General features: G+C 46.0%; 6 protein-coding genes across 9 annotated transcripts; 2 read left to right on the forward strand and 4 right to left on the reverse strand.

Annotated features, from left to right (window-relative positions):
- On the forward strand, positions 2,158–7,787 carry LOC110434047 (probable sugar phosphate/phosphate translocator At1g06470). Of its 4 annotated transcripts, none has more exons than XM_021457677.1 (12): positions 2,158–2,881; positions 2,978–3,150; positions 3,897–3,982; positions 4,071–4,120; positions 4,316–4,383; positions 4,634–4,734; positions 4,897–4,909; positions 5,922–6,106; positions 6,563–6,649; positions 6,748–6,842; positions 7,014–7,147; positions 7,271–7,787. In XM_021457677.1, the coding sequence occupies exons 1-11, from the start codon at positions 2,457–2,459 to the stop codon at positions 7,135–7,137; spliced, it is 1,407 nt and encodes a 468-aa protein (XP_021313352.1). In that variant the 5' UTR covers positions 2,158–2,456; the 3' UTR covers positions 7,138–7,147; positions 7,271–7,787. The 4 variants fall into 4 exon arrangements, with proteins under 4 accessions (XP_021313352.1, XP_021313350.1, XP_021313349.1 ...); XM_021457675.1 differs by having other exon boundaries at positions 2,159–2,881; positions 7,014–7,151; XM_021457674.1 differs by having other exon boundaries at positions 2,159–2,881; positions 7,264–7,787.
- On the reverse strand, positions 11,037–13,078 carry LOC8072077 (probable WRKY transcription factor 65). Its single transcript, XM_002458446.2, has 3 exons — positions 12,314–13,078; positions 11,990–12,142; positions 11,037–11,873 (listed from the first exon to the last, which is right to left on the reverse strand). The coding sequence occupies exons 1-3, from the start codon at positions 12,511–12,513 to the stop codon at positions 11,294–11,296; spliced, it is 933 nt and encodes a 310-aa protein (XP_002458491.1). The 5' UTR covers positions 12,514–13,078; the 3' UTR covers positions 11,037–11,293.
- Positions 27,763–33,407, forward strand: LOC8075579 (cellulose synthase A catalytic subunit 4 [UDP-forming]). Its single transcript, XM_002456316.2, has 13 exons — positions 27,763–28,036; positions 28,116–28,219; positions 28,331–28,382; positions 28,476–28,623; positions 29,331–29,597; positions 29,690–30,032; positions 30,130–30,267; positions 30,889–31,014; positions 31,108–31,320; positions 31,400–31,646; positions 31,729–31,928; positions 32,055–32,408; positions 32,489–33,407. The coding sequence occupies exons 1-13, from the start codon at positions 27,871–27,873 to the stop codon at positions 33,071–33,073; spliced, it is 2,943 nt and encodes a 980-aa protein (XP_002456361.1). The 5' UTR covers positions 27,763–27,870; the 3' UTR covers positions 33,074–33,407.
- LOC8072078 (receptor-like protein 51) lies at positions 38,646–40,361 on the reverse strand. The gene has a single exon (XM_002458447.2). The coding sequence runs from the start codon at positions 40,200–40,202 to the stop codon at positions 38,958–38,960; it is 1,245 nt and encodes a 414-aa protein (XP_002458492.1). The 5' UTR covers positions 40,203–40,361; the 3' UTR covers positions 38,646–38,957.
- On the reverse strand, positions 41,230–45,301 carry LOC110434091 (coiled-coil domain-containing protein 25-like). The gene is made up of 6 exons (XM_021457787.1): positions 44,831–45,301; positions 43,867–43,994; positions 43,186–43,289; positions 41,814–41,901; positions 41,641–41,702; positions 41,230–41,524 (listed from the first exon to the last, which is right to left on the reverse strand). The coding sequence occupies exons 1-6, from the start codon at positions 44,941–44,943 to the stop codon at positions 41,372–41,374; spliced, it is 648 nt and encodes a 215-aa protein (XP_021313462.1). The 5' UTR covers positions 44,944–45,301; the 3' UTR covers positions 41,230–41,371.
- On the reverse strand, positions 49,347–53,085 carry LOC8075580 (proline-rich receptor-like protein kinase PERK2). Its single transcript, XM_021455298.1, has 8 exons — positions 52,179–53,085; positions 51,286–51,750; positions 51,082–51,168; positions 50,915–50,985; positions 50,769–50,845; positions 50,485–50,632; positions 50,063–50,224; positions 49,347–49,962 (listed from the first exon to the last, which is right to left on the reverse strand). The coding sequence occupies exons 1-8, from the start codon at positions 52,930–52,932 to the stop codon at positions 49,591–49,593; spliced, it is 2,136 nt and encodes a 711-aa protein (XP_021310973.1). The 5' UTR covers positions 52,933–53,085; the 3' UTR covers positions 49,347–49,590.

Below are 62,440 nucleotides of genomic sequence, written 5' to 3' on the forward strand. Positions count from 1 at the left end.
GGCGGCTTCCCCAACCACGCCGGTAGCAGATCCAGTTCACTCATCGCTCCCGGCGGCAACTCTAGAGGCGATGCCCTCCCCTTCACCAATGGTGGCTGCGCCCTAACCAACATCAGCGGCTTCCCATCTCCCCTTCACAGGCGTGGTCGTGGTGCCTCCACCGCGGTTTGCGATCTCCATCCACATCGGCTAGGCGCCGGGCCACAGAACCGGGAGCGCGGGCTCCTGCTCCGCCCAACGTTGAGAAAGAGCTTCGGCGGATTACACGGTGTCTGCCTCCTCTACCCAGGATCATGGGCCTCTCTACGTGTCCCATCTCCCCTTCACTAGCGTGGTCATGGTGCCGCCGCCGCAGGTGGCGATCTCCATCCCCGTCGGTCAAACGTTGGGCCACGGGAGCCGGGAGCACGGGCTCCTGCTCCGCCGAGAAAGAGCTCCGGTAGATTGCACGGTGTCTGCCTCCTCCGTCCGGGATCACGACGTCCGCTCCGACTGCTCTTGTCCGGCTTGGATTTGGATTTAGACGCGAGTCGAAGACGGTCAGGGCCAGACGAAAATTTTGGCTAAAATTTTGCCTCTTTTGTATTTTATAACACACACGATGTTTGATTAATTGTAATCATAGTCATATACAGAACCTGATATCTGGTGGACATATAAAGATATAGTGAACTGAAATTTTTACAATTTATTATTAGGTATAGAAAAGATGAGACTGCATTGAAAACCATTTGTAACCAAGTCATGCACTTAATTTAATTGATTTTGGGAGTTTAGGGGGTAAGATGTTAGGCTTAGATTTAGAGGAGAAAAATCATACCAACAGTAGTTTACAGAGATAAAATGAACTTTCTCATAACATTTTATTTCACATGCCCAACCATAGTAGATGCGTTGTATACTTGCATGTACACAAAGAGTAATCGAAGGAAAAAAACTTTTTATTGCCTTTTACTCTTCTAGTAGATATATACGTACCTGTCTAAACTGCCATTTCTTTATTTTTTCTTATTTATTTTACTTTTTTCTTATTCTCTTTCCAACTTATACGAGATAGCATCACACACAGATTCGCTAATCCGATAACCGTGCTTTTTTTCTAGGTAGGGGGCTCGACGTGGACTCTGGTTTTTTTTTTCTCGTGTATGGACTCGCAATTAAGCGGGAGGCAGAGCGATTATAATTGCCGTCTGACGATAACGACAGGAATATTTCAGGTGTAGAGATAGAGATTATACAGTTGATTTTAAGCTTGGAACATGAATATTTGACAATTTTAACCTTTTTGACTATTCAAAACGTTATTTTTTTTGAAGTTAATTTTTCTTTCACAAAGTCAGCGGTAGGTAAATACCATGTATGATGGTTTCACTATTAAATTATGTCCTAATTTGGTAAATGCATTGGGTATGCATTTTAAAACAGTATCAACAAAAATCAGCCTTAAAACAGTCGAAAATTACATGTATTTCAAAATTCAAATGGTTGAATGCCTAAATTTTTTTAGTTGTGTTAGGAAAAAATATATTTACATTTATATATAGGTCATGTTTAGTTCATCCAAAAATTCAAAATCTTTTCAATATTCTCCGTCACATCAAAACTTACGACACATGCATAGAGTATTAATATAAATTAAAAAAGTAACTAATTGCATGATTTATCTGTAATTTGCGAGACGAATCTTTTAGATCTAATTAGTCCATGGTTGGACAATAATTATCACATATAAATGTAAGTGCTACGGTAGACCACAATTTTTTCTAAGAGAACTAAACAAGGCCATAGTATCGAAGATATGTACTTCTTGTGTCCCAAACTATAAAACATTCTAAGAGATTTGAGAGTTAAAAGATCTCAAGTTTAACTATATTTATATAATAAGACAATAACATTTATGATATCAACTAAGTATCATAAGATTGTTTATTAACTATATTTTTATAGTATACATATTTGATGTTATAATTTTTTATAATTTTTTTCTATAATTCTGGTCAAACTTAAAACGCTTTAACTCTCTATAAAAATTCTTAGATGACAATTTGAAACGGAGGAAATGCTATGGAGACATATTTCATGTTAGATTTAATGAAAACGATTTTGATATTATACATGTTCTTTGTATGTCTCGATCAAAACCGGAATTTCATGTTTAAGAGAACAATGGACTTCCAAGAAAAAGGACGGCACCTCGCCTCCCGCAAAGGAAAACTACCTGCGGCAGCCGCGGCCCGCGCAGCTGGCAGTTAACCGCTCGGAAGTCGCTGCGACGAGGTGCTGGATTTTGACTTGCTACCAAATCAAGCTGCCGCAAAACCCCTCGCCTGCGGCTTCGCGTCGGCCGCCGCCGCTGCCGACACTTTGCCGCGTGCCTCGCGCCCCCGCGCTGCCGATGCGATCAGCGACGCACGCCAGATCCGAGCTTCTGTAGGACCTTCAGCCGTCGCCGTCCCATGGGGGACTGCGTTGTCGAGGACGGCCACGGGCACCACCAATCGGAGGCGGTGGAGGGCGCGGTTCCGTTGACGGTAGCCGTGGAGCTCGATGAGCGGTCGGGAGAGTCGCGGGAGGAGGGTGGCGGGCAGCGGAAGAAGGTTGGTGGGATCCGAAGGGAGCCGTCGTTCTCGCGGTGGTGCAGGGACCCCTCTGACGCCGCCGCCTCCAATACCGCCGCTGCTGCGGCGACCAGCGACAGCGACGACTCAGAGGAGTTCGAGCTGCCGCTCCTGCCATCCTCCTCGGGCGGCGGCAGCTCACCGATGGACATTGAGGCGGGGGCGACGGCGAGATCTGATGATCTGCCGATCTCGCCGAGGTTGCTTGCGAAGGTCATCGGGTTGATAGCGTGTTGGTACACGCTTAGCACATGCTTGACGCTGTAAGTAACACGTATTGTTCGTTAATACTGTTGTGCGGATTTTCCGGCTTTTGTTGCTAGTGTTCATTCCGCGCGTGCGCGTGCGCATGTGGTCAGGTACAACAAGGAGATGCTGGGGAAGCACATGTGGAAGTTCCCGGCGCCATTCCTGATGAACACAGTGCATTTCACGTTGCAGGCTGTGGCGTCCAGGGCCATCGTGTGGTTCCAGCAACGCGGCCTGGAGGGAGGGCCAAGTAAAATGTCGTGGAAGGATTACTGTTTACGAGGTGGGTATCTGCGTGATATGGTGTTTCTAATATTTTTCATATGTCTACTATAGTCGGGGTGAGTATCAGTTCCACATATAGTGCAAAATGTCATGTGAATTGGAATATTGGATAGCTCGGTGCTCCATAATCAGCAAAACTAACTTTGGCTATTCTGGACTAAACGTGGATGTGGATAGGATTGTCAAACACAGTATAACTAGCATCAGGGAAGCATAGTCGAGATTAGGTCTTTTGGGATAAGGTAAAGCATTGAGCATGGAGGAAATTAAGCGTTTTGGTGTGAAACAACCATGAGGCCAGATGCGTATACAGAACAACCTATATGCTAGATTAAGCAAGGACGGAAAATTACCATCATTTGTGGTGTTGCTTCTTTTAAATGGTAATCTCACCCATGCTCCCACCTGGGGATCAAACCCTGGTTGCGGGTGGCTCACTCCCTCACAGTTACCACCACAATGTGAATCAAAACTGCTACAGAGCCACATGAGCTCAAAAATAGAGTTGGTTGCCACTTCCCTTGTTTGTATCTTTGTCATTACATTGCAGCAAATTTGAACCATGGTCTATGATCTAGAAAACACTTTTCACTCGATTTAAAAAAAATGCTAGTAAAACATTAGTACAATTTTGTCTTCCTGTTTACTCATTTGTTTGTATTTTGTTGTTTAAGTTTCAATAAATAGTAAGTTCAATATTTACTCTAATTTGTATGTATAACAATTCCAGTATTGGTTCTGCAGTTGTCCCAACAGCTTTGGCTACTGCTCTTGATATAAATCTGAGCAACATTTCACTTGTTTTCATTACTGTGACATTTGCTACAATGGTATAATTCTTTCTAAAATGATCATTATTTGTTCCGTCTACTAGTTAGCATTTGGGCTTCTAATTCACCCTTTTAAATTCTTGTGCAGTGCAAATCGGCTTCTCCAATTTTCATTCTTCTGTTTGCTTTTATGTTCAGGTACTTTGCTTGCTACTCTGTCTTTAGTTGCACAGGCCTTATTGTCTTCTGTTTTAGCAACTTCTCATCTTCATTGAGTCTACTTATGTTTTTTCATCTGTTACTTGTCTCTACAATTGTCTTTTCATGTTCTTTTGCTATGCTTTGTATCATTTTTCTTGTCACAAGCTGAAGTTTACCTTCTTTGTTTGGAAGGCTTGAGAAACCGAGCTTTAGCCTTCTTGGAATCATGCTGGTTGTTTCATTTGGAGTTCTACTAACAGGTAACACATGCTTACATTAAGGTATTCAGGGTTCAGACAATACCCTTCCAATTAGTGTGTTACTAAATTGTAGTGTTGGTAGTATAATCTGTGGATTACTGTTGCATCTTAATTCTCAACTTCATGCCACTTACATTTTTTCCCGAAAGTTATCAGCTTCCTGTTGCATCTTAATTTTTAACTTCACGCCACTTACATATTTTCTGTTACCTTATCATCTTTGACCGTGGCCTAATTTTGTATCTTGCAGTTGCTAAAGAGACAGAATTTAATCTGTGGGGATTTATATTTATTATGCTTGCTGCTGTTATGTCTGGTTTCCGCTGGTCCATGACTCAGATTCTTCTCCAGGTTTGTTATCGTATAGTGCTTTCGCAATCTTCTTATTTTGTAATTTTTAAATACTGTGTAATAATGGTTGTATATCTGTGGCTGTATTTTCATTTCATCCCTGTCATGACTGACCTTTTGCCTCTTGTTTTTTCTTATATATGTCTTCCAATATTCCTGAAGAAAGAGGAATACGGTAAGATTTCTATGTTAGCATTTTACCCACAGATAGGAACATTGTTACACCTTTCATCCGTGTGATGGCATCAGCCACACATGGTTAGGTTGGGATCCTTGTTATTGGTAGGATTGTCTTTTTGCCTGACAGTAAGATTTGTAACATGTTATAAAGGTTGAATCCTATGATATTCATTTTGGTTAATTTAATTGACTTTCTGTAAGTTTAAGTGGACTTAGTGACATTATTTTCAATCCATCTAATATTTTATCACAGCCGAATCATTTTAAAAAATCATTATTTCAATTATTATGCAAGATCATAAGATCATTGGGATCGTATATAAGATCCTACCTATCTTATGAGATTGGGATACTATGAAATTTAAGACTTATGGTGGGTTCGGTATCGTTTCGACTTGGGGCCTTGTCCAGCTGGCATTTTTTTTGGATTTTGGGTACTGTAGCACTTTCGTTTGTATTTGGTAATTATTGTTCAATCATGGACTAACTAGGCTCAAAAGATTCGTCTCGCAAATTATAGGTAAACTGTGTAATTAGTTTTTGTTTTCGTCTATATTTAATACTCTATGCATGTGCCGCAAGATTCGATGTGATGGAGAATCTTGATTTTTGTTGGGAACTAAACAAGGCCCCTTGGTAGAATTGTAGTATACTAACATTCTAGGATATGGATTGGGATACTGAGAAGTGACAACCTTGCAGTCACATTCCTGAAAAACAGTCATACAAGGGTCTTAAATATTCATATAGATTTGATTGGCTTAATTTCTTTGGAAGTACAACTACTGATCTATCTATAGCCGGTAGCCACTATTGCGGTATTGACTCAAAACTATATATCAGCTGTTCCGTGAATACATTGCATTAGAGTTACCAGTATGGTCTGAAATATTAAAATTGACAATTTCAAATGCAGTTTATTCTACTGAGTCAATCAACATGTGAAATGACAGATTTATAGCACCATTATTTTATTTTATTTTATTTTATTTTATCTTGGCATGCAGGATTAAAGAATCCTTTTACCTTGATGAGCCATGTTACCCCAGTAATGGCAATAGTGACAGCAATTATTTCCATTGTGATGGATCCATGGCACGACTTCAGAGCAAGCCACTTTTTTGATAGTTCTGCTCACATAATAAGAAGCAGCTTGTTGCTGCTTCTAGGTGGCGCTTTGGCCTTTTTCATGGTATGTGACTATGTGTCGTGTACTCCTTTTTGGGGAATAAATATTTATGCTTTCTTCTAACTTAGAATTAAACATAACAACTACCCCCTCATTGTCAAAGTACCAGTCCATGCTAGTGGGATCTGTTGTTTCAGAATTGTTGTCCATTAAGGAAACCAGGAGTGTAAGTATTGCTATTTTTTATAATATTGATTAAAGTGTTTAAACACATCATGTAATAGGGTGAACTGGTGAAGCATTGTTGATTCTGTTAACTATTACTTAGACTGGCTTGTTGCGTGCATGACACCATGAGCTAGTTGGACTGTTGAGGGAGTTTGTTTTTTCAATTCCACCGCAGTACTTGTAACAAGTCTTCTCTTTCTGGAGTCTATTATTGATTTATTATTAAGGCATGAATGTGCCTCTCCCGATTGTTCTTTTAAAAGGTTTTGTAACAGATCTGTTCACTTGCAGGTTTTGACAGAATATGTCCTTGTTTCTGTGACTAGTGCTGTAACAGTTACTGTAGCAGGAATTGTGAAGGAAGCTGTCACTATTCTGGTATAACTAAAGTTTGATTTTGCTTTCCATCTTAGTTTATACAAAATTCATCCATGTTAGTTCATTCATGTGACTGTGACTCTACAATAAAAATGCAGGTTGCTGTGCTATTCTTTCATGATCCATTTACATGGTTAAAGGCGCTTGGGCTGGCAATAATAATATTTGGTGTCAGTCTATTCAATATTTACAAGTGAGTTGAAACTTTCATATTTCATTTCCATGTAGTTATTGTTACCGATCCACAATTGGTAAATCAACTCTACAAAAATTTCTAACTTTGAATCTTTAAATAGGAAGCATGTGTTTATTTCTAATGCATGGAGAATATTGACTAACAATTGTTTCGTGATGTATGATGAAGGTATAAAAGGTTCAAAAAAGGACATCACAATGAAGATACTGGGACAAATATCCAATCTTCCAATGGGACTTCAAAGTACGTTATCCTTGACGATGATACTGAAGCCCAAGATGATACAGGCTGACCTGAATGTGGTAGGTAAGGTCAAAATAATATGAGGGATATTTTTTTTTTGTTCAGATAGGATATTCACTTGGCAATTTCTTGAGTTTTTTCAATTGGTTTAACGATTTAATTCACGCTTTTCTAGAATGCAGACTATTATATGCACTGGCGTTTCCAGAGAAGCAAGATCATCTGTGCCTGCATAGCCTTGCTTTCACAGGCTAACTGATTTAATATTTTTTGAGTTCATCAATCGCTCTGGTCAGCCATGCACGAGCATGTCGCTTGCAGCCATGTGACAAGTTGGGAAGACTACACGCTCATACATGCAACATACAGCCTGGTATCAGTACAGATGTTTTGTCCTTTCATTCAAAACAAAGAATTGTGCATATATCTGAACGAGACTTTCTGCAGTATGTCCACTAAGAAAATGTTCCATCAATTGCAATTTTTTTAAAGAGAATTGCAATTAGAAATACATCTGACACACTATTAATTTTCTGGAAGAGGAGAGAGCTCAATTTTGTAGGGCATTCTGAATGTTGTAGGGAGATTCAGCATCAGAACACATAGCTTTCTTTTCTTTCTTATTTTTTTAGATGATGAAATTAAACACTCTTATATGTAATGTTATCATTATGGGAATGTATACTGTTTGAAAAAAAATCACCACAAGTTTTTTTTTTTTGTTTTTGACAAGGTGCACCACAAGTTGAAGTTCGTCCCACCTTGTTTGGAGAGGGTTCTATTGTACTTCTATCAATTAATCCCTCCATTCCAAAATATAAGATGTTTTAGTTTGTCTATATATGGAGCACATAGCTTTTACTATGCACTTGAATATAGTGTAACAAAAACAATGTATCTAGTAAAGCCAAAATGTCTTTTAATTTGGAGAGGATCCAAACAGGACCTTAGTAACAACCATATCATAGAGGCACTGGTAGAACATTCAGAAAATATTTCATGTTACCTGTATCTCTAATGAATTGTACGAGTACATAACCTGCAGGCCTTGTTTAGATCAGTTTTTTTTATTTTGGGTACTGTAGCACTTTCGTTTTTATTTGACAACTATTGTTCAATTATAGACTAACTAGGCTTAAAAAATTCATCTCGCGATTTATAGGCAAACTGTGCAATTAGTTTTTGCTTTCGTTTATATTTAATGTTTCATGCATATGCTACAAGATTTGATTTAATGAGAAATTTTGAATTTTTTTTTTGATTTTTAGCGTGAACTAAACAAAGCTCGAGACATAATAAGGCCTGGCCCAAGCCCAACTGCCCAATATAATAATAAAGGCCCGAGCTTGTCAGCTGACAAGTCTCTCTCAGTCTCAGGACGTTAGCTGAGATAACATGCCGCCCAACTTTATTCGTCTTGTCTTTCCTTTGATTCGTCTCTGCTCTTGGCCTTGTTTAGACCTTGTTTATAGATCACCTAAAATCTAAAAACTTTTTAAAATTCTCTGTGACATCGAATTTTGTGGCACATACATAGAGCACTAAATATAGACGAAAACAAAACTAATTATATAGTTTGTTTGTAATTTATGAGACGAATCTTTTAAGCCTATTTGGTCTATAGTTGGATAATAATTATCAAATATAAATGAAAGTAGTACAGTATCAAAATCTAAAAACTTTTCAAAACTAAACAAGGTCTTAGTTACCAAAAAAACTTTTTATCTCATTCCAACAAATATTACATACATACATAAAATATTAAATATATATTTAAAAAGTAATTAATTATATAGTTTGTATGTATTTTACAAGACGAATTTTTTAAACCTAATTAGTATATAATTGGACATTAATCACTATAGTGTTACAGTATCCAAAAATTTTTCTTTTCGTGAACTAAACAAAGCCTTAGTGGCAGAATTATGCACGGATACTGACCCCCCAAACAGAGAACCCCCAAACAATAACCTCATCTGTTTGATCCGTTGTTTGCAGGCTTGGATGGATACGGCGTTTTCCCTGACATCTTAGCTGTCATATCCCCTGGTTTAGACCTTTATTCCGGGAGTGCATATTGATGAGTGTTTTCATCATTTGTCTTAAGCTCACCTATCTCCCTACTGGATATCTCTTTTGGATAGTATACTAGTGTAGCACCAGCTGGTTAATGATATGCTTATCTTTCTAGATATCGGAAACATTTAAAATCCCAACCTCGACGGTGTAAACAGTGACGTGCATACCGCTGTTAGCCTAATAATGCTCTCTTAGTTTGACATTTTTTTCACTAACTTGTAGGCCTCTTATCATAGGATGCTGACAAAGGATCTTGTGACAGAGATAGGTTGTGTTTGGTTCACAAGACTAAAGGATACTGTAGTCACCTAAAGTCTAGTGCTAACCATTTAAACAAGGTGGACTAATTTTTATTCTGACCTAACTAGTTGTAAGTTCCTCTTAGGCCTTGTTTAGTTCCCGAAGGGAAAAATTTCGTGACACTGTAGCACTTTCGTTTGTTTGTGGTAATTATTGTCCAACCATGGACTAACTAGGCTCAAAAGATTTGTCTCGTCAATTTCGACCAAACTGTGAAATTAGTTTTTATTTTTGTCTATATTTAATACACCATGTATGCGTCTAAAGATTCGATGTGACGGGAAATCTTGAAAAATTTTGGGTTTTTGGGTGGAACTAAACAAGGCCTTAGCAATCATGTATTCAATCAGGACATGACTAAACTTTAGTCACCTAAAGTTTTTAGTTTGACTAATAACTAGTCCAGTGATCCAAATAGACACCCTAGTTAGGCCATGTTTACTTCCAAAAAGTTTTGCAAAATAGAAATAGTAGCATTTTCGTTTGTATTTGACAAATATTGTCCAATTATGGACTAACTAGGCTCAAAATATTCGTCTCGTTAATTCCGATCAAACTGTGCAATTAGTTTTGATTTTCATCTATATTTAATACTCAATGCATACATCTAAAGATTCGATGTGACAGGAAATCTGAAAAATTTTGCAAAATTTTTGGGAAGGCGCATGGAACACAAACAGGACTCTGAAATGTTACTGGCTTTCGATGTGACATGCGATGAAGAACCATAGTAGGAGGGAGTAGTATCCTATACATGTCCGTCCTCACTCCTCACTCCTCACTGCCGATACAAGACCAATCATCAGTTCATCATCATCCTATGGAACGAATGACCCAAAGCTTCCGTCCTCCTGTGCGACTCTTTTCTGCCACACATAGAACGCAAGAACTCAAAGCAACGGGACCTCCTTTTCCACACCCTGGATCGACCAGTCCCCTCGGCCTTTGGAACCTAGCCTTGGATCTCAACGTGTTTGTCCGATCTGCTCGCAAATTCCCTCTCGTAACGCCGTGCTCGGCGGACGGGACGGCATCGTGTCCGTATCCCACGCGGCGTACAGCGACCGACGCAGGCCGAATTCGACGCATCCAGCGCCCGCCCGCAGGCCGCAGCGGCCGGCGTAGCCTCGCGGGTAACGCGCGGCCCGCGATTCGTCCCTCTCGGCATCGGGAGGAGATTCTGCCGGCCAGCTCTGCCCTGGTGGCGAAAAAACTAAGGAAAACGACTAGCCGGCCGTGATCGGCAATGGGGCGGGACAGCACGCGGCCCGCAGATGGGGATGGGGGTTGGATGCGTAGCGCCCGCATCCTCCGCGTCGCACGTGGCCTTGATCGCGCGCGCGTGCGTGCGTGTTCCCAAGCGCTCCCAACCACCGCGGCACCGAAGCCGGGCGGCGGCACACGCCGGTGCGTTGCCACCACTTGCCGTCAGGTGGGCAGATTCCGCTTCCGCATCGGACGAAGCCTGTCTGGCCCGGCGGCACCGCAGGCGGACGGAGCGCACCACGCCGCAGCTCGTGGCGGCGCGAGCCACGTCTCCATCCGTGATCACAAATGGGCGAGACGAAGGGGGCAAAAAAATGCCAAACCTTTCGCTGCTTTCTGGTTGGAATCACATCGCAAACGGGACAACCTTTGGACGGCGAACGCACGAACGAACAAGAACGCGCGCGCGCGCACCAAATCAACACGGGGAGGCAGCAGCAGCAGCAGCAGCAGCCGGCCTTGAACAGATAAACCCCGTGCATCGATCAGAGCTACTATGTACTAGTGCCAAAAGGGAGCAAAAGAAAACAAATGTAAAAATAGTCGAAAGCCCATCAGCATCAGGAGCACGGCGCGGTGGTGGCCAGGCTGAGCTCGCGGCGTCGCCCGAACACGACGGCGCACTCGGGCAGCTCGCCGAGCCCCGCGAACAGGGCGTCTTCCCCCTGCAGCTCCCGCTCCCACTCCTCCGGCGGCAGCAGCGGCGCGTACAGCGCCGAACGGTGCCACGTCGGGTACTGGTCGAACCACCCAAAGTCGAAGCTTTCGTCCTCCTCGGCTGCCGCCGGCGCCACCGTTGCGGTTGGTTCCGCTTCCGCTTCCGCTTCCGGCCCGGCCAGACCTGGGACGACCTTCTGCTCCTGCTCCTCTTCCACCGGCTCCTGCTGCTCTGGCACTTCTGTTTCTGCCAGCTCATGCTCCGGACCAAGCTCATCCTGCTCGACCACGGGCTCAGGCTTCGGCGCCGGCGGCCGCGTGGACGGCTTGCCTTGCTGGTGGCAGCTGCTGCTCTTCGGCTGCGGCGCCTCGTGGTTGTGGTCGAAGGTGTAGGTGACGAGCAGCACGGTGGGGTCCGCGCGGCTGCGCTCCACCTGCTTCCTCGCCGGGCACCCCTTGGAGCTGCTGCAACGGTAGTACCCACTGCACAAACACAAGCAGAAAGCAAGGTTACCAGGCTGCTAATCGGGAATCTAGCATGCAGATGCTGATTAGGTTGCGCACATGAATGAGCAGAAGGCCAGCAGCTAGGTACGTACCGTGGGTAGGGGGAGCCCTTGATGGGCTTCTGCCCATACTTGCGCCACGCCCACGAGTCCGACGGCGGCGGCCCCTCCCCGGTGGCCCCTCTGGGCCGGTCCCCGCACTCGGCCAGCGGCACCGACACGACCCGCTTCTCCACCGATCTCCGGCTGCTTGCTCGCACAGAAAGAGACAAGAGCCAAAATCAGCCATCTTTGCTTGCAGCTCTGATTTCTAGATTCCCGTACCAGCGCAGCAGCAGGGTCACGGGCGCGCGCCGCGCAGAATACTCGCTGCGCAGGCACGCGTGATGAGACACGACACATGAATCCTGTCCGTACCTGCGCTTAGCTGGCGGCAGCGGCGACGACGGCGAGGCGGGGAGGTCGCTGAGGTCGCGCTCGCGCTTGTTCATCCCGGACCCGGCGGCGCGAGGGGACTCCGCGTCCGCGTCCGCCACCGCCGCAGGCAGCAGCGGCTCGTCGGGGGATTCCGCCCGCGGCGAATCCGAGCTGCAGTAGCCGTCCTCGGCCGACGACATCGATCAGATCCCCCTCTCTAGCTCTCTCTTGCCGCCGCTGCCGCCTCGGTTCCCACGCCCGGCCGGAGTACACGGAGCCGGACTCGAACCTGTGCTTCTCCCGACGCCCGCAGCCCCGGATGGATAAAAAGGCAGGCAGCTTCAAAGCAAAACTAACTCGCGCTTTCCCAAAGCGCGCATAAAATTTTCGCCCTGATGGTGGAGAAAGCGGGCGGGGGGGAGGGGCGGAGTATTGGAGCGAATGATGGAGGGGATTGAAGAAGAAGGGGGTGAAGGAAATGGTGGCGAACAGACGGGCCGGGGGCGGATCGATGATGGGCGCTGCGGCTTTCAATGATCCCTCCTCTCTTTCTCTCTCTCTCTCGCTCGCTCGCGATGCGCGGCGTGTCTGTATATGCGGGGGTGCGCGCGCTAGTGGGCGCCTTTTTTTATGCGAACGATGCTGGCTGGTGTCATCGGGGAGCACCGGGGCGCCCAGGGCAGCAGCAGCCCACGCAGGGCGAGCGAGCCATATCCATACTGGCAGCCGGGCGGCACCAGCGGGCGGCTGCAGGCGTGAGCGTACGCGATATTTTTGTTGTTGGTTTGGCGCCTTGCCTCGCTTGTGTTGGTTTTGGATTGGATCTCTCGCTGCCCTGTGTCTTGTTGCTGTGTGTGTTGCGTCTCGGAACGGAAGAGGAGAGCCGGAGAGGAGGAGAGCGACGTGCTCGGCTCGGGGGCGGCCGGGCCGGGCGCGGACGAGCAGCCGTGATTAATCTAATTGAGTGGAGGCTGCGATCGCGACCCCCGCCCTAACCACTCCGGCCAGCCAATCACGGTCATGGACATGTTGTGCTCGTGCACTTGCTCCACGTCCACCCGTGCACACACATTTTCGTGCATGTGCGGATACGCGCGCTGTCATGTCCAAATACGGTGTACTGTACGCACGGGCTCCTCTGTTCAACCCTGGCCCGTGATCGTATATATATACACACGGACGTTGCCAGGACTTTCTTTGGGAAAGGAGGAGGAACAGGCACAGTTTGTGAGAAAAACCAAGGCTTTCATGTTAGTTCGCTCCCATTTGTACAACGAAACGAACTAGTGCTAAACACAAACAATAATCTCTATCTTAATATAAAGACGTGCAAACCTTTTTGCGTGTTTGGGAAAAAAAAACTAGCGCTAAACGCTGCAGCCAATCGGCATTTGGAGGTTGCAATGTCCAGCTGCCTTGTTCCGAGTGTACGTCCGCATCGAGTAGAATATTGCATGTACTTGAAAGAAACGGGCTTAGAAGAGTACAGCCAAGTTGGACGTGCCAGAGTAGGGTTCATTTTCATTAATGATCCATGTGCATCGCTAGAAAACTATACAAATATTGAGTACTTTTTAAGCCAATCTTATACAAGTATACTGTCATGGCTGCTATCGATCTGTACGCGGCACTAATTTTATCTGATGTCTGACACCAACTACTGATCTTGATATGGGTAATGATACTCTTGTTTCAGTACTAATTGAATACTGGAAACACACGACGTATATACATTCCTCAGCTTCTTAGCACGATACCCATTCTCACAATAATGCAAATGCAAGGGGCTTTCTCCGACACGGACAGATACCATTCATACTATATTTATTTCCATATTTCTTTGAATTTAAGTTCCAATACGAATAGTGTCAACTAGGAGTATGTTAGACATGATACAATTAGATATCGTCATCATAAATATACAATTTGAGTATTTAGATATATATATAGTATCAAATGTTGGATCTTCGAATTTGGATACAGACAGATCTAAACTTTGAACAAATTTGGTCTCAAATACGGTCAGAAAATATTCATACCGTTTGGGTGCCGTTTACACCCAAACAAGCGTCGTCGTTAATTGCATCCATTGTAAACTATTCTTGCACATGAGAATATAGTTCTCGTGAGCAAGAATATATAGTTCCCTTATCGTTTTTCAATAGCTCGAATGCTTTTCATGTGATAGAATAATTCATGGAATGGCATGGAAAGTCCCACAAAAACTGTTCTTGGCATTTGCAAATTCCATAGGATGATATGGGAAATCCCATACAAAAAAAGAATTATAATGAAGAGCCTTTTTCAAAACTCTAATGCCATATCTGTTAATATAACCTGCAACTTTGGCTTTGGCTTTCCGAAAGCTAGCTTATGCAGAAGCCGAGGTTGTTTGGCAACTAAGATTTTTAGATGATGTATGAGCTACAATAGGTTAGGAGGAGGGTCGATGAGCTCTTTGGGACCATATCCAGTGGGGCGTGAGCACCTGGAGAAGCTTAGAGCGTTACCTATGGATCTCCGGGCAGAGATGGGCGGTGGGGCTAAGTGACGTCAAGCGAGCAGAAAGAACACCCCTGAAAATGAAAATTAAGTTGTTGGAAGCCACCTTATGAGTTATAGAGCTTCTTGTGTTATGTTGGCTTTTGTGAGCTTTCTAGCCAGCAAAAACTAGCATCAAGTTACTTGTTTTTTAGGCTCATGTTCTCAGGTCTACAAGATGCTAAGAAGCCCAAATGAATAGGGCCTAAGTAAAAGCCAACTAGGTATGAAACTATGTATTTTTAAACTCAAGCAAGCAAGAACTTTTGGACATTGAAAGCTTGATTTAAATTAACCACGTAGGAATTCTATACATAAAAGAATCATCTTTTAACATGAAATCCTAACTTCAAAATATAGTAAATTAGAGCTTGCAGCACCAGCTGTTTTACATCAATCTCACAAACTCGAAAGATTCAAGGTCTTTTGTGACTTGCATTGGTGTTCAAGGATAAAGATAACTAGAGAAGAAATATGTCTTAAGGAAGAAATCTAGCAAGCCATTTTATCATTCATTGATGCTATGTGATATCTAGATCTTGAGCCAAATTGGTGGTGTAGGGTTGAAATGGGAAGAAATGATCTAGAACAAGTAAGAAAGGAAGCTAATACAATGCTCGAGTATTTTAAATGTTAGTGACACTCAATTTTGTTGTTGCATGATGTTGGTCCAATGGGCATGAAAGAGTGACACGTTATTCTCTTTCTCTATAGGCAGGTGAGTATTCCCCATGTTGCTTTTTAACCCCACCTATCTCCTCAGAGGCTCCATTCGTTATCATTGCTGGTATTGTCCCTTACACTAATCCAGACACTGAGAAACCCCAACCCCTACACTGCACAACTAACCTCCTGCACCACCTTGGGCGGCCTATCGCTCCACCCCACCCTGCGCTTGCAACCTCTGTCATACCTTGTCACCATCGACACTCCCTCAAAGCATGGAGATCTATGCTGACAACCAAACTCGAAACACGAAACTCAAACTATAGTCTCATCGATTATAGCTCGTGTAAGAACATGTGTTCATTGACTACTTAAAACTAATCATTTTCAATTTCCTCTATGTATAAAGCGCTTCCAAAAAGTAATTTGGAACTTAATAAAAATGGCCTCCATGTAGTATATGAAAAGGGGAGTGACTCTCAGCAAATACAACTTTTCTAGGTCTAATTGGAGTGAGGCTAAGAAATGTTATTTCTATACTATGGGAATAATAAAACCATACAATATTACTACTTCATTGTCAACTGAGTCTGTTTTTACCCAATGTGGCTTAGGTAATCTGTGTTGTAATCCACCTGGTGATAAAGTCATATAGCCAAAAATGAAGGGGAGGGGGAGGGGGGAAGGGCTGAACAAAGCTCCAGAACGTACTCCTATGGACAACACGTCATCCATATATGAGGCGGTACTAGAGCCAACAGACATGGTGATGAGGTTGAGACGATGACGCACTTAGCTAGGCATCTAGTCATTGAAGACATGAAGATAAGTAGCAGCAACTAATGATTCCGCTGACTAGCAACATGTTTGGGGATTGGGTCATTGGAATGAATTCCAATAGAGATCTATATGTTGTGAGTAGGCACATGTGCACTATAATGGCATTATGGTTAAGGCCTTGTTTAGTTCATCCAAAAAACCAAAAAAATTTCAAAATGTCTCGTCACATCGAATCTTGCGGTACATGCATAGAGCATTAAATATAAATAGAAACAAAAATTAATTGTACAGTTTGCCTGTAAATCACGATACAAATCTTTTAAGCCTAGTTACTCCATGATTAGACAATGTTTGTCAAATAAAAATGAAATAGTGTCAAAATCTAAAAACTTTTTGAATCTAAACAAGGCCTAAGTAGAAATTAGATACTATGTAAACGATTCATGAAGTCTTTAACTATTAGGCTAGCGGACACCTAGCTAATGGGTTATCTCATTAACTGGCTAAACTCAGCTAATAGCACATACTTCCTCGGTTTTTTACATGTTGTATTAATTTTGTCCTATGTCAAATATTTGTACCTTTGATCATCAAATTTAGAAATTTTATGACATAAAATTTATGTTTTTAGGTTTGTTGTAGGAATCCTTTCATGATATATAATTCATATATTGTGACTATAAGGATTTTTTGAAACAAATGGAAATCCTTAGAGTCACCTATAAAGTGGAAAAGACCGAAACCTTATCCATTAGTATGTGTAAGGAATGTGTTGGAGCGATTAAAAAAAAAAGAAGAAACAAAGGCGCGAATCTTTCTTCTGTTCGATTTGCCCGTCACAGCTAGATGCAGGCATTTTTTTGCTAAATGGCACGGCTTGGATTTATTTTTACTCAAGCTACTGTATTGGTCTCGCTACTACTACAAGTTGCATTGCAAACGTTTTCCTACAAATAGTTTCCACGTGCACCTATATCAGCGGTCCTACTGATGTGCTATGTGATTATGATGTCCATTTCATTTTTCTTAAGAACATGTTCCTTTTCCTCCGTATTTTTAATCATTTTAGATTGGAAGATGCGATTATGATGTTCTCCCTACATGTTTTCCCTTTGTCCAAACGAGAGTGGTAAAGGTACCTATAGAACGCCAATTGCCCTGTTTTTCAAGACTCCACTAGCTTTCACACCCGCCGCAACAGCTTAAAGTGAATATACTCGGAATAAACAACGTCGGACTAACTGTAGAAGTTAAAATTTAGTCACTTTAGTAGCTAAAGTTCTAAATATATTGACTAAAAAGAGTGAAAATAGTTCAGTTTTATTAGTTATTTAAGAGTAGATAAAATAATTTTAGCTAGTTAAAATTTAGCAAAGAGAACTAAACAGGCTCTGAGAGTGTCTGTGTGTGTGCTGGGCTGCTGGCAAGTTTCGCAACGAGTGCTCAATCTAGCTACGTAGCCACAAATCCAGGTTATGCGGCTACGGATCAAGCGCCCTTAATTTTCTCGCATCCACACATGGACATGATTTTCCATTAAAATTCTTCAAGCAGGCAGGCATCCGTTGTCATGCTTACGCATTGTCCTCCGTATGCCAGAGATGAGGCGCTAATTGCCTGTTTGGCTGGCTAAGCACATGAGCTGGTGCTGATGAGCGCACCCGCAGCAGGTGCGGCAAGCTACGCCAATATATAAAGAGGGACAAAAATAAATAAATAAATAAATAAATAAATAAACAAATAAATAAATAAATAAATAAATAAGAGCCTACACTACACCTGACAGTGACTGGCCTAATATGAAAACCAGCCCAGCCCCGTTGATGAAACGCCAAGCACCAGCTTAATCAATGTCTTTTCTTTAATCAAACCGGCCGAGCGAGCGAGCGAGCGAGGCACCTGCCCCCCTGGCCGGGCCCCAGCTCACCTTATCTTCTTCGTCACATCACACGGGGCCCACACCGGCCCGGCTCGAGTCCCCACTTGTTCTTCTCATCACTGGACGCAAAGGCCCCTCCCCCTTGATTAGTCTCGGGGATCACGTTAATTAAGTGGTAGTAATCCAATCGCAGAGATTTAATGGCGTCATGTGGGGGGACGCAACGGCTAATTAAGCCTGGGCTGGGGTGCCTGCGTGCGTGCCAACGTGCGGACCGGTTCTTGCTCCGCGTTTCGCGAAATCGACGAGGTTTTTTTTCGTGGGGAGCGAGCGAACTGGAAGACCCTCTCCTCCCTCCAAAAGAGAGAGAGAGAGAGAAAAAAAAAACTGAGGACCCGGGCCGCGCTGATAGATGATGGGTCGACCGGCCCGTCGGTCGGTCGGTCGCTGGAGATCTCAATCATTTGCGACGAAAGAGTTGTTTAATTCGGACGTCGTCACGGATCAGCCTCTTGCCTCTTCTTCCCCCTTTAATCCGCAAATCGCAGTCCCGTATTAATTTGGGATTGACACTGATCTCGACTCGTTCTCGGTGACGAAGGCGACGGACAAGAAAAAAATATCTCGCGGATGAGCTCGATCTGCGCTACCGTATGTAGTAACGATTAGTCGACAGTTTGACACCAGAGAAATGAAGAAACGAAATAGACTCGTTCTTCAGTCTCAGGCTAATTCTACGGGCGGCCTAGACGTGCAGTAGTACGTCCAAGACGTTGCTTTCGCTAGTTTTTGCATCGTCCGCTTTCGCTTCTAAGACCTTGTTTTGATCGAAAAGTTTTTGGATTTTGACACGGTATCTTTTTTATTTTTATTTGATAAATATTGTTTAATCATAGAATAACTAAGCTTAAAAGATTCGTCTCGTAGCAATTAGTTTTTATTTTTATATATATTTAATGTTCCATACATGTGCTATAAAATTTGACGTGACAAAAAATTTTAAAAATTTTTGGTTTTTGGGTGAACTAAACAAGAGTCCGGCCGGACGATCGATCAGTTGGCAGAATAAACTGCCGCGGCTCGAGTCGTTGGATGAGAAATTCAGTTCAGCTGGTGCTCCCAACACGGCAACACCCACCCAGTTGCAAAAGGCCGGGATAAAAAGTCTAGACTTTTTGGAGAGCGGCGGCCGAATGGAGGACGGCATGATGATTGATGAAGCGCACAGTACAGTACTAACAGCGAGGGCGACAGCCTCGTCCCTTCTCTTTTTCGCCGCGTGCGTGCATCGGTGCATGGACATGGACCAGCTTCGCTTGCATTGCAGGCAGCAGGCTTGCAGCTGCGGGACTGCGGGCGCAAACAAGAACCAGTTTCACATCACGCGCCGGCGCCACCCCACCATGTCCCAGGCCAGGCCAGGCCAGGATAAGGCCGGCGTTTTGGCGATTTGCAGCGAAATTTCGCATGCGCGCGCTTGGTTCCGTACGTACACCGTCGGCTGCCAGGACAGGGAAGTCTGTTTCTGCATCACCGGAGAGAAACAGCGTTTCCAGGGATTATCAGGAATTCAGGATAGCATAAAAAAAAAGAGCGGACTTGACCATCAGGCGTCGCTCGCTGTCTTCGCCTAGAGATTGAAGATATTATTGTAATCTCGTGAAGAGAGAAATGATAATGTTGGCATGCATATATAGTCCAGACGTATTTTTTTTTCTTTATCATTACTCCCATATTTGACGCTCGTTTCGCTGTAACGAAACAGATGCAAAAAAAAAAGTCATCTTATGCGACCCATTCTACTCCCAGTTACTGTAGTATATTGCTGATATAACTGACTTCGCGTGACGGGAACAATAATAAAAGTCGGAACACCCATTCATTTTTCCACTAAGAAATTGATCGGTGTCGTATGTACAGACTGTACCGTAACTGTGGATGCGATCGATCAAGATTCAATTCAAGGACGAGTGGTTGAGCACGAAGCGGCAGCAGCCACCAAGAATCCATCCCATATTTGCATGGATCATGGATGGATAACGGATTAGACAGTTAGTACTTATATAGATGCGTGACTATATCTATAATAAGTACTGCGCTGCTGCGTCTGGAAAATGAAAGAAAAAAAAAAGAAATCGCTTGCACAGTAGGCGTCTCCCAGCCTCCCAATATGCAGCCTGCTGCTTTACAGGTTCAAAGCAAAGCTCCTGTTTATCTTCTATTATAGTCTCTACTTTACCGATTTTTTTTGCCCTTAAGGACATTTAAATGCACACATCTCAGTGTAGATCCGTATTGAGAAGTGTGCACAGATATGTTAATACGAATCATGTGGTCCATGTGCTAAAGACACATGCCTTTAAGAACACATTTTACTTTCTCTGAACTCATCACCAATTCAACACAATATGCATAAAGTTATTTTCATGGACATGCGGATGACAAAAGAGGAAAAAAAACCACGTTGACAAGTGGATCCACATGTTATTACATCTATGTTCTGAAAAGCTCTAAGGTTTTGATTTAGATAGTAGAATAGAACTACTAGAGGTGACAACAAAAATCCTATCAAGCCCTTAAAAGTAAAAAAAAAGCCCTTAAAAGCTACATAAGGTCATGTTTTAGATAATAGTGCTGGAGATATTCACTACGCACCCTTTTGAGCACAAAATAATTATTTATACCGCTGAAACAATTCTTAAGCATCATCACTACAAATTTGAAAACAAAAAATCAGTATTTGATAACCGTCCGAGAAAATGGCTAGGCAGATGGGAGTGAAATATAGAGAGTGGAACATGACAAAATCAAATCTACGTTGGTGGGATGATAGATTGATAGTCGATAAATTAAGATGCAAAACCAAACATGTTAGAGTTGCGATTTGTACCCGTTTTTTTGACCTTGCCCCTTTTCTTGCTATCCATCTATCAATTCTTCATTCTTCACGGATGTAATCATAGGCTCGAGCACCTGGCATGCCGGCCAGTTGGCCACTTGGGCCGTGTTTAGGCCTTGTTCAGTTTGTAAAAATTTTCAAAATTCTTCGTCACATCGAATCTTTGATCGCATGTATGGAGCATTAAATATAGATGAAAATAAAAACTAATTACACAGTTTACCTGTAATTTGTGAGGTGAATCTTTTGAGCCTAGTTACTCCGTGATTGAACAATGTTTATCAAATAAAAGCGAAACTACTACAGTAGGCAAAAGCCAAAATTTTTGCGAACTAAACAAGGCCTTAGTTCCTCAAGTAAAAAATTTCGTGATACTGTAACACTTTCGTTTGTTTGTGGTAATTATTGTCCAACCATGGACTAATTAGGCTCAAAAGATTCGTCTAGTAAATTCCGAACAAACTGTATAATTAGTTTTTATTTTCATCTATATTTAATACTCTATGTATGCAACGACGAAGCCAACAGTGGGGCTAGGGGGCTCCAGCCCCCCCTACCGCTGCTGGCCTAGTGGAATTTCTAGTACTTTACTTCTAATTTTAGACACAAATTTATAAGGTAGGGTGAGCTGAACACTTTATTTTTTAGATATATTTTGTGAATATCATCATTAATCTATATTTACGAGGAGTAATAGTAGAGCTAAGTGGATGTAGAACTTTTGTTCAGCCCCTCCTAAATTTTTTCCTGGCTTCGTCCCTGTATGTATGCGTCTAAAGATTATACGTGATGAAAAATCTTGAAAATTTTTGTATTTTTAAGCCTTGTTTAGTTTCCAAAAAATTTTGCAAAATTTTTCAGATTCCCCGTCACATCGAATCTTTAGACACATGCATGAAGTATTAAATATAGACAAAAATAAAAACTAATTACACAGTTTGGTCGAAATTGACGAGACGAATCTTTTGAGCCTAGTTAGTCCATGGTTGGACAATATTTGTCAAATACAGACGAAAGAGCTACAGTATCGATTTTGCAAAATATTTTGGAACTAAACAAAGCCTTATTGGAAGTAAACAAGGCCCATGTGCGCTGTGCACACGCGCAGCTACGCGTCCGTGATCCGTCCGTGCGTTTTGCACCCACCCGCACGTGGCGAGCAGAGACGCTGCGCCGTGCCAGGCCGCCTGCAGTTGTACTGCGTCTGCCGGCCGCGCTGCGTCAAGCTCCGCGTGCGGCTCTGTTTAGTTCGTCATCTTAAATGTAGATAAAAAATAAACTAATTAAATAGTATAGTTGAAAATCGTGAGATGAATTTTTTAAATCTAGTTAGTTCATGATTAGCCTAAAATGCTACAGTAATCTACACGTGGTAATGACAGATTAATTATGTTTAATAGATTTATCTTGCAGTTTCTAAACGAGCTATGTAATTTGTTTTTTATTAGTTTCTGAAAATTTCTCTCGACATCCTTCCGACACATCCGATGCGAAAACCAAAAATTTTTCATCTCGAGCCTTAGGGCATGTTTAGATTGGGGATGAAAATTTTTTGGGTGTCACATCGGATGTGTCGGAAGGATGTCGGGAGGAGTTTTTAGAAACTAATAAAAAAAAACAAATTACATAGCTCGTCTGGAAACTGCAAGACAAATTTATTAAGATTGCAAATTTATTAAGCATAACTAATCTGTCATTAGCATATGTAGGTTACTGTAGCACTTAAGGCTAATCATGGAGTAATTAGGCTTAAAAGATTCGTCTCTCGATTCTCAACTAAACCGTGTAATTAGTTTATTTTTTTATCTACATTTAATGTTCAATGCATGTGTCCAAAGATTCGATGAGATGGATGAAAAATTTTTGGGTGGGGAACTAAACAGGGCCTTACCAGGGCGGCTCACGATTCAGCTCCTCAGGAGAGTCACAGTCGTGATGACCGGAAGGGGACCAATGAATGGGCCATTAAAAATGAGAACACAACCGAGCAGCCCACAACAGGCCCAATAACTGATCAGAGGCCCGACGTGCGACGACCTTACTTTATTTACTCCCCGCGACTCGGCCCATAGACCTCAATCGCACCGATGTGATATTTTTTCTATATCGATTTATATATATGTCCCATGACCACAATCGCAACGAGCGAAGTGCTTTGTCTAGCTCGCCAACGCTCATGGTGAGAGCACAAAAGCAGAAATCCATGCAGAGAAGAACAGAGAAGAATAGGCCCATATAGTATATCTTTATTCGTCTTGGGCCTTTTTCCACCTCGTGGAAACAGGATCCAAGTTTTTCTTTTTTGACAAGGGAAACAGGATCCAAGTTGACACGCTGCCCTATTTCCACGGGGGCATTAACATGTCTTTGGATGAATGGGCTTGTACCGATCGCATGGAAACAGGATCCAGGACCATTTTTAGAATATGTTTAATTAAAGTTTACATGTATTGTTTTCTATAATTTGATAGCATTGTTACGACAATCTTAGAACATGCTAGCCTCGTCAAGCTTAAAGGCAGCACCGGTGGGTCACGAAAAATTGGAGTAAGTCTTATTTTCTCGCAAGTGTTTCAAGTTTGCTAACTCTAATATGATCGAACATGAACATCTTCACCTTAGATATTATTGATTTAGCTTTCTAAAAATATTTTTCGCTTGCATCTCACCACATCATTAGGTTCAATATATATGCAAAGTTAGTCCAAACATAATGTCACTAGATAATAGTTTTCCATCCCCTTAATTGTACAACAATCTATCTTAAACTCGATCATGCACTTAATTGCATCTAAGTTGGTGAAATAAAAATCCCTAGTATACACTTTTATCTCCAGGCTTCTATCCTCAACTCGACAATGCATTTATTGTATCGTAGTCAGCAAATAAAAATGAGATATTTATCTGTATAGCCCTGAAAAAATGACTCTTCCTTAGTGTCCCATTTATTTTTGAACTTTACTCTATGGGCCTAAAATGAACTTTCATTACTTTTATGGCCTTCCGTCTATTTTCAGCAGTTAAGGGGTTAAGTGGAGAGTAAAAAGACCATTTTGCCCCCGGTGTAAAAAAAATTGCAGAGTTTTGTTTGTCTGTTGTATATTCAGAGTAATATTTAGCAAATAAATTCACATATAATATTAGGGCATAAAAAATTATAGAGTTTTGTTTGTATATTATGTGTGAATTTATTTGCTAAATATTACTCCAAATATACAACAAACAAATAAAACTCTATAATTTTTTTATACTAGGGGCAAAACAGTCTTTTTACCTCCAGTTAACACTATTAACTGTTGAAAACAGATAGAAGGCCATAGAAGTAATAAAAGTTTGTTTTAGGGTCATAGAGGTAAGTTTAAAAATAAAAGGGTCATGTAAGAAAGAACTATTTTTCAGCGTCATATAAGTAAATCTCTCAATAAAAATCTCTAGTATACACCCTATGAAGCTGTTCTCATACATATATAAGTGCTCATACTTGATTAATGTAAGGTCCTCATTGAATCTTCTAAGAAAAATTAGAATGAAGTAGAAAAATGAGACTAATATCCAAACTCTACCCAAACGTACTATTTGGAGATGTTTACCATACAAAGACAATAATCACTATGAGAATGAGATCCAAATATTCCTATTTTCTAAAGTCTATAATCTAGATTCTATATTCACTTCTACGATCTATAATCTAGATTCTATATTCACTTGTACAATCTAAACTCTCATTTTTCGGTTGCAAATTAATCCAAAGGGATTGAGGGGGTTTTAATCCCTACGAAGTCAAAATCCCATCTAATCTCTCCCAATCTACTTCCACCCCCATGGAATAGGGAATAACCAAATAAGGCCTAATAAATTTTTCTACAAAACACTAGAGTAACCAGTTAGACAACAAAATGGCTATAAAAGTGTTTTGCTCAAGCTCTACTAAAAATGAAAGCTACCTATCCAGTATGCTAGTGAGCTCTGATCTCTATTTCAATCAATGAGCTATGACACTACTAAACTAACTGGTGAGGCTAGCTAGAACAAGAATTGCAACTAATTACTTCTTACTATTCAACTAAGCTACACTAGCTACTTACTCCTACACAAGACATATGTATGAATGTAAATATAAGAGGAGTAGTGAGGTATACCAAACCGGCAAGTGACAATTAGTGAAAACCAAAAAAAACCAAAAACACAATTGACATATAATTTTTCTCTGGAGATTCATCTTCACTTGATTCTTCTTCCTTAGCCTTTGCTCTTGCCTTTAGATGATATTCTGGCCTTGAATGCACTCTTCTTCTTCTTCTTGTTCTTGTTCTTCTCCTTGGACGCCCCATCCTGTCCCACACATTATATGTCTTTTGTGAACACATCACCTAATATTTGATTGGGGTTATTGTCTCCAAGCATCTCTCACAAGAACAGTTACCAAAGTGTCAAACCTCGGTGGTAAGCATTTTAAGAACCGATGAGAGAAGTCCTTGTCCCCCATCTTCTCACTGAAGCGTCTTCTATGTTTGGTGTGATGACGCTTTAGTGAGCCATTTCCTCATGTGCATCATCGTTAGATACACATGGGGATGTGTGTGCAGCGCAGGAGAGAGAACTCTCTCACACATCCCTATGTGCATCTAATATCGCGGGGACATGGGGGGCATATGCCCTTAAGTGAGAAATAAGATTCATAGTCGTCTTTTTTGCATTGTAATATGAAGACAACATCACGCTGGTAGAGATTGAGCCTTAGCTCATGAAGCTGTCTGGTCAGGGCACGACATCAAGTGTGCATACGACCATATCAAGTCATTAACCTTTAATTTGTGCACCCTTAACATTCGATTAATCGAGCTTAGCTCTGCTAGCAGCACGCATTGCGAGCTGCAAAAAATATATTACTGTCTCCATCCAAATTATAAGTTATTCTAATTTATTTTTTGAGAGTAAAAAACAACTTAAGTTTGATCATAGTTACCAAAAAATAACAAAAAATATGATATCAAATAGATATATTAAACATATAATTAATGAAGAATAAAAAATCTAGTCATGCTTATTTAGTATTCTAAATGTTTTTTATTTTACAAATTTAGTTAAACTCGAAATGCTAAGAAAGCTAGAATAACTTGTATTTTAGAACGGAACAAGCACTAACAAACTTTTTCCAACATATGATTAGTGAGTAAGGTATTGTTCAGTTTACAAAAATTTTTGAATTTCGACACTGTAGCACTTTCGTTTTTTATTTGATAAACATTGTCCAATCATAGAGTAACTAGTCTTAAAAGTTTCGTCTCGCGATTTACAGATGAATTGTGCAATAAGTTTTTATTTTCATATATATTTAATACACCATGCATGTGCCGCAAGATTCGATGTGACGAGGAATCTTAAAAATTTTTAAAACTAAACAAGGCCTAATACATATGATCTTCTTATGCTAAGAAGAGCAGAGCCGATTATATAACACTAACATACCACTTTAGTGTACTATATTTTTGACGTGTCGTTGTAATTTTTACTATTTCTCAATCTAATATAAAGATGTGTAAATGTTTTACGAATTCGAGAAGACCCACTTTCCCCAACGCCAGAACTCCAATTTTCAGGCCTTGTTTAGTTCACCCCAAAAAGCAAAAAGTTTTCAAGATTCTCCGTCACATCGAATCTTGTGGCACATGCATGAAGCATTAAATATAGACGAAAGCAAAAACTAATTACACAGTTTAGCTGGAAATCGCGAGATGAATCTTTTGATCCTAGTTAATTCATAATTGGATAATATTTGTCACAAACAAACGAAAGTGCTACAGTACCGAAATCCGAAATCTTTTCGGAACAGGCCTTGTTTAGTTCCCAGAAAATTTTGCAAAATTTTTCAGATTCTCCATCACATCGAATCTTTAGACACATGCATGAAGTATTAAATATAGACGAAAATAAAAACTAATTGCACAGTTTGGTCGGAATTGACGAGACGAATCTTTTGAGCTTAGTTAGTCCATGATTAGATAATATTTGTCAAATACAAACGAAAATGCTACAGTGTAGATTTTGCAAAAATTTTTGAAACTAAACAAGACCTAAACAAGGCCTCAGAGTTCCACGGCATCGCAACTTCCCCCAGAGTACAATGACGACGCGTGAAAAACAACCGGTCCCAATCTCAGGAGCAGAGTATTTTTCGATAGAAAGCTCGCCTAGCCTCGCGTCGCGTCCCGCCCGTCGGTCGCCGTCACGAGCTCGGAAACGGGCTGTCGAAATAACGACGCCCCAGCGCCGGCAGCGCGAGCGAGATCTCCCCCTCTTTCCGCAGCGGCGGAGCCCACCCCCACCGCATCAGCGGAACCTACCAACTACCCCGTGCCCCGACCCCCCATCCGCTCGTCTTCCAGGTTACGCCCCGCGCGGCCGCGCCGTCGGTCGTCTTCGCTTCGAAACCCCGCAAAACCCCGCGGGAAAAAAACCACCTGCTGCACGCACGCACGCACCCGCACGGCCGCACCTCTCCCTCCCGCATGGCGCCTCCCCTCACCCAACCCTTTGCTTCCATTGTTTCCATCCACCCGCCGATGCGACGCCGACGCCGCAACTCCACCCACCGCCTGCCAGCGCCACCTCACCGCACCGCCTGCATCACACCGCGAGCGACCATGGGCTGCCGCTATATCACCACGCCTCCAACCTCCGGCACGCTTAGCTTCTCTCTCCCCCATTCTCTCACCCCGAACCCCCCAACTAGCACACGCGGATCCCCGAGGCCGCGCGTCGGGGTGAGGAGGCGGAAGAGGAGGAGCCATCATGGAGTCGGCGGCGGCCCAGGCCTGCGCCGCGTGCGGGGACGACGCGCGCGCCGCCTGCCGCGCGTGCAGCTACGCGCTCTGTAGGGCGTGCCTCGACGAGGACGCCGCCGAGGGCCGCACCACATGCGCGCGCTGCGGCGGGGACTACGCCGCGATCGACTCAGGTGCGTCGCGCGTTTTGGAATCGTTTTTGTTTGGTCGGTTTTCGGGAGGCAATGCTAATGTGACTGATCTCTGTTCCAGCACACGGCAACGAGGGAACCGAGGCAGAGGAGGTGGAGAACAACCACGCCGCTGGTGGCCTGCGTGAGAGGGTCACCATGGGCAGCCACCTCACTGATCGCCAGGTGTTTTTTCCCCTCTCTGCTTGTTCGGTTCTGTGTAACACTAACACTGCAATTGATATCGCTTGAAAACTTTTCTACATTGTGGGATTAAACTGACTTTTGCTGGAACAGGATGAAGTAAGCCATGCCAGGACCATGAGCAGCTTGTCGGGAATTGGTAGTGGTAAGGATACTTGCTTCATAGTCTACGTCCTTTTTCCTTTACTTCTTATGATGTAGGGGTAGTGAAATTTCAACCCTTACTATGAATTTGCAGAATTGAATGATGAATCTGGCAAGCCCATCTGGAAGAACAGGGTGGAGAGTTGGAAGGAAAAGAAGAATGAGAAGAAAGCTTCGGCCAAAAAGGCTGCAGTAAAAGCACAGGCTCCACCTGTCGAAGAACAGATCATGGATGAAAAGGAGTAAGGATCAAGCATCCACTTATAGATCTTTTTCTCTGAGTCGTGGAGGATCTATCCTTCTCTGCATAGAGTGATATTATAAATGAACTGTGAATGCTAAATGATACTTGATTAGATGAAACTGAGAATGCCTTTAGCTCATCTTGTTCTAATATAATCGGCAACGTTGAGGTTATCTCGCTTACGTCAAAGTTAGTTTTATCTTACTAGATCCTGGAACTTGTGTGATGAAATTGAACTTGATGTGTCGTGTAGTTACTGTTCTTAGGATATTAAAGTATGGACTAAAATATACTAGAGTAGAAATTAGTGAACCAAAGCACTCAACTAATTCTGGATATCGACATACATATTTATGTTTCATATCTCATTATCAGGCCTCATTTTTGACCTAACTCATCACCTCAATCAGATACTAAGCCTGGTGTATTGATAATTCTCTGTTTAGTACCACTATCATTTCCCAAGATCTGGTTTTATGTTCAATCTAGCACAAGTGAACTCTATCCTAGCCTATTTCGCAATATTTTCAACTCTGCATCTAATCTCTGATAAGATGCCTGAAAGGTCTCAATTTCATCATTTATTGGTTCATATATAGGTCTGATTTTTAGTGTGGATCTCAAATTAGAAGCCTTTGTGATAAATTTCACTAAAATGTGACATTTCTATCTCTGTACATGTTGTAACAACAAACTATTTTGCAGCTTGACAGATGCATATGAGCCACTCTCTCGGGTCATCCCAATATCAAAGAACAAGCTCACACCTTACAGAGCAGTCATCATTATGCGGTTAATAGTTCTCGGTCTCTTCTTTCACTACCGTATCACCAATCCTGTTAACAGTGCCTTTGGTCTCTGGATGACCTCAGTAATATGTGAGATCTGGTTTGGTTTCTCCTGGATCTTGGATCAATTCCCCAAGTGGTATCCTATCAATCGAGAGACTTACGTTGATAGGCTGACTGCAAGGTATGTTTGCTAGAGCTTACTAACACATATGATTATATATATGCATGAGCAATCATCAGTATTTGATATGCCTTGTCTCATGTTTATTACAGATACGGAGATAGTGAAGAGTCTGGATTAGCACCTGTAGATTTCTTTGTCAGTACAGTGGATCCATTAAAAGAGCCTCCACTAATCACTGCAAACACTGTGCTGTCTATTCTTGCTGTGGACTATCCTGTCGAGAAGATCTCATGCTACGTATCTGATGATGGTTCTGCTATGCTCACATTTGAATCGCTTGCAGAGACTGCAGAATTTGCTAGAAAATGGGTGCCATTTTGCAAGAAGTACACCATTGAGCCACGAGCTCCTGAGTTCTACTTCTCGCAGAAAATTGACTACTTGAAGGACAAGATACACCCGTCTTTTGTCAAGGAGCGTAGGGCTATGAAGGTAGATCTTGGTTGCACAATTGAACAACATTCATTACTTTTACTGCATATGCCTTTTGTTTTTATACAAACAATGTTATGTACTTCTGTTTACACAGAGGGACTATGAAGAGTACAAGGTGAGGATAAATGCTTTGGTAGCCAAGGCTCAGAAGACACCTGAGGAAGGCTGGATCATGCAAGACGGTACACCATGGCCTGGGAACAATCCTCGTGACCACCCTGGCATGATCCAGGTAGTTTCCCTTTTACTAGTGAAATATCAGCATGTGAGATTTGTGGTCATACTGGGAAATTTTTTAACAGCTATTGCATGGTGTTACTTTACTTCTAGTATAGAACTGAGTCACTGATTACTGAATTTTATAATATGAGTAGCTGTTTTTTAAGGATATAATCAAGTTCTAAATATTTCTTGCAACTTGGTCAATGCTGAACATGCATGCCTTCCCTCACGAAATAAATAAATAAACGATAATAACAGCAACATCCTAGTCAGATGTTGTTCCACTTGAACTTGCAAATATATTCTTTATGCTATGGTGTTAGTTCAATGGATCATTATTTGTATGCTACTTCTGTCTCATTGTGCAGGGTACATTTATACTAATACTCAAAACACTCTGATTGAAATTTAACTTATAGATCCACTGCAAATTACAGTTCAGAGTTGAAGTTATGGTTCTGTGGAACTAACATTCACTGCTACAGTGTTCTTATTTTCTAGAGGAACTCTACTAAGATGCCCCATTTTCCTGACTTTACTATGATGTGTGTCGATCCTTTCTAGAGTGTCAATAGCCTTTTGTGTGAAGCTTACTCTTACCAATTACCATACCCCTTGCTTTTGGCGACAGGTTTTCCTTGGTGAGACTGGTGCACGGGACTTCGATGGAAATGAACTTCCTCGGTTAGTGTATGTGTCAAGAGAGAAAAGACCTGGTTACCAACACCACAAGAAGGCAGGGGCTATGAATGCTCTGGTATGACATTCTTCAGTGCTGATTGCAGTATAGTTCATTCTGTGTCAAGATTGATGGAACATGAGCTGAATAAGAAACTTTCTATTTTGGCAGGTCCGAGTGTCCGCTGTTCTGACAAATGCTCCTTACATTCTTAATCTTGACTGTGATCACTATGTTAACAACAGCAAAGCCGTCCGTGAAGCAATGTGTTTCATGATGGACCCTACTGTTGGCAGAGATGTCTGCTATGTACAATTCCCCCAGAGGTTCGATGGCATTGATCGCAGTGATCGATATGCCAATAGGAACGTTGTGTTCTTTGATGTAAGTGCTTAGCTGGTGAAATTGTGTTGCATCTTAATTATCTTCACACAACTTATATGTCCATTCTTACATTTATTAGGTTAATATGAAAGGACTTGATGGCATCCAAGGCCCAGTTTATGTCGGAACTGGTTGTTGTTTCTATAGGCAGGCACTTTATGGTTATGGACCTCCATCTCTGCCCGCACTTCCGAAGTCTTCACTTTGTTCGTGGTGTTGCTGCTGCTGTCCCAAGAAAAAGGTTGAAAGAAGTGAGAGGGAAATCAACAGAGACTCTCGGCGAGAAGACCTTGAGTCTGCCATTTTTAACCTTCGCGAAATTGACAGTAAGTGCGCAAATCTGGTCTGTCAGAAGTTCTAACCTGAAAGAAAAACAGCATGTTCATTACACAATGGTTGTTTTTGCAGACTATGATGAGTATGAGAGGTCCATGCTGATATCTCAGATGAGCTTCGAGAAATCTTTTGGGCAGTCCTCAGTCTTTATTGAGTCTACTCTTATGGAGAATGGGGGCGTCCCTGAATCTGTAAACCCAGCTACCCTAATTAAAGAAGCCATTCATGTCATTAGCTGCGGATATGAAGAGAAAACTGAATGGGGAAAAGAGGTGTGCATTCTTGTCTTTTGTTATCTACCTATAACGTCAGATACATGCCTTGATGATACCAGATCCTTTTGCCCTGTTCGTGAGGCCTTACTTTTTTTAAAAAAAATATTTTTAAATTTCTTTCAGATTGGCTGGATCTATGGTTCAGTTACAGAGGATATTCTGACTGGGTTTAAGATGCACTGCCGTGGCTGGAGATCCATCTACTGCATGCCGGTGAGACCTGCATTCAAGGGATCAGCCCCTATCAATCTTTCCGATCGTCTTCACCAGGTTCTCCGGTGGGCTCTTGGTTCTGTCGAGATCTTCCTCAGTCGGCACTGCCCTCTGTGGTACGGTTACGGTGGCGGTCGTCTGAAATGGCTCCAGAGGCTGTCCTACATCAACACCATCGTGTACCCGTTCACTTCTCTTCCTCTCGTTGCCTACTGTTGCCTGCCTGCCATTTGCCTGCTCACAGGAAAGTTCATTATTCCTACGGTAAGTTAGCTCTCGGCACGTACACCTGGCACCGTAATTCATATATGGCCACAATGTTCATTTGCGGTTCTTCTTTTCAGCTGTCCAACGCTGCGACCATATGGTTTCTTGGCCTCTTCATGTCCATCATCTTGACGAGCGTGTTGGAGCTGCGGTGGAGTGGCATCGGGATTGAGGACTGGTGGCGCAACGAGCAGTTCTGGGTCATCGGAGGCGTGTCCGCCCACCTGTTCGCCGTGTTCCAGGGTATTCTCAAGATGATTGCCGGGCTGGACACCAACTTCACGGTCACCGCAAAGGCCACGGACGACGCCGAGTTCGGGGAGCTGTACGTGTTCAAGTGGACGACGGTGCTGATCCCGCCCACCAGCATCCTGGTGCTCAACATGGTGGGCGTGGTGGCTGGCTTCTCGGCCGCGCTCAACAGCGGCTACGAGTCCTGGGGCCCTCTCTTTGGCAAGGTGTTCTTCGCCATGTGGGTGATCATGCACCTGTACCCGTTCCTCAAGGGTCTCATGGGCCGACAGAACCGCACGCCCACCATCGTGGTGCTCTGGTCCGTCCTCCTCGCCTCCGTCTTCTCCCTCCTCTGGGTCAAGATCGACCCATTCGTCGGAGGAACCGAGACCGTCAACTCCAACAACTGCAACACAGTCATCTGCTGATTCACCATCGGTAAGCTGGTGCCGTGCCGCGGCCGATGTGTTTCTGGTGCGGATTTCCTCTGTCCATCTCGCATCTGGGCTTTTGCCCCAGGATCTGGGAGGGGTGGTGTAGATTAGTTCTATTTTGCATCCAAGTGTTGATTGGTGTCGTCTGTATTATGAAAAGTTTTGGTGCTGAAGTGTTAAACTCGCCTCAATTGTGAAAAAGGCACTGTTTAAGTGTGTGTAAATCATAGGAACGTGGGGGAAAAAAGGAACTGAGATACACTTGCCTACCAAAAGGCGAGATCATTTACATCAGTGGAGCTTGAAATTGCAGTTGTGTTAAGCATGACCGCACGAGTGATGATTATGGGTACGCAAACGCAACTGAATTTTATGCACTGGCCTGCTGTGGAAAGGAGATGACATTTCCTCATGAAGACCATGATTAACGTACATTGTACACTAAACAAGACGTGCGCTCAGTCTTTAGAAATCCTCCAGGGTACCAAGTGCTCAAGCCCCCAAGCTGTCTGTCATCATCCAGTAGCACGAACTTTTTCCACACCAAGGCCTTGTTTAGATACGAAAACTTTTTGGATTTCGCTACTGTAGCACTTTTGTTTGTTTGTGGTAAATATTCTCCAATCATAGACTAATTAGGGTTAAAAGATTCATCTCGCGATTTACAAGCAAACTGTGTAATTAGTTTTATTTTCGTCATCTATATTTAATGCTTCATGCATGAGCCACAAGATTCGATGTGACGGAGAATCTTGAAAACTTTTTGATTTTTTTGGGTGAACTTAAACAAGGCCCAAGCTTTCGGAGCCCTGGCTACATTTTCAGCGCCACAACCACAAGGATCAGATCTATACGCTATTTTCTGCATTCTTTTTGACGAAAGCAGGCAACAGTGATGACGGCTAATGCGGGCACGCTTCCTTCCCTTAGCAGCACCAACATCAAACCACTACCACCTAATTGTCACGAACCGCATTTGAGACAAGAGCATACAGGGACAGATTAATCTACCTGTCAAAAAAGTGGTGCGTGCCATGAGACTGTGAATGATGCCTAGCGGACTGCAGTGGTGTGATGGCTCCTATATTAAAAGCCAAAATCACAAGTATACTTGAGGCTCCTAGCGAAATAAGCATGTGTACGTATGTGTGGTTCACTTGTGGGCAGATTTATTAGCAGGATTCATCTAATTGCTGCGGTGGCGCTGCACCGTGGGACGTGGGCCAGTGCGGGCCTAGCATAAATGTAGTAGGGTCATGAACCACGAGTTGCGGAATCAATCAATCCTTCATATGATGCTCATGCCATCATGAATGTTTATTAGCGCGGTGATCATTCCGGCGCCAAATCGACACCACCACCAAAGTGGGCGACTCACGGTGATCTGCTGCGTGCGTGTCCACTCATTAGAGTGTTACTACTACACAGTTACAGCACAGGAAATGTATACGCTGAATGAATGTATCATCATACCCCTGCTGTACATAAAACAAGTATAGGATACGCCACGCAAGCTGCAGAACCTGACTTCAGCGTATCTCAAGGACTCGAGAGCTCGACCAAGCAGTGCCAGACAAGGGATTCACGCTTGCCGAAAGTGGCACTCGCAAGCCGCAACTCAAAAGCGGCCAATGCCGTAGCAGCTAGGTTTCTGGATTACTGGCACTGGGGCGACGTCAGGGACCCGCAACTTTCGACGACGACGCAGTTGTCAAAAACGTAGCCCTGAAGGCTAAATAAAAAGAAATCGGATAGATAGTTAGATATATATATAGACGCTGGTTGTGGCTTTGCTTCCAGCTCGCAAGAGTCCAACAAGAAAGAGGCAGGAAATGATCTTTGGGCGAGTGATGAAAACTGAAAACCACCAAACCGATGCGTGCTGCTCCCGGGCTGCTGTGTCTTACATGGCTCGCTACTCTCGACACACCCACCAAACGGCATCAAGCGGCCACCCTCTGCGACACGCAGCGATCGAATGCCAGGTAGGAGCATGAATTCTTCAGTCGAGTTCGTGAGGGCGATGCAATCATGCCGTGATTCCAACAAGTATATGCCGAACTGTGTTCATACTTCCTTGTAGCACTGCGTGCGAGCTCGACACATCTACTGGGACGCAGTAAGGGGTACAGTGTTCAGGAGGCAGAGGGACCAATGTATACTGTATTGCATAGGAGGTTCAGAGCTCAGACATCAGTGTAGCTCTAATCTCGGTCAGATCGAATGTAACAAATCTTTGATCGTCGTACATTGAATCACGAGAATAGCATGTTCCAGTTACCAGCTCTCTGCTTTGATTCAGCGGCAGTATGTTTTCCAGCGAGTCACAGCGGCCTACTACGAAGACTGTTGGGTATACTCTAGCTAGCTCCTCTCGAGGGAGAAACTTCTTCTCTAGTAGGGCTAAAACTTTTCAAAAAAACATTTAATAAAATAGCTTCTCAGTGAAAATAGAGTAGGCCGTGTTTAGTTTCTTGTGGGAAAAATTTCGTGACACTGTAGTACTTTCGTTTGTTTGTGATAATTATTGTCCAACTATGGACTAACTAGGCTCAAAAGATTCATCTTGTAAATTCCGACCAAACTGTGTAATTAGTTTTTATTTTCGTCTATATTTAATATTCCATACATGTGTCTAAAGATTCGATGTGACGGAGAATCTTGAAAAAATTTTGGGTTTTTGGTTGGAACTAAACAAGGCCTAAGTTTGTGTCAAGAAAAAAAATAGAGTAAGTTTAGGACAGAGGAGACACGAGAGAAGCCATTTTTATTATTTAGCTCCTACGTGCAATACAAAAATTGTTCCGGCTCCTTTGTGTTTGCATGAATTGCTCTCCTTGATCATTTGGTATAGTTTCTCATGAAGCCGAAACTAAAGCCGGATTTGAAGCCCTACCAACCAAAGGCAGCAGCTCTGGCTCAACCCAAAATCAACTGCAGAACAAGCGAAACTGATGAAGCCAATTTTTCTAGGCTTTACATATCAGCGTGATGGAGCAACACTCTTAGAGCACTGGTAGACAGGTTTTAGGGTTTGTTTGGTTCAATTGTGAGATATGAAAAGGTTGTTATGAGCTATGGGTTATGATTTTTTTTGGTGAGCTAGATGATATGGAAAAGTTATAAGTTATTTAGTTGAGCAACTATGAAATCCATCGCTCTTAATCTTTCTTGAAACAGCTGCGAAACGTCTTTCTATTTTCACCCATTTGGAAAAACAGAAAGCCAAAAACCAAAAGCAGGGTACATGATCCTATGAAACTTGTACTACATGAAAGCAGATTCCACCCGTTTAATTAGTATTTTGTAGAAGCTAAACCAAACATGACCCTAACACATTTGTTTGTACCATTTTTTTTAACGTTGGCATGTCATTAAAATACAAATGAACTCAAGTACAGCCATATTTCCCATCAAAACCAATTGATTTATGCTTACTTCCTACATTAATAATACCACTTTGGGGAGTAGATTTATGCTGTGTTTGGTTGTTTACTCATGCGTGCCAAAGGATGTCAGACCAAATCTTAGTTATCTTAATCAAAATTGGCCTTAATTTGGTTGGGTTCTAAATTTTGGCTCCCAGCCCTCCCATTTGACCATTTTAATTCATTTTAGTTGTTAAAGTTGGCCAGAACTGGCCAGAACCTGGCCACCAATTTGGTGTAAAAATTTGCCTTGGCTAATACATGGCATATTTAGGTGAAAAACTAAACATACCTAGCAACCTTTTAGTGGTGCTCTTACTGTTCTTTTTTTAAAAAAAAAATAAAAAAACAAAACTACAATCCAACTTGCCTAGATTCCACAGTCCGAAATCCATTGTCTCGCAGAAATTTACAGTTTGAATATTGTTGCCTTAAATGCATCTTAGAAACAACAATCAAACACCTAGAATCTAGATAGGATATTTGTTTTGAGTTTTTAGACTATAAATTTCCATTATCCATGATCTATAAGCTACTTTCAACGAGTGGACGAGTGATTTTGGTGTCACGCACGGTGCCTATAGAGCACACTAGTTTATATTGGTTTAGACAAAGTGTTCTACACCTAGTGAATGAGAAGTATTCGTATTTGCACCGAATGCTCAATTAAATGTTGAGTAGGGGGATGAGATGTGAGTTTGTTTTGTAGAGAGTGTATAACCATAGTTATTATGAACTTCCTACCCTGGCTAAGGGTAGGATCCTTGTTGTTACCGTTGAAAACGTTGTTAAATCATGAAATACTCAAAAGGAACTTAACCAAAGCTGGCTCAGTTCGCATTTTTGTGTTGCTTCTTGATGGATAATGATGTTGTTATGTTACTATTTGCAGTTATATCTGATTTATTGGATCACCATTGAAGTCATGGTTGCTGTAAATTCTTCCTAAGGAGAAGCCAACGGAGCTAGTTCGAGATGGTTTCATAAACTTCTCCTCGAACGATGAACCCTACCAAAAAGGACTTTATTGGTTTTATCAAAGTAGTTAGTTTTTCCGAACACTTTTATTTTCGTCACACCTTCTTCCTCCTTACGATGCGCCGCCGGCGGCCACTACCCCATTAGAGTTCCGTGGCTAGAGCCATGAATATCTGACAAGACCTATCACGCCCACAGTGACCTATGACGCCTTGCTCGTCTTCGACGAGACTCTATCACGCCCACAGTGACCTCTGATCGTCTCATTCGGCCCGGTCTCCGCCTCACCGCCATTTCTCTCATTCCCACCACGTGGCTAGCCTGTCTCTCAAAACTTATTCTAAGCACACTGGAGATAGAGAAAAAAAGAGGGAGAGGATCAGAAGATAGAAGGACAGTAGCTTCTCTGTTTTTTTATTGGTTTAGCTCTCTTGAGTGTAGGCCGATCTTGCACAGTGAATTTTGACATCCTATATGTTTTGTAAGAATACATATCACTACTAAAATAGTGGAGTTCTTCTCGCTTGGCTGATAAGCAATGGCACTAGACAGAACAAGCTACCACTAGCCAAAACACTAGGAAATCCTTACTAAGGCCTTGTTTAGATGCGAAGTTTTTTTGAATTTCGCTACTGTAGCACTTTTGTTTGTTTGTGATAAATATTATTTAATTATGGACTAACTAGGATAAAAAAAAATCATCTCGCGATTTACAGCTAAACTGTGTAATTAATTTTTATTTTCATCTATATTTAATGCTTTATGCATATACCGCAAGATTCGATGTGACGGGGAATCTTGAAAACTTTTTGGTTTTTGGTGTGAACTAAGGCCTTGTTTAGTTCCAAAAAATTTTGCAAAATTTTTCAAATTCTCCGTCACATCGAATCTTTAGACGTATGCATGAAGTATTAAATATAGACGAAAATAAAAACTAATTACACAGTTTGGTCGGAATTGACGAGACGAATCTTTTAAGGCTAGTTAGTCTATGATTGGACAATATTTGTCAAATACAAACGAAATTGATACTATTTACATTTTGCAAAATATTTTGCAAGTAAACAAGGCCTAAACAAAGCCTAAGAGACATTTACTAGAAAAAATTTATACTAAATTTTGAATATTAAAATACTAGGAGAATCCGAGGTCATGTGAAATTGTAAAATCTGGTTGTGTACCCAAAACATTTGGCATAGCTGCTCCTCCAAATGACATAACCCTCTTTTGTATACAGCTATTCTTTGCGTCTTGAAGGCGGAAACGCGACCAAGAGCGAAGAACGGCGCCAAAAAATTACAGGTGAATAAATTAAGAGTCAATTGATCCTAGCTATCAGTACTTCATACATTTTTTTACGGCACAATGAGCAACAGCAGAATCGGGCAGAACCGACTAACGAACTCGGCAGAAGACATGGCATGGAGATGGAGCCATGGAGAAATAGCAGGCGGCAGAGGCGGCGCCGCGCATCAGCGGCACACCTTGCAAATGCAAACGAGCAAGATGACCAGGAACGCCAGGCAGGACAGCCCAATGGCCACACCGAGCACCGTCGCGCTGGGTCCACCCCTCGTGTCGGCGCCGGCGTCCGCCTCTCCGTCCCCGCCGCCGTCGTCGTAGTCCGCGCTTCGCTCCGACCGCGCCGTGGCCGGGGGCGGCAGCACCGGGAATCCATACTTGTCGCACGGCGCCACGCCCACGGCGATCTCGGCGGACAGCACGGACCGGTTGTAGCACAGCTTGCTGTTCCCGGCGGCCCTGAAGACGCGCAGCCTGGACAGGAACTTGGCGGTGAAGGGCACCATGCCGTCGAAGTCGTTGTTCTCGATGTTGAGCTCCCTCAGCCCCCGAATCTCGGCTAGGAACAGCGGTATGCTGCCGTTGAGCCGGTTGGAGCCCAGATTGAGCACCTCCAGCTCCGGCAGCGTAGAGAGGGTGTCCGGGATGCCACCGGAGAGTGTGTTATTGGACAGGTCCAGGGTGGTGAGCGAAATGAGATCGCCGATGGAGGTGGGGATGGGCCCATTGAGAACGTTGGAGCTGAGGTTGATGTGGGTGATGCCGGCGAGGAGTGTGAGGGTGTCTGGGATGGCGCCGGTGATGCGGTTGCCAGACAGGTCTAGGTGAGTGAGGTTGGGGCAATGCCAGTGGTGCGGGAGGAAGCCGGAGAGGTTGGCATTGGAGATGGTGAGGCGGATGAGGTGCTCCATGTGGGAGACGACGACTGCGAGCTCGGTGGGGGAGCCCGTGGCGAGGGGCGTGTCCGCGACGGTGAGCTCAGTGAGATTGGTGAGGTGAGAGAGCCACACGGCGGAGAGGCGGTGGAGCGAGGCGGTGCAGGAGAACGCCTGGAGCCCGGACGCCAGCTGCTCCGGGGGCAGAGCTCGCGGCGGCGCGGCCGGGCAGTCGGAGAATGCCAGCGCCCGGAGCGACGGCGCGAGCGCCTCGAGCGCCGCGGCCGAGACGGAGGTGGTGTCGGAGCAGTTCTTGAGGGCGAGCGACGTGACGCGCCGGAACGGCGCCCCCGCGTCGCAGGAAGCGTTCACCGCGCCCGCGGTGGCGCCCGCGCCGCAGGGGTCGGCGCGCGGGTGCGCGCCCAGGCCTAGCGCGCGCAGCGCCAGCAGCTGCTGCGGGTCCAGCGGCGCCGCGCCCGCGATTGCCGCGACGACGAGGAGGGGGAGGAGGCGAGAGAGGAAGAGGGCAGCGGCGTCCATGCCCGTGGACGGAGAGCAGGCAGGCACGCGCAGTGGCGATTGGCGAGGCGAGCGAGAGCGCGCGTGGGTGGGAACCTGAGAAAGGCTTGGCTTCTTCAAAGCCGCGCTCTCTCCACGGGCACGAGCCGGACCCGCTGTCCACCGTCGGATGCGCGCGGATTGACGACGGATGGGCAGGGCGCGCCGGCTGGGTATTGGGGGACGGACGAGGGGTGGCATGGGACGGTCGCTTTCGAGGGCAGGGTGCTTGCGCCGGGGCGCGCAGAGGCCGCCTGCGACCGCGGCAGAGGCAGCAGCGTGCCTGGGTATCCGTGCAGTCCCTGTGTGCCTGGGTATCTCTCATGCTACCACTACCGCTGCGTCCAAAATTGACCGCTGTGGAAAGACGGGACCGGTAAAGCCGGATGTGCAGCGCGTGTCAAATGGGAGGAGAGGTCTCATTGGCCACCGGCCTCTGCCACCCTCATGTGGCCGTGCCTGGCAGCTAAAACATGGGATGGTGCATGGTGCCGTGCGGCGCGGTACCAGTACCAGCTCTGTGCCGCGCTCAGGTTTTGGCGCTTCATCACGAGTCCACGACGCCGCGCAGCGGCGCAGGCACTGCGAACTGCGAAGTGCGAACTGGAACTGAGCGCGCCCGTGACACATCGCGGTGCGACTGCGAGTGGGCCAGTGGGGTTGGGGACCTGCTGAGGCGCTCTCTCCCTCATGTGGCCTCGGCCGCTCCTCTGCGACTCGGGCCTCGGGCTGGCCCAACCTGCTCCGCAGGCCGTGCTTTTCGGGCCAGCCCGGCTTGGCATGGGCCGCTTGCCAGGCACGAGCCTGCTTGGGCACGGCCTGGTGGCCTGAAGGGCCGTGCCTGGACTGGCCTCAGCGGGCTGTGCTTTCACCGGGCCCGTGCCGGGCGGCCCGTTTGCACATCTATACCACCAGCTTTGACACTTGTTGCTTTGTTTACGTATAATACGCTCTTCTCGTAACCTATGTCCATGCTGGGAGCACATGTTATGTACAGTACACATCAACAGATCAGGAACGGGTCGAATGTTCGATCGGATCATTAGTTACTTTGATGACTCATTGAGATCACGCGAGCAATGGACATACGTATACGTACATAATCACTACACGCAACACGTACATACACAGACACCAGTAATTAACAATATTCAGACGAACTCATCCTCCATTTCCTGCATGGACTTGCCGGCGGAGGCGATCTGGCGGTTGGACGTCATCTTCTCGGCCACCATGAGGCCCTTGTAGCTCCGTATCTCCGCCCACTTCTCCTTCTCCAGCCTTTCAATCTCCTCCTTCCGTTTCTGCCAATTCAGTGATCGTTAGACATACATAGCCGCGCTGTCAGCAATCTTATATTTATAGGGGGAAAAAAACATGTAGCTGTCAAGAAGAAGGCTCTGATATCAATCAGGCATACCTTCTCTTTCAGCTGCATCTTCCTCTCGGCCTTTTCTGCTGCATTTGATGCCTCTTTCTCGGCTGCATGCACACAAGGGAAGGAAGATTAATTAGCTGATAATTAAGTACGTGCATCTATCTGCCATGCATGATGCATGGTGTACATGGGCAGATCAGCGTCTATATAAGCACCTTTTAAGTCTGCTCGGCGTTCTACCCGGGTTTTATTCAACCTGTTGATGATCTCATTGACACGCTTCTCGACTGTAAGCACATGGACCTGTCAATCAGTAGATAGCTAGTGTGAATTATACGCGCGCCCCAGTAATTTGCAAATTGGTCAGCCAACTAACACAAGGAAATTAATTAGCAATAAGCAGTTGAGCTTCTTCAGTTATACGTATATGACTACAACATACTGGAGACGCAGAAAAAGAAAATTTTGCTAATAGGTAAGTAGTAGTACACGTAGCAAAAGGAATATACACAGGGCATGGTTTCCCATTTTCAGGATTGTACGTAGCAATCAGGTGTCAGTATTCGCAATGCGTGATCCCAAACTAGCTACAGACACAGGATAATCTAAGAAACTCCAAAAGGATTCAAAAAATCTGTACAGCCAATATGCTAGACTAGCCCTAAAGGAAATCCAAATGCTTTTCCAGCGAGATATATGATGCAAAAGGTTGGATTGGATATTTTGATGCAATAATGTAACACTTGGACATGATTAAAGCGCTACAACAATCAGACAAGTGGTCTGCCCAGATACACCTTTAGCAGCACTGAGGTGTTTCCTCACCTTCTCCCTCTAGTTGTTAGTTTTTTTTTTCCTTCATTCTAAATGAGCACCAACTCTACATTATTTGAGGAGGTCTGTTCAACGAGTAAAAAAGGGACGCAACACTGTAGAAGTGCAAAAGGTCAGCGTTACAGTGACAGACTGAACTCTACTTCTCCGTCAGAGTCACAATATCAAAGAATGTTTTAGTAAATAGCAATTTCTATGAAATCATTTTTTAATAACAGATCAAGTAATATTAAAAATGCATTACTAATCTATTTTACTCTTTAGATCGATGGGACGAAGCTTAACTAGCCCAACAAGTCCAAAAAGCATTTCCTACATGTTTTAGATGGGATGAAGCTCTGAGATTGCTCGATCAACAATAACAGAATGACGAACAATTTGTTTCTAAGGCCAGTCTCAATGCATGTTTCATGAGAGTGTCATGCACATTAAATAGGGCGCCACATAAGCAAAACTGCTGACTTGGCAGGGTCATTAAATGAAGGAGTTTCATCAGATGAGAGAGAAGTTTCATCCCCATGAAACTCATGTGACTCGGTTACCTAGTTTATAGTTTTGGTAACTGTGCCATGAAACTATGCATTGAGACTGGCCTAATTAGCATAAGCGCATTGAATTAGGTGGCTGACACGTGGGGACCGTTCTCCCACCTGACCGAAGATACGTCCCAGTCCCAGATTTGGAGGGAGAGGGAAACAAAGGGCAAAAAAGTGGTGAGATATATATGAACAGTACTAGTGAGTGAGTGATTACCATCCGTGGGTTGTGGAAGCCAACTTGGCCGACATCCATGGATGGGGACTTCTTGAGATTAGACCAGGGCGTGTAGATCACCTCAACGTTGTTCATCTTGTTCCCTGCACAACAAGCACATGCAGCAGGAGAGCCGCGTCCGTCACCCAATTAGATCCAATTCTCAATTGTTGTTGTCACGTTTTCATGATAACGAATGACGAATCACCATCGGCCAAATCAATATACGCGCCAAGATAATTGAGTGGTCCCGTGCAGTGCAGCTAGCGCCAATAATACAGGAGAAAGAAAGGAAGAAAAAAAAGGCCCTCTCTCTCTCTCTCTCCGATCCTCTCGCTCGCTGCAAGGAAAAAAGAGGGGGAGAGATCGACCGGTCGATGGGGAAAAATTAGAAAGATTCCCGCCGCCGCAACATGCAATGTGGAGCTGGGGCAAGGGAGTACCCGACAGGTCACACCGTATTCTATTTTGATTCTGCCCATGGGGGAGAGCATAACTGGAGGAGATGCAGATACTAAACTGCTACTTGGTGGCGGCATAACCTACCTACGCCCATGCATCTTGAACATTATGCTATATCATATGAAAATTCACTGGCATCATCTAAATTTTGTATCCTAAAAGTGAGTGTCTACTAGCTAACCAACGGGGAAAAACTACACTGCTAAAATTGGCACGTACCTTGAATGGAATGAGCCTTTACGAGCTGCGCACAGTCCTCCAAGAGGCCCTCGCTGATGGTATCTATGGTCTCGCCTTTCTTCAGTCTCAGATAGACGTGTGCCGAGGATACCTTGTCCACATGGAACCTGCAGCAGGGCACGCACCCAACATAGTAGTAAATATTAGTAAACTCGTTAACCCGTAAGTATATATATGTTTTGTTTGGTTAGCCAATCGAGCTATATATAAATTCTTTTCATCGATCTAAAGCTACTATATATACGAGGTGCGTGTGTGAGGTCCCCTGGAGGCTACTACTCGTAGTACAAGATAAGATTTACATATAGCCAGCGCCCAGCAGTATCAAACAAAACGACTTGTACATCCGACAGAACGCGGCCAGTGGCGAGACGACGATGGACGTCCGGCTTTGCTGCGCGGTCGTGCTGTGCTGTGCTCCGCACCGCAGGTTTGGTCGCATCTCGGTAGGCCGGTAGTTGGGGCGTTGGGGATGGGATGTCCACGCCAGCCTCGTCAAGGCCCAGTCACGCGTCAATCTATCCGGAGCTCTTCGCCCTCGCACTCGCAGTAACTGGCTGGAGCCTCTGCCTCTAGGGAGTCGTAGCTATTTCACCGCCGGCGCCGCGCGACACCACGCAACGTCCACGTGCTTGTTGCCGTCACCGGCGGCGGCCGCCCAGGCCTCGCCCTCGCCTGTGGTCTCTCCATCGTCTGGCTGCTTCCGCTCCGCATGCGCTAGCTGTAGTAGCACAATGCTGCCTCGACGTACCGGAAGCCGGAAGGGCGCGAGCGAGACGCGCGCGCGCACGACACGCGTCGCGGTCGGAACCGCCATTATTGGATCGCTGTGACTAGCTAGCTAGCTAGAGCGTCGTCGTCGTCGCGAAGAAATCAGAGGCCGGCCGGCGGGCCGGGTCCGCCGCGCCGGGACGATGGAAGAGCGAGCTAGGTAGCGACGTACCAGACGTCCTCGGGGAGGCCGTACTTGATGAGCTCCTCGTTCTCGTTCTTGTCGGCGCCCATGTAGATGGTGTAGTCGCCGGCGTCCGGACGCGCCTTGAAGTAGAGCACCATCGTCGCTCGACTCGATGTAGCTATATATCTTCTTCTTCTTCAGTCCTCTCCTATCTCTAGCTAGCTTCTACCTTCCTACCGGCTACACCGTCTCTGGATTCCACCGGCGGCTACTGTATATACTACGTGTATATTCAGGTGTAGCTCTGTCGCCGCGCGCGCGCGCGGCCAATAAAGCAGCAAAAGCAAGAGGCTGCAAGAGGGAAGGGGAGCAAGGAGGAGCACTACACGGCAGGGAGGTGTGCGGCAACGAAACAGGCGAGGGGGAGGCAGGGGCGGGTATATAACGGCGTCCAGTGGGGGTGCGGCCCGGCCGGACCGGGTCTCGCGGCGAAAACGCCGAGCAAGCCTCCGCCCTCGCCCGGCCGAGGAGTCTTCGTGGCGGTCTTCTCACGAAGGGGGTTGGGCCGCCACGTGGAAACACGATGGATCCGATTAAAAAATTGCGGCGAGGCCCCACTTGGGGGCCTTATCCCTTCGCCGCTTTTGCTAACCCCGGCCCCTCCACTCTCGCTTTCGTTATTAACGTTAATCTCTCTTGTAATTTATTATATCTCTCTTCGGCGGCACCATGCAGCACCAGCAGCAGCACCCTTGTTTAGTTTTAAAAATTTTTATAAAATAGAAATAGTAACACTTTCGTTTGTATTTGACAAATATTGTCTACATATGATCAAAAGATTTGTCTCGTTAATTCTGACCAAACTGTACAATTAGTTTTTATTTTCATCTATATTTAATACTCCATGTATACGTCTAAATTCGATATGACAAGTAATCTAAAAAAATTTACAAAATTTTTAGGAACTAAACAAGCCGTAATCTCGTCTGACCTGGGCCTGACATGGCAAAGGGGTTGGCCGGTTGGGGGATATACTACCCGAGTTGACCTGCATCGGTTCCGTGTAACGGACTCACAATTGGTGGCAACTGCCGTCAAAGCGCCGGATCTTTTGCGACAACGACGCCCGCTCCCCGCTTCCTCCTTGCTTGGATCGGTTAGCTTCCGGCCAAACCAAACCAGGGACCCCTTTTCCTCTTAATCCTCGGCAACGGGGGCGTGCAGCGTGGTTTGCCCACCCACAGGCCACAGGCGCACAGCTCTCTCTCGTCGGTCCGTCGGGTCCGTTCATAGTGATTTCATGATTACCGTGCAGCGAGCACAGCGGGCCAAGGGTGGAGTGACCACTGCCGTTCCGTGCCCGGCGATCTCCGTGCGCCTGCCATTGCTGGTGCCCGGTGCGGCGAGCCTGGCAGCCTGCAAAGTGGAAGCAAAGCTCAGGGGTAAAGTGACCACTGACCGGAGTTTATATTCGATTTCACCCGAAATGGAGGGATGGCCACGAGCCGGCGCCCGGCGGAGGATAGATGGTTCTGCCGTCTTCTGCGGCCGAAAGACGCTGCCGAAAAGCGAGGGGCCCCCCGACGCGCGGACCGAAGCGAACAGCCCCCGGCCACGAGAAGCCGGATGGGGGCTTGTGGGGAGATCCCAAATTCTCAATCCGAGTCACCACGGCAGGAGGAGGCAGCGTTTCAGCGCCACGAAACGGGGGGCGCGGCGCCGGGTCGGCCGCTATCGTCCCGTCCGACGCAGCAGCGCCTACGAACGAGCGGCTGATACCCACCTAGGCGCACGCGATTCGCTCTATCCGTTCGCGTCAGCCTTTCGGCACTCCGCACTTGCATGCACCGCAGTAGTATTTTTAGATCGGCGATCCAAAGATACACCGGCCTGAAGGACGATGGAATCGGAGGCCAAAGGAACAAACGAACAAGCAAAGGACAGCCTATCATCAGATTATTGGTTCGAATAGTGGCCAAATTGGTCGTTAAATAAGAGTGGCCGAATCCACGAGAGGATTTTTTTTTCAAAGGAAAAGAAGGAAAAGGGTTGATCGCACGGATCGCATCACCGATCACCTAGTTATTAGATGAGAAGATTATCGGTAAAGAAACCCACGTGAAACTCGAAGCAAGAAATGCTGGGAAATTTTGGATAAAAGGGGGATCATAAAGAGTATCCACGAGAGAGCCCGGAAATTTAACTCGCTTGTGCACAGTCGCTAGACTCGCACACTTATCGAGAAACTCTGTGTCTATGCTTTTCCAGGTTCTTTCGTGCATACCCATGTGTATTATCAGGTTTTTGTTTTTCTATTCTTTTTTCAAGGCCACGTCTGCTAGCGCTACCACTGCTGGGGACGCCCTTAAGGTCTGGTTTAGTTTCTAAAAATTTTCAAAAATTTTCGTTAAATTTAATCTTTGAACGCATACATAAAGTATAAAATATAGATAAAAATATCAATTTTATAGTTTATCTATAATTTACGAAATAAATCTTTTGAACCTAATTAATTTATGATTGAATAATAATTATTATAGTAGTCAAACCCAAAAAAAATTTATGAACTAAACAAGGCCTAAACTCAGTTTTTTTTCTCCTACCATTGTCAAAAGGCACCTGCCATTTTCCTTGGGGATGAGTGGCCGTGGCATATGCCTTGCCAAGTTGCCATTGCAGCCAAATCCGCTTGTTTGAAATGGAGGACGAGAAAACAGGGGGGACATGATTAAGGGTATGGATGTAATAGGAAAATAGGGGGGTTGAAAAGACACAAGAAATACGTGAAAAGGTGGTGTTTCAAACATAGAAAACAAAGGGGGAAAACAACACAGGAGTATGGATGTAATAGAAAAAAAAATGAGGATTGGAAATATATAAATCTAATAGTTTTTATTTACTATGGTATGTATTAATACTATTTTATATAAATTATTTAATTTTAAAATAGTGTGAACAGGTACTAGTTTAGAATTGTATCTTTTTTTTTAAAAAAAAACATAGGGACCAGTAAAGTTGTTGGGCTGAAGCACTGAACAGATATTATTTGTTTCTTTGTGGATGGTGTGTCTCTAGGTAAGTACAATTGGTGCTTCGAGGTGGGCTCTTAGCGGTTGCATTATATATTTTTTAGCGCTGTTTAAATGCTAATATTTGAGCACCCGTTGAGCTACATTAACTATCATGTAAAGAAAGAGTAAAGTCCATCACCAGTCTTTAAACTTATTTGGATATGTCATCCTAGTCTCTAAACTCGCAAAATGACCGTTTACATACCTAAACTTGTTTGGTTGTATCATACTTATCTCTAAACTTCTCATATAGGTTCTCAAACTTGTTGAGTTGTGTTATCCCGGTCTCTAAACTTGTTTTTAAGTCTCATCTTGTTTTTTATGGAGGCCCAATTGTTGTAGACCTACTGAAGCCATTGTATATCTTCCCAGCAGGCAATTCGATTTAGCAACGACACAGCAAGGAGTATGCTAAAAAAAATTATGCAGGTGAAAAAAAAAGTTCGAAGAATGGCAGAGGACAATTCTTATTGGGTTGACATAGCATATCCTCAAATTACAAACAGAAAACTAAAAATTAAAAAAGATGATAATATTACAACTAGGTCATTTGATATTCTTCTTTTTTCTAGCACTCATTAGTGTAGGTGATGCTTTAGATGATCATATACCCAGCAAACACCAAACGGAGAGTACAATACTTGTACTAGATCCCATGAACATTCTCAAAACACTAATCATGTTTTAAGATCCAACATTTCAGATTTAAACTGAATGCATCGCACTGACAGTAAGATAAACTATCCAAACTCGCTATTTACATAGGGAGTGCCTAGGAGTAAGAACCCCATCACAAAATAGAGATAGCAAAATGACCTTGCGCATACAACGACAATAACGATCTTGTCATAGTCATCGCCGTTGTCCTCACAGGTAACAATGTCTAAGTTGAAAATAATAGTAACTTCATGGATAACTAGATTTATTTTGGCTAAAGCTTAAAGACGTATCGAGGGAGGAGCCTTACTCCTTTTGCCAATATGAACTTGGCAAAGAGTGAAGGAGGCAGCCTCAAATATGGCACATTATATATGTTTGTAATTTTCATTGTAACATAGGTGGATTAGCCACGCCGTTAATGAGAAATTTAAGTATGCTATTTTTATAGAAACTACCAAACCGTATCAAGTATACTACAATATATACCTAAATGTAAGTAACCATACTAAATCATAACAAGAGGTTATAGGTGGCCTAGATGCAAAGGTGGAGGATAGTGGGAAGAAGAGAGAAGAGAAGCGGACTGTAAGTTTAAAGCCAACTTATGAACAAGAAAACTAAGAAATTTTGTGAGACAAACAAGAGGGCAATATTTATGCTAACTACTATACGAGTGAGTTGATAAATTGAGTGTAAATTTATGTCAGCAGCAGCAGAGTGTATTATTAGTCTTTTCTCTTAGTTATTACTCCATCTGTCCTTAAAACATGTTGCAATGAGTCGTTATAAGAGTTAGATTTTTCTCACCAGCTCAACTGGTTGGAACCTTCTTTGCTTCTAACAAACTCAAATTTTTATTTACCAGGGAGCGCCAGTGTATATACAATTTACAACTTAAACCTCCACTCACCCGGTCTAAAAATTGCATGAATCCGAAACCATATAAAAGTAGAGAGAGAGAGAGAGAAGCAAAATTCAATACCACAGCCTTGACACGCGCATGTACACGAACGAACAACGAATTCACGATCTAGCCTGACAAAGCGCCCAAAAAAAATGCCGGGTGTCAGTGTGCTACGGCTGGGCGCGTCTGCCGATCGTGCGCCGGCTCATCCTCTCGGTGTCGCCGGCCGCGCGCCTGCCGTGCCACTGCGGCCCCTGCGCGCTCGCGGCCACCTCGCCCGTGTCGCCCGCGCTGGTAGCCGTGTACTCACTGGATGGGTTCAGCCCGTACTCGCTGGTGGGATCGCTGAACTCGCTGCTCGCGTACTCCGTGATGGTCCCTGTCCCGGTGCTCCCTCCCGCGCCCGGCCCGAACGCCATTCGCCTGAGCCGGTTGATCTGGTCCGTCGTGCCGCCGCCCGGCCGCTGCATCGCGCTCTGCCCCGGCTTCACGCCGGCGTTCAGGTCCTCCACCGACAGCTCGCCCTCCAGGTACCGGACGATCTGATCATTTGGGAGCGGGAAACGAGTGTTACGCTTGCAGTTGCAGACACGGATTGCATCCAGTGTGCGACGTTCTGGGAGCAGGAGTGACGAGCCTTACCTGGGTCATCCGCGGGCGAGACCGCGCGGTCTGGCGCACGGCGGCCGCGGCGCATGCGACCAGCCGCGCCATGTCGTACGCGTCGTAGTTGGTCTCCAGCCTCGGATCGATCAGGTCGTCGTAGTTTTCCTCCTCGACAGCTCTTGTCAGCAATGGCCTAGCCTGTTTGGACAGGAAAAGGAAGAGATTCATCGCTCATTGCCGTTGCATATAGAATGGGGAATCAACGTGATGTTATGTAACAACTTATAACCAGTACCGATATTTAGTTCACAGTCATAACTCATATGGTGGTAACTAATTTAGGCAAACAACTTCTGGAATCTGGAGTAAGACTTGAAGGGCACCATAATACGGAATTACGAACCACAGAATGTTACAACGACATAGAATGGGCAGCATTGGCAAGAAGGGCCACTCACCCAAGAAACCAATGTCTCAGGCTGATGCTCTGAAGATGTCATGATTGGTTTCCTCCCAGTGATCAGTTCCAGAAGCATCACGCCGAAGGAGAAGACGTCGGACCTGTCGTTTACTTTGCCTGTGGCAGCATATTCTGGCGCCAGATATCTGAAGACAACAAGAAAAGACAGCACAAATTCAGTCTAATGTCACTAAATGCATTGGTTCGATCATGCGTCAGCAGGTTATGAAGTATGCGCAAATTGCTAGGTGTGCGGTGTGCCAACATCACAGAAAGATCTACCCGAAAGTTCCCATTACGCGCGTAGAAACAGCGGTGACTTCGGCTGCTTGATATTTGGCCAACCCAAAATCTGCAACCTGTACCAAAATAAGTGCATCTTTCAGTCAAACATGCAGGCTAAAAGATTTTTGGCTGTTAGGGTCTACCTTTGGCTCGTAGTTGTAATCCAGAAGGATGTTCGCCGCCTTGATGTCACGATGGATGATCTTAGGATGACCTGACAGCAAACAAAAAATCAGCCCGATTTGTCAGGGACAGAAGCTTAAAAAATTTCGCGGAGAGGAACAGAGGGCAAGAGCCAAGAAGAACTCACAGTCTTCGTGCAGATAGGCGAGGCCCTTCGCCGAGCCGACCGCGATCTTCCACCGCCGAGGCCAGTCCAGTGTCGCCCTGCCACTCCCTGAGATCAAGCTCGAATGTCAGACCCACCAGGCGCATGCAGTGACAAAGTTTCGATACAGCCATCGGCCGCACGGCATTCAGGAGATGGAGATGCATTTGGCGAGAGCGTCCGTACCGTGGAGCTGGAACTCGAGGGTCTTGTTGGGCACGTACTCGTAGACGAGCAGCCGCTGTTCGCCGTAGAGGCAGTAGCCGACGAGGGAGACGAGGTTCTTGTGGTGCACGCGGCTGATGATCTCCACCTCGGCGCGGAACTCGCGGTCGCCCTGCCCGCTGCCGGCGCGCAGCTTCTTGATGGCCACCTCCTGCCCGCCCACCGTGCCGCGGTACACGTGCCCGAACCCGCCCTGCCCGAGCAGGTTCGCGTCCGAGAACCCGTCCGTCGCCGCCGCCAGGTCGTCGTACGCGAACGTGCCGCCCGTGATGGCCGGCGAAGGGTTCAGCGGCGGCATCGGCGACTCGGACGGGCCGCGGCTGCTCTGCCACGAGTGCATCAGTGGCGGCGTCGAGGATGGCGTCGTCGACGGCGCGTGCGACATGTACGGCGGCGTCACCGGACGCCGCGGGTCGTAGAACTCGCCTGGTGTGCCAGGGACAAGAAGAAAAGAGCAGAACGACCGATCGGTCAGTCCAGCAGCATCTAGAGAGCAAAAGTGGCGCGAACGCGCACCATTTCAGCTGCGTGCGTGCGTGCAAGCAGCTCGCCATCCATGGGAGTCGGCAAGCACGCCGCATGATCGAGCGCGATGCCACCTCGCGTCGATGTGACCGTCACCCGCGATACGCGGAGGGAATTATGGCCCGTGGAATTGCGCTTTGTCACCACGGTCACCACTCACCACGCTAAAGCTAGGGGTGGGACCCGCGTTCGGCGTTCCGAACTCCCGAGTCGCGACGCGTACTGTCGCATCAACGTGGCCACGACGGAACATTACCCTTGTTGATCGCACGCATGCCAAGGAACAAAGGCGACCGCGGTGTATCTGTACACACGCGTGTAGTACGTACCTGGGAACCCCTGAGACGGCGGCGGCGACCGCCGCCGGCGTTTCCTGCCCACGAAGCAGTAGATGAGCCCGGCGACGAGGCCAAGCACAACCACCGCCGCGACGGCGACGCCTATGCCCACCGCGGTGCCGTTGCTTGACGACTTGGAGGGCGATGATGTCGACGGGGCCGGCGGCGGAGGTGGAGGCACTGACAGATGTGACGGCGGAGGCGCGGGTGACGCCGGGACGCCATTAGGGGGCGGCGGCGAAGATGGGACGGAATCAGGAGGTGGCGGCGACGCCGGGACACTACTGGGAGGAGGCGGGCGGCGTACGGGCGGAGGAGGTGATGGCGTTGGCACGGACGCAGGTGGTGGAGGAGATGCCGGTAGAGGTGGAGATGGTGTTGGTACGCTCGCTGGCGGAGGAGGAGATGCCGGTAGAGTTGGAGATGGTGTTGGTACGCTCGCTGGCGGAGGCGGGGAAGGCGTCACTGGCGGTGGGGGAGACGGAGACGGAGGAGGAGGAGGGGACGGCGTTGGCGTGGGCGGCACAGGCGCGGGAGTAGGCGGAATCGGCGATGGCGTGGGCGGGACCGGCGCCGGAGTTGGCGGTATCGTCGATGGCGTGGGTGGCACCGGCGCCGGAGTAGGCGGCTGCGGCGATGGCGTGGGTGGGACCGGCGCCGGAGACGGCGGCGATGGCGTGGGCGTCACCGGAGCCGGTGGTGAAGGAGATGGCGTAGCCGGCGGCGTTGGCGCTGGAGACGACATGGCACGGCCCCGCTCGCTTGCGGTGGTGCGGCGCGCTTGTGCAACGTTTTAGTCGCCCGCTCCGTTACCGGTGGCTACGACCAAACCAACACCAGCGAATAAGCCAAGACCGGGGGCTGGACCTGGGACCTGGACGCGTTGAGCCAGTTAGAGCTTCCAAAAAATATATATAAATCGATGTCTTTTCCAAGTGGTAGCAAAAGGTTGGAACCATATCGGTTGGGTTACTCCAACAATTTCTAAAATCTCACTTATAAAAATATAAAAGACAAATTTGTATAAAAAATTCTAAATTATTTACAAATCACCATAAGTCTCAAACCACTTTTTTACTTCCTTTTTCTCATATATACTTGCATTGGAAAACATGTTCTACTTGTTCTTCGCCATGTCCTTCCACCTTCAGATGGATAGGATGTATATTTATTTGCTAGTGTCGTTTTTTCAAGTGTGGAAGAGACAGGGAGTTGCTAGAGAACAATTTTTTTTCAATCTTCGCTAAAAAAAAATAAATATCAGGACTTCCAAATTTAATTAAAAGATCGAACGAGTTAATAGAAGAAATAGCAATATTAAATTTTATCTTTCTCCAACGGTCTCCTATAATAGTTTCTAAACGATTTTGTATTGGGAAATTTAGATTATTTTGAACCAACTATTTTTTTTAAATGATTCTTTGTCTCTTATTGTTTTCTGATCTAAAACTCTTTAATTATTTAATTTATTGCCCAACTTACTCCGATCTCTTGGTAGAAACACTGAAAGGAGAGCGGATACATATCTATCTCAAATGGCGGAACTTATGAGTTAGTGAAAATATTTAGCAATAATTTTATTCTTAAAGTGCTATACTCGGTATTTTTTCTTTTTTACTAAAAAATTAAAACAATGTTTTGTTTTTTATACAAAACCCATGGAGATGCTCTTGCCGTGGGGTGGTTTTTTTGCTTGTACTGGCCCGTGCAGAATTCTTACTTTCGCTTGCCGAAGCGACGGCAGTCGGCCGCAGCGGACGCGGGCGCCGCGACGTGCGCTTAGGAACGGGTCTTTTCTTCACTTTTTTTATTAGGGTTGTTGTATAAGATTGACCGCGCAGAAGTCAGGGCTTGATGATCCATAGAATATTAGTCATATTTTATTTAGTGGAACATTGGAAGGGCCCTAAATTGCTAAGGTCTTGTTTAGTTCGGAAAAGTGAAAAATTTTCGGTATTGTAGCAATTTCGTTTATTTGTAACAAATATTATCCAATTATGGACTAACTAGGATCAAAATATTCGTCTTATGATTTACAGCTAAACTGTGTAATTAGTTTTTATTTTTATCTATATTTAATGTTTTATGCCTGTGCCACAAGATTCAATGTGACGGGGAATCTTTAAAATTTTTTGGTTTTCAGGTTGAACTAAACAAGACCTAATCATAGGTACGCAGAAACGTGTTTGGTCAGAGCTTTCGACGGCAGGTAGCCAGCGCTAGGTAAGGGCCTGTTTAGATTGGGAATGAAAATTCTTTAGGTGTCACATCGGATGTGTCGGAAGGATGTCGGGAGGAGTTTTTAGAAACTAATAAAAAACAAATTACATAGCTCGTCAGGAAACTGCAAGACAAATTTATTAAGCATAATTAATCTGTCATTAGCATATGTGGGTTACTGTAGCACTTAAGGCTAATCATGGAGTAACTAGGCTTAAAAGATTCGTCTCGCGATTCCTAACTAAACTGTGTAATTAGTTTATTTTTTTATCTACATTTAATGTTCTATGCATGTGTCCAAAGATTTGATGGGATGGATGGAAAATTTTTGGATGGGAAACTAAACAGGGCCTAAGATATGTAACACAAGAACAGGCGGAAAACAGCACGGCAAGCGGCAGCTGCAGCCTCACCACCAACTTCGGTTGCCATGGCGCAACGACGACGACGACGGCTAGCTATTTCGTTGCGTTGCGTGTGGTGGTAGCAAACACATGAAACGAAAGGAAGAACCTACGGCTGCGGTCAGCCAGAAGCCCAGAACTAGGACGTGCCCTACTGCCTGTCCTAACCGCGTCGGATGTTTCTTCCGCTCGGAAGGTCGCCAACGTCTCATTCCCAATCGGAACGGGGTGAGCCTTCTTCTTCTCCGGTAGCTTGCCGAAATGAGCCTTTGGAATTAGTAGTTGCACGCAATGCGTTGTCTGCTGTGTGTGAACCCGAACGCTGTATACATCTGTCTGCAACTTGCGTAGATGTCGTTGTCATCAACCCGTTCGTTCATGGTTCATGAGGCGATTCGACAGGGATGTTTATGTGCTGACCTCACCACAGAGTCACCTTCGATCCATTTGCTATTGCCAGGTTGGATGCATCGATCGCGCACCAATGGAGACGCCAAGGAATTACGCAACCAGCAGAGCCGGCACCCCGCAGAGGTTCCAGGACGACGAGTACACGATGATGATGAACCATCGAACATTCCGTTGACCGACCCCATTCGGTTGGCCGCACAGGTCCTCCAGCGATGTACCAGATGGACCTGCAAGTCCCGTCTTTGCATAATTGCATGTCCGAGAGACAACATGGTTCTAGGTAGGCTCGGGTGACATTTTCTGTGACTTGTTCCCTTGGCGACCAAATCACGAGCCCTTTTTTTCCCTTCTCAGAACGAAACTGGCAAGTTGGTGGGACGCTGCTAGCTGGATATGGGAATAAGATGACGAGGGCACGAGGCAGTGCTTAATAGTTAACAGTGAATGCAGATATTTCATATTATTCATCAATACTATTGAAAATTCCGGACGACCAAGTAACAAAATCCAATAAAAGCAAAGATAGGATTCCTCTTTATCACCCCACTTGCACTACCATCTACCAGGTCGTTGCGGTAGCTTGAACTTCCCACCACGTGACATAAAAGAACAATTGAACAAAAGCCACACGTATGGCAGCCAGGCAGGCGGTGAACGGTCATGTTTCAAGAGGGGGCTGGATATTAGCAAATCTAAGCTATATATGTTTGGATCCACTGGCTAGTTAGAGTATCTCCAGCAATACTAGACTATCTAAATATTTATCTAGATAGTCACATATTTTTGTATTACCTATATTTTACCTCTAATTCTAATGGTACTACCTAAAACATGACTTCTAAATATGTATCATCCTCTTTCTTGTCGTCATAGACGAACTCAAACATGGATAGCTTGCTGATAGGAGATGAGTTGCCATGATGGTCGCCACAGTGAGCGGCGCCGGCCAAAGAGAGTCATGGCCATCCCATTAAGAGCGCCGGAGACAGGGGCACCAGTGGAGGAGAGCCATGGCTGCCGCACGAGGAGTTGGGGACAGGAACAATCTAGATCCTAGGTTCGTGCCACCGTCGGGACGGGAGGGGAGCTGCCGAGGGAGGAAGCCGTTGAGGGCTCCACGCCGCAAGGTGGATCCTAGGTTTGTGCCACCATCGGGAGGGGAGGGGAGCCGTCAAGGGAGAAAGCCACTGAGGGCCGCACTCCGCAGGGTGAGGAGGGGAGTCGCTAGAGGGCCGCCGTGTAGCGAGGGGAGAGGAGCGGTGGAGGGTGCCGCTTGCCGAGAGGAGCGCCACCATGCAAGGGAGAGGAGAAGAGCCGCTGGCTGGGAGCAAGGCCGCCGCACCATTGAGAGTAGCGCCACCATGCAAGGGATAGGAGAAGAGCCGCTGGCTGGGAGCAAGGCCGCCGCACCATTGAGAGTAGTGCGGGCGTGGTGCCACCATGTGAGTACGAAAAGGAGAGAAACATCGGGGGAAAGAAAAATAAGTAGCCACTATTGACCCAACAAAAGTAGGTAGTGGAGAGAGAAATTTGTTAAGCTAACAAAAGTAGATAGTCTAATAAATAGCCTATTGAAGTAGATTCTGTGGTCTACACTACCCAAATATAGGATAGATAATCTGTTTAAGTAGCCTGCCTACTGGTGATGCTCTTAGCTAGCTAATAGTTTATAGCTAACATTAGCTGCTATCAGCTAGTTTGGTCAAACTAGTGAAATAGTTGCTAGTTGGATATTCAGCTAACAATTAGATAGACCTCTTTTGATTGAAGAAGCTAATTATTAGCAGCTAATTACTAGCTCTATGGATACAAGCAAAGCCTAAGTTCAATAGATGTTCCTGCAAAACAGCTTCATATCGATCAAACTCAATTTTGAATATCATACCATCAGTTTTACAGTCAAGCTAACAGTCAAGTTGAATCAAGCCTCAGCGCTGTCAGATTCTTTTAAAAAAATGACTTGTTCAATTCAAACCCCTGTTAACGTAATCAAAGCAATTTTGATCCAATCCATGTGCCTATTAGAAAAGCTAAAGAGGAAGGGTTGGAATAGTTGGGGAAGGTGATGGTGATGGAGGTGGAAGTGAGGTAAAGAGGTGAAGATTGTTAGTTGCGGTTAGGGCACTCACAATGCAAGACTCTATCACAGAGTCCAAAACAATTAATTGCATATTATTAATGGTATTTTGCTGATGTTGCAACATATTTATTGAAGAAAGAGGTAGAAAAAATAAGACTTCAAATCTTATTTAGACTCTAAGTCCACATTGTTCGAGGTAATAAATAACTTTAAACTCTATGATAGAGTATGCATTGTGAGTGCCCTTACAAATATTGGAGTCATCTCTGTCGAATCCTTCCTTCTTCTTTTTTAATCTTATAAACATGTTTTTCCAGACCAGAAATAACACGAGTAATAAGTAATAACCATGAATCTGAGATCATGCTTTCTTCTTGATACAAAATTGGCAATACATTTCATTCTGACTATCAATGAACCTTTTAGAATACCCTTTTAAGAAGCTGCCTAAATTGGCCAATTATAAACCAATACTAATAAACATAGTTAGAAAAATAGAAACTGACACATGTGGTAGTTCTAAGTGATGCATTTTGATGCTGCAATTATCTGCTCAAAAGCACACGAAACTCTGTGCAGCAAATCAGATAAGTATTTTGTTTCTTAAATGTAATTGGTATCAGAAATCAATAACAAATAGGCAGGTGCTGTAAGAAGCTACCTTAAGCAAGAGTAGTTAAATGACAGCTACTTATAAGTTATGAAAAAACCTTCCAGCTCCACATTTAAAAAAAAACTAGAATAATGTATTATGATCCTAATAATCATCATGTCGGCGTCTAGATTCGTGGTCTAGGCACTAACAAGTATAAGTCTGCGTGACCGACCGAGCTTGGATGGTGATGCAAGTGAGACACAGGGGGTTTATACTGGTTCGGGCCAAGAATGCCCTACGTCCAGTGCGATCGAGGGTCCTGTATAACCTTGCACCCAAGGGTGCTTGTAGTAGGGGGTACAAGCAGATTGCGAGAGAGGGGTAAGCCCCAAGTCTCGGCTTGGTGATGGACAGAGTGCGGATCGCTGCTCTATGAAGGAGTGTTGTGCGTGTGAGTGTATTTGTGTGTGTGTGTTCTGGACTTGTGCGTGTGCCTCAGTTGTGAACCCTGGCTCCCCTTTTATAGTCTCAAGGGGAGGACAGGTTTTTACAAGAGTAGATTTCTTCTGTTGAGTGGTGAAACCTCAGTCCCGACCCTGTTGAAGCTGGTCCATCTCGTCCTTGAGGGATGGTTGACGGCATGGCTGTTCCTGTATAGGGTTACCGAGTCCTGTAGGGGTCGCGGGGGTCGGATCGCCAGTACTGCTGCATATCCTGTCAACAGTGGGAAATGACCACAAACAGTGGTGCTGATTTACCTCACCCATTCCCTTTCTCCTGTGCGGTAGTGCGCTACAGTGAAAGAGGTATGGATGTACAGTGACAGAGGTAAGGCCACAGTGACCGGGGTGGTTGGTACAGTCATCGCCTTGCCCTGCTGCGGTATGGAAGCCGTCGCGTCTGTCATGTCGTGGGTATGGGCGCCGGGCGGTGGAAGTCTTGCTGCCTAGGCGGAGTGGGGTCCGGCGCCGGAGCCTGGACGGGGTCGGGCGAGCCGGAAACTGCGTCCGAGGCCCTGAGGGGTCGGGCGAGTCGGAACTTGCGTCCGAGGCCCTGAGGGGTCAGGCGAGTCGAAACTTACGTCCGAGGCCCTAAGGGGTCGGGCGAGACGGAACTTGCGTCCGAGGCCCTGAGGTGTCGGGCGAGTCGGAACTTGCGTCCGAGGCCCTGAGGGGTCGGGCGAGTCGGAACTTGCGTCCGAGGCCCTGAGGGGTCGGGCGAGTTGGAACTTGCGTCCGAGGCCCTGATGATTGTGGTTAGTATGTTCCTTTGCGTTTTTTTCATTGCTCTGATTTGGGTATCCCTTATTATGGTACCCAACAGTAGCCCCCGAGCCTCTGAAGGGGTGAGGTCACCTCTTTAGAGGTTCCCTTCTCTCGAACTATAGTCGACTCGGAGCCTTTTACTTTTTTCCGGGGGGTGCGCGCGAGCGCACCCGCCGGGTGTAGCCCCCGAGCCTTTTGGAGGAATGATGTTATTCCTTCAAAGGCTTTCACCCCTTGACATCTTTAGTCTGGAGTGTTTCAAGGAAAAGGTTGCGTGTTCTTTACACGTAGTGCCTGTTCCTGTGGTGCGAGGAAGCCCCCGAGCCCTTTCCCCGCAAGGGTCGATCAGGTTCTTTCCCGTCTTGTAATTTCGTCCCTCATTCTTCCTTTCGCTCGGAGGAGGGGTGGGTCGTGCCGTACTACCCTCGGTGGGCGAGTGACGACACTTCCCGGGAGCTGCAGGCGGGTAGATCCGAGTGGATGTCCGAGTCCCGTTCGATAGGGGTCGGCTAGTGGCCTTATGGGCACATCTCAAAAAGTACCCGAGGGCAGTCACAGTGGATGTTGGAACCGTTCGTTAGGTCCCGAGGGCTCGGTGCCTCCCTCGATGGGATCCCACTCTCGTGACACCCGCATGGGTCTCGGATATGACTTGCAAAGATGCGCCGACTCCCTGTAGGGTTCGGACCTTGGCCTCTGTTGTGCTCATCTCCAGTCATCCCTCACTCAGTTATCCTGAGGCGACTGTTCGAACCTGTGTCGCAGGTCAGTCTCGCAACCTCTGGAACGTAGGTGGCCGTGGCCTGGGGATTTTGGGCCTTGGAAGGCTTTCTTTAGACTCGTTTTTTCGCGTCGGGGTCGGGCGAGACGGAATCTGACGCCCGACTGACACCTCCATGCGACGCTTGGTCAGCGAGGGGTCGGGCGCCGCGTCCCTTGGAAGGAACCGCCCTGACATAACTTTTCAGGGCGCTCCTTTTGAGGCGCGGCGCGTGGGGATTCGAAACGGCTGTGCCGTCTCGCCCTGGTTTGGACGGGACGTTTCGCCTGCGAATTTAATGCGCGCGTGCGGTGGGCGCGGGAATCGGAGGAAGTTGGCGCTTCGAGTTTTCCACCTGAGTGGAGGACGGTTACTCTCTCTCTCTCTCTCTTGGCCTTCCTCGCAGGGGCGTGGTCGTGGCTCGCCCCTTCTATAAAAGCGGCTACCGGGGGCTTGATTTCTTTCTTCTCGCTCCTGCGCCACCAAGCCTTTGCCTCCTACTCTTCCTTGCGCCGCCGTCCACTCCACCTTCACCGCGCAGACTTTCCTCGTGGCCGTCCAGCAATGTGACCAAGTCCGCGCTGGAGGCGCGCGTGAAGGCCGAGATTCTCCGTCCTCTCAAGGACGTCGGGTTCCCGGAGTGGATCGTTCCCTCGGCGAACGACAGGGAGCCAAACCCGCCGCCGGGCTATGTGGTGTGCTTCCTGTCGTTCCTAGACCGGGGGTTCGGAGTTCCGGCCGGCCGCCTGATCAGGGCCATCCTCCACCACTACGAGGTGGAGTTACACAACCTGAACCCGAACTCGGTGATGCAGGCTGCCGTCTTCACCACGGTCTGCGAGGGGTTCCTGGGGGTTCCGGTCAACTGGAATCTCTGGCTCCACCTCTTCAAGGCGGAGATGTCGGCTCGTTACGTGGGGAAGGAGAAATTCCCCCTGCGGGCCGGCGGCTGCACGCTGCAGCTTCGTCAGCAGCGGGCCGGGCTGTACATATGGAGCTCGAAAACTTTGTCGAACCGGGGGTGGCAGAGCGGGTGGTTCTACCTCCGGAACGACGGCGGCCTGCTCCCGAAGTTCACCGGGAAGATGGTGACGGAGGTTCCCATGAAGTGGGAGTGGGGCGCTCCGACCGAGGAGCAGAAGAGGCTCGCCCCGCTTCTCGCGGGGCTTCAGAAGTTGCGAGACGCCGAAGTCACCGCGGCCACGGTGGCAACTGCCTTCCACAAGAGGAGTTTGCTTCCGCTGGCGCAGCGGCGGGTGCCCATGTTCGAGATGACCCGGGGGGTCCCCTGGGCAGGGACGAGGATGCTGGCCGAGCCGCTATCGGCCTCGGACATCGCCGCCCGGGTCGAGAAGACGACGCACCCAGAGATGAAGAATTCTCGGGTGGTGCCGATGCGCCCTGAAAAGGGCTACATTTCCCTGGTGAGTATGGATTTTTTGCGCCTTCTTTTCGTTTCCTTCTTGCCTTTTCCTTGACTCCTGATCATTCGCAGAGGATGGGGGTCGTCAAGGACTCCCTGCCCCCTGTCCCAGAGGACAAGGAGATTCGGGCCAAGAATCGGGCCCGGAACGAGGAGCAGAAGAAGGCCAAGGAGGACAAGAAGGCCAAAGCAGCGCGGAAAGCGCAGAGGCGGGAGATCTCCGCCAAGAATCATCGCGAAGCCGAGAAGGCGGGGATCGCCCCGCCCCCCTCCCCCGAGACTTCGGTCTCGGAGATAGAGGGCGGAGGAAACAGCACTGACTGGCTCGACGAGCTGGCGGAGGAGGATGATGTTATCCCTCCGGCCGGCGGAGGAATTGAGGCCCCGGAGGGGTCGAAAGCCCGAGGGGGGTCTGAGGCCCCCCAGGGGGCCCAAGCGCCGGGGGGCGGATAGGCTGCCCCCCACATTATTGTGGTTGATGAGGACAGCGCCGCTCGTGAGGGTTCAGGCCCGGTGGGTCCTCAAGAAGGGGAGAAGGCGTTGGAGGTCGGATCCGAGGCGCTACCTCAACCGGTAGTGCCAGAGGCTCCGGCCGAGCCCGCCCCAGAGACCGGGGCGGGAACTGATGCCTTGGTGGAGGCGTCGCAGGCTGAGACCGCCGTGGTATCTCCTGCGCCGTCGGCAGGCGAGGCCGGGGTCGGACCGGCGGCCCCTGGCACCGCGGGAGGCCCCTTAGGAGCTCCGAGCTCCCAGAAGAAGTCTGCTCCCCGAGCGAGGTACGCATAGGATTTCTGATTCCTCAGCGGATTTTTTGTTTTTCTCTTTCTTCTAACTTGATGTTGTTCCCCCAGCCGTAAGCAGAAGGCGCCTTCAGTGGCGCTGGCCCCCCTGAAGGCCGTGAAGAGGGGGGCTCAGTCGACTCCCGGGTCGGCTAGGCCTGCGTCGCCGCCGCCTCCAGGCTACGAGGAGGCCGGGCGCCACCAGGGGCAGAACACGGGAGCGCCAAAGCCCCAAGGACCGGAGGACGCTGACCTCGGAGGTGCGGCCCGGCCTGCGTGCGCTGAGGAAAGCCGAGCCATCGTGGCGTCCAGCGTG

Source organism: Sorghum bicolor, chromosome 3 (assembly GCF_000003195.3).
Source record: "Sorghum bicolor cultivar BTx623 chromosome 3, Sorghum_bicolor_NCBIv3, whole genome shotgun sequence".
In the NCBI taxonomy this organism is placed as follows: Eukaryota; Viridiplantae; Streptophyta; class Magnoliopsida; order Poales; family Poaceae; genus Sorghum; species Sorghum bicolor.

Coding starts and splice junctions, on each gene's coding strand:
- LOC8075579 (XM_002456316.2), top strand. CDS start 27,871: ATGGAGTCGGCGGCGGCCCAGGCCTGCGCCGCGTGCGGGGACGACGCG. Junction 31,647..31,728: donor TAACCTTCGCGAAATTGACA/GTAAGTGCGCAA, acceptor TTGTTTTTGCAG/ACTATGATGAGTATGAGAGG. Junction 32,409..32,488: donor GAAAGTTCATTATTCCTACG/GTAAGTTAGCTC, acceptor TCTTCTTTTCAG/CTGTCCAACGCTGCGACCAT.
- LOC8072077 (XM_002458446.2), bottom strand. CDS start 12,513: ATGTCGTCGGCCGAGGACGGCTACTGCAGCTCGGATTCGCCGCGGGCG. Junction 12,143..12,313: donor CTGCCGCCAGCTAAGCGCAG/GTACGGACAGGA, acceptor GCGAGCAAGCAG/CCGGAGATCGGTGGAGAAGC. Junction 11,874..11,989: donor AAGGGCTCCCCCTACCCACG/GTACGTACCTAG, acceptor GTGTTTGTGCAG/TGGGTACTACCGTTGCAGCA.
- LOC110434047 (XM_021457677.1), top strand. CDS start 2,457: ATGGGGGACTGCGTTGTCGAGGACGGCCACGGGCACCACCAATCGGAG. Junction 3,151..3,896: donor GAAGGATTACTGTTTACGAG/GTGGGTATCTGC, acceptor TTGGTTCTGCAG/TTGTCCCAACAGCTTTGGCT. Junction 4,384..4,633: donor ATTTGGAGTTCTACTAACAG/GTAACACATGCT, acceptor TGTATCTTGCAG/TTGCTAAAGAGACAGAATTT.
- LOC8072078 (XM_002458447.2), bottom strand. CDS start 40,202: ATGGACGCCGCTGCCCTCTTCCTCTCTCGCCTCCTCCCCCTCCTCGTC.
- LOC8075580 (XM_021455298.1), bottom strand. CDS start 52,932: ATGTCGTCTCCAGCGCCAACGCCGCCGGCTACGCCATCTCCTTCACCA. Junction 51,751..52,178: donor GCCGTCTCAGGGGTTCCCAG/GTACGTACTACA, acceptor CTGGCACACCAG/GCGAGTTCTACGACCCGCGG. Junction 49,963..50,062: donor CTCGCCCGCGGATGACCCAG/GTAAGGCTCGTC, acceptor CCAAATGATCAG/ATCGTCCGGTACCTGGAGGG.
- LOC110434091 (XM_021457787.1), bottom strand. CDS start 44,943: ATGGTGCTCTACTTCAAGGCGCGTCCGGACGCCGGCGACTACACCATC. Junction 43,995..44,830: donor GGCCTCCCCGAGGACGTCTG/GTACGTCGCTAC, acceptor GCCCTGCTGCAG/GTTCCATGTGGACAAGGTAT. Junction 41,525..41,640: donor AGATGCAGCTGAAAGAGAAG/GTATGCCTGATT, acceptor CTGAATTGGCAG/AAACGGAAGGAGGAGATTGA.